Source organism: Salvia miltiorrhiza, chromosome 4 (genome assembly GCF_028751815.1).
Source record: "Salvia miltiorrhiza cultivar Shanhuang (shh) chromosome 4, IMPLAD_Smil_shh, whole genome shotgun sequence".
Lineage (NCBI taxonomy): Eukaryota > Viridiplantae > Streptophyta > Magnoliopsida > Lamiales > Lamiaceae > Salvia > Salvia miltiorrhiza.
The window spans coordinates 44,344,563-44,416,651 of NC_080390.1; the positions used below are offsets into that span (position 1 = coordinate 44,344,563).

Sequence of the window (72,089 nt, forward strand, 5' to 3'; positions counted from 1 at the left end):
AGAGTTTTGATGATTTTGAATTGTTTGGTTTGCGTTGAAAAGATGTCAAGATGTTAAGTTTTGAGTCGAGAGACGAGTTCACGTAGTGAGATTCACGCGTTGAAATCTCGTGGCTGACATTATATATGAATAGGTCATGTCGAAATTTTTAGTGAAATTAGAATTTGAGCATAGTCAATTCTTGTTGACCTATGACTCAAATACATACCTAATGGAAAGTTTAACTTTCTAATTGGTTAATTAGACGAGATGAGAGCGAATAGATCTGCTAAGAAAGTGGACTTTTCGATGTGTTAAATATTTCTTTTAATTGAAGCGCTGCTAATTATAACATAAGGATGTTATAATTAATGAGTAATGACGAGAGATAATAATTGTTATATTGATTAACAATCAAGAGAGATGAACATTAGAGATACTAATGTTTCATAAAAGAAATTAGATTATTAATCGAGGTTTCTTTTATAACTTCTCACCAATTCTTCATAACGATGAAGGTCCTGTTGGGAAGTAACGACTTGAGGGAGAGAGAGTGACGTTACTCATTGATACAGAGACACAACGAGGTGGGCATTACTTTTACTATACGTATATAGAGATCCCCTGCGTGTCGTAGGCCTCTTATACGAATGAATGCATGAGATGATTTAACTGTTAATTTCAGTTTTATATATCTATCAAATGAGTTTAATGTTACATTTGAGCAAGTTATTTCGTTACAAAATATTTGAGTTAAAGTTATTTCAAGTATTGTCTTGCCATAAAATGTTTAAATTTTAGTATGATATCTATCTGCTTTGGCTTTGCCAATGATGCAATCGAATTCGGGTCCTGAGCAGTTGATAGCTATCCTACCAGGGCTAGTGTACACCAGTGACCGTGAGTCATCTAGCGGGTTGGCCGGTCAAGTGACCGTGAGAGGTGGCCACCTCTCCGGCACACAGTTTCAGATATGATAGATTACAAAAGAACTTAGTCTGATCAGACGAACTTTAAGAATCACAAATGAACTTAGTAAGCTTGGGCCTTTTTAGCGAAAAACTCCCTTGCTGTACTGTTTATAATGGCATGACAATTTACAGTTTTGAAGCATGTATTTTTATACCTAGGCATACGTGCCCACTGAGTGCTTTTGTACTCAGCCCTGCATATGTTTTCTAAATGTGCAGGTTGAGCTGATGTGATGATGGTGCTGCAATGAGCGGAGTCTCCAGGGTTGTTAATAAATAGTTAACATGTCTAGAATATGTCTTCATACATATGTCTAGCTACTTTCCGCTGCAAGATGTTGTTGATGTTATAGTATGTTATGTCATACTTTGAGTCTTAAGAGAATGGTTTCATATGATGTATAACTTGATTAATGATATTAATTAAGTTTTATGTTGTCTTTCATAGACTGTTCAAAAGAGTATTAATGAGTAAATACGATGATTTTTCTTAAGTTAAGTAAGATTTACGGTTTCAAATGATGCCCCTTTCTTTCCCTTATTCTTTAACCCCATCCCTAGTCGTAGATCACTCGGCTTAACTATCCTTAGTTAAGGCGGGCTGTGACAACTCCATAGGCTCGTTTTCATTTTTGGGACGTCTCACTTCAATAGGCTCATTTTCCATTTTAAGTAAAAAAAGTATACTTAATTGGTGTGGACCACGACTTTTCTACTAGTAAAAAGTAAATTTTCTTAATCTTCGTGCCTAAAAAAAGTGAGTCTATTGGAGTGGAACGAATGGAGTATTGGATATTATTATTAATAAATCGGAATAAAGTAAGATTTAGGCAATCAGGCCCTAAAAATCTTTAAATTACATTTTCAAATAAAAACACATCACTTCTTTAATGATGGAAATGTATGTGTTCGAAAAGCTTGAATTCAATCATCAAGTGATATATAATACTTCCCTTAAAAATAAAAGTGATATGGAACTCCGGTGGAGTTAGGTTAATTTGAATAACAATCGCCAGAGGCCTGATTGGCTAGTTGCTAGTAGGCCCTCTTTCAGTTTCTTATCAGGAATTCAATATATAGGTTTCAAAAGGTCAATAATAGTTGATATATATCCTAACAAAGAATTGATTGTGCTCAATTATTTGCAACAAATGGTTTTTGTGGTCTATGATGCAACCTACATCAATAAAATCATTTTAATATTATACAAATTACCCACAGATCATGCTAATTAACAATCCACGCAAATAAGAAGCCTGTTTGTTTGGCATTAATTCTGACACGAGAAAGTAATCTGATTTTAAATATTAAATTTTTGTGTTTAATTAAATTTTTATTAGGGAAAGAAAATAATAAGAATCCTGAAAACAAAAAAAGTAGTGCAACTTTTCAGGATTCCTTTTTTTGAAGTTACAAGAAATATCTGAATACAATCATTTATGCAATCCATACGCAGACAGGACCTCAACACCACACAATGATGGTAAAACATTACACGCAAGCGAGCTGCACGAAGGCGAGAACGCTCTGCGTGTGAGACCAACAAACAATCAAAGAAACAATAATACATCACCACCTAAAAGTGGGAAAACATTGCCACCAAGCGGGATCCAACCCAATACCTCTCACAAAGGAGAGTCTTTGGGTGCCTCAGCTTTGCCACTAGAGCAAGGCCTCATCGGCAACTTTCCAGGATTCTTATTCCCTAATTTTTCTTAGGTATTTTTTTTCCTCATTCTCAGGATTCTTACTTATTTGTATTATTTTATAAAATGTAAATTATACTAATTTTTATTTAGTAGGTATTCAATGTTTTCTATTAATATTATTATTATTATTATTATTATTATTATTATTATTATTATTATTATTATTATTATTATTATTATTATTTAATTGATTAATTAGTTCATAATTTATTTTAAGCAAGTTATAATGTAATTCTCAAAACTATGAATCAACTTTATATTATTAATTTATTATTATTATTATTATTATTATTATTATTATTATTATTTAATTAGTTCATAATTTATTTTAAGCAAATAATAATTTAATTCTCATAACTATGAATCAAATTTATATTATTATTATTATTATTATTATTATTATTATTATTATTATTATTATTATTATTATGTAAGAAAATTTGAATTTAATTTTAGAATTATATATCACCTTAATAATGTACTTTTTGTTACTAAAAAAATAATTAGAGAAATTTATTATAAAGATTAAATTACAATTTAATTCTTATATATATTGATTAATTATATTTATTTAATGATACAAATCCAGAATCCTAATAATTATTTTTGGTATTTGCAAATATTGGAAAATGAATCTATTAGGATTTATTTTCCACGGAATCATTTTCCTAGGAATAACCATCCCAATTCATATTACTTTCTTGGCAAACAAACATGCCCGTAAATTTTTTTATTCAAATTGATTCTTTTGTCGTTTTACTTTATAGTGAATGTTCTTTAGTAAACCCAACTTCAGTTCTTATGCATACGCTCTTTCTTTTTCTTTAGATTTACGTCGTCATTATTGGTGCGTCGTTTTACACCAAAAATATCCGGCAGTCAGCCGGTATGCCCACACTGCGCAGACAGCAGTAAGCAAAATCGTCTCCCAAGGGACTGGCGAGAATTTCTCTAATTAAAGTCTGCAAAGTAACCACGAAATTTTGAGAAGAAAATATAGAAAATACTAAACTTAAAATTAAATAAATAAAATCCGAATAAACCAATTTTTCCAATTAACTAAAAGATGAATAAAAATTCCAACAATTAATAAAAGAATTCCAGCAATCAATTAAGTCCACCCTAGCTCAATTATTCCGATCATCGATGCAAAAATAACTTTAAATCATGCAAACAAACCAGTTATAACCACCGAAGACGCTTCTGACGTGATCTTATTTCTCCTTAATTATTCGGTAACCAGGAAGACGCTTCACTAATTACTACCCTAATCGACTGACAACCGTAAGAGACGCTCTATAGGTTTAATGAGCCGACAGCATTAATATCTAGAGAAACCCGATTCAAAACCAATAAACTCTGACGCAGGATTATTGAATTAAGACTGTTTTTCCCTTGACCCTGATGTGTCAATTTACCACTAATCAAACCTAAACCACGATTACGGATGGCCGGTTCAATTGGCTATATAATTAATTCTAACCCAATAAATATTTGCAACTATCTAATGGATTAAAACAATTAATATCATTAAATATGGAGAATCGCAGATGCAAGCATAAAATAAAGTATAAGAACAATTAGATCTCACAGAATAATTTCGCTAGTGTTTCCCTAATCGTTGCCGGAATAAACGAATTTAGCTAGAAAACATAATAATTAAACAAAACAAAAATAAATAATTAAATAAACGAAAATTGATGAAAGAAATAAAACTTGAATTGAAGTCTCCAAACTTGCTTCCAATCTGCTCTCTCAAGATTGGAGTGAATTATCATATGTCTCTCGTTGCAACTGACTTCACATATATATATGACTAAGGAAATTAAAATAATACTAACCTAGTCTAATTAGGCAACTAAAAAAATAAGTCTAAACCTAATTCTAATCAATTAAAGTGGCGTGAAAGGCCAAGGAAATTAACTAAAGAAACAATAGAAAAGTGGCGCATGGGGCCTTATCATCAAAATAAAGTGGCGCATGGGGTCTTAAAATCAAAATATGGCAGCTTATAATTTCTTTGTTTCAGACTTCGTCCAGGCAGAATTCGGCGTGCCCATTGACAGCTTCCTCTTCACACAGCTTCACCACTTCAAAACTTTTCTCAAAATCAACCATTTTCTCCAAAACCTATCAAATACCATCAAAATACATATAAGATCATAATCATATCCTAAAGATGATATTTAACACGAATTAAGCACAAAAATCATATTAAAATTCCCAAAATAAATGCGTATAAATACGCCCAATCAATTATGCAACTTATGAAGCTAATTGCTGAAGTTCAATTTTAAAATCAATGCATAAAAGGATGTTTGGCTGAGTTTATTTTAAAGAGTTTATAAGTTCTTGGAGCTTATAAAATATTTCAAGCGCTTATTAAATGTAGATTATTAGGAACTTATAAGTTGTCAAAGTATTTGAATAATTGAGCTTATAAGCTAGAAAGAGAATTTTCAGTTAGAGAGATAAAATCAAAGAGAGATAAATTAGAATGATATATGATGAAAATAAAAAATCATAGTTGAATTATTTTTATAAATTAAGTATTGCTTATAAGATAATGATAAAATAAGTTGGGTAGATGAACTTATTTTTTGGGGAGCTTATAAGCTCTTAGAGCTTATTTTTACAGCTTATAAGCTCTTTGGGATCTTATTTGCCAAACACTTTGAAGGAACTTATAAGTTCATAAACAACTTATAAATTGTTTTAAAAAGCTTATAAGCTCAGCCAAACACCATCTAAGTCAATTATTTTGACATGAAGCTCTCTTTGGAAGATACATGTCTCACTATTCGTGGGAAGGGTGGAGTGTAGTTTGTGGAGCGTTGTGTTGATTCATACGTCTATGTGAGGTTTGGCGTATTCATTGTGAAGCTAAACATGCTATGCGAAGTCTCAGGTTCATGGGACTGAGCTATTGGCATTGCTGTCAAACTATCAGGAAGCTTGACAGAAACTCACCATTGTGCAACGCATTCCTCCCGAGGGAGACAGGTTTTGGACGGCGCCACGAAAGGAGGTTTTTCAGCCTGGATGTTGACGTTGCATGGCGTGACAAAGGGAATCGTGTGGGAATTGATTTTATGGTGCGTAATTGGTTGGGGTCGATTGTGGCAGTCGTGAGTCGTCTGGTGGGATATACACTTCTATTCTTATGGGCAACTTATGTTATGATGTTTGGCATATGTTTCTGTCTTGAGAGCGACTTGGAGCCGATTGTTGTCTTCTCTGATTCCATCCTTGTTGCTCACGTGCTTCACGACACATACAATGGGTATGAGTCCCTTAGCGATAAGCTTTGGGAAGTGTTTTAGCACACTAAGAATACTATTATGGTTGATTTTTGTCATATGGGGTGTTTCGCTAATTTGGCTGCCTGCGAGTTAGTTTGTTTAGCTATTTCCTTTAAGAATATAATGATATGGAGAAAATAACTTTTCGTCATAGTTCCTAGTTACTTCTCAATCCGATACGGTACGGATAAATGAGCTTTTGCCTCTCAAAATAAGCCCACGTTTGGTTGGGTATTTTTAGAGGTTGAAAATGGATTCAATTAATTGAATTCATTACTTGTCGTTTGGTTTGAGTAATGAGTTAACCATTATCCTTACTTGAAGGTAACTCAATCTCTTACTAATAATTTCTTTCCATTGTTTAACCAAACACTCACTAAAAATAATAATTATTGTTACCATTCCACTACTTTATTTAATTCTATTATCTTTCTATTCCTCTACTTGAACCAAACGAGCACTAAATATATAACGTGGTTCTTAAAAAGGGATGCTTGTTCTTAAAAAGGGATGCTTGGGTGTTTTTTTTTTTTTTTTTTCGCTTCGGTGGGGTCTAAAAGTGGTCACATGGTTCTATTGGAATGTGATAGTGCTTTTAGACTTGATGTGTGGAAACACAATTAAGGAAAATACACGTGCACAATTTCCCCTCTATTTTCTAGCTACTAAATATTCCTCACGTTTTATGTTACCAATTCATGTGTTTAGTAAGCCGAAATTAGCACAGCCCAAATGAAGCGAGACGAGTAAAATCACATCAGAGTTCAAATTAATACTCCATAATCAAACATGTGATTAATATAGTCACAAATATGAAGGATTTCTGAAAGGAACAGTTGTTGTAACACCATATTATTTTTAATTGAAACACTTCTCTCCCTTATTACCTCAAGATAACATGAAAGATAAACTCAAATAATCTTCTAATAAACTAAATAGTCATACCAGCAAAACACATCAAAACTCACGTAATTTACCATTCTAGTAACCAAACCAAAGCCCAGATGACTTGATACGGAGACTTCAAAATTCAACAGTCACAAAACAAATACATCAAACCAATAAAAGACTTAATGAGATACTGCAAGTTTACCGAAAGATAATTTAATAATTAAAAAGTCTAATTAATGAAATGGAAATAATATGCACAATGAAGCGCAGTCTGTTGGTAAGACGTTTCTCCTCCAATCAATAGGTCAGGAGTTCGAGTCACTTAGAAGGCTAGAGTGTGAGTGTGTTCTTTCTTTTTTTGGGTGAAACAATTTAAAAAAAAAAAAATTATGCACAATAAAGATCTACGATACACCCACTACACCACGCTACTCAAAATTTATTGACCTCATTAAAATATTTTAAATGAAAGGGGATAAGCACAAAAATGTACTTAGTGGTATTGTGTTTTTTTTTATTATAATATTGAAAATACATATCTCATCGCGTCTACTTTAAAAATATATTTCTTCCGTCCCAACGAAAGCGGTGCGTATTCCTTTCTGAACCGTCCCAACGAAAGCGGTGCGTATTCCTTTTTGAGCTGTCCCAACGAAAGTAGAGCATTTCTTTTTTGGTAATAATTTTACACTACAAACAATGTGGTCTCACACACCTTTACACACTTTTACACTACAATCTTATTCTCCTTAAATCCGGTGAAGAAAAGAAGCGCACCGCTTTCGTTGGGACAGAGGGAGTATATTTTTTTACATTTGTGTGGATAGTGGTCCCGCTTGCGTGCGGTTATTTTTCCACCACGCAAGCGGTTATTTTTCCACCTTCGTGTATAGTGCTCTTACTTGCGTGCGGTTATTTTTCCACTATGCATGCGATTATTTTTCCACCTTTATGTGATGTAGAAATTCCGCCTATACAAATAGTTTATTTAATTATATAATTGATACCTCTTGTAATTCTTAGAAAAACAAAAAAAATTATGAGGTTTGTCCCCGTCAAAAGAGAAAAATAAAGATACGTTTTGTCTAATTAAAATGAATATATAGGCACGTAATAGTCACAAATTGTAATTTTGGTAGTCAACGGTCAAACTACGAGGATTCTTATTGAGGAAAAAGCTTAGTAATATTTGTGTCGATGAACCCTACAACATGCATGATTTATTAACACAATATGCATGGTTCATTAACACAATATGTATGGTTAAGCTTTATATTGTTTTGTTGTGCAATATGCAGTATTCTGTTTTATCATATGCATGGTTCTTGCAGTTAGTCATGCATGGTTCTATTTTGGTGTTTGCAGGGTCCATTGACACCAGATGCATGGTTCATTAATATAATATGGAAGATTCATTGACGCAATATGCATGGTTCAGTTTACATGAATGCATAGTTCAGTTTAAATATAGCAGATTTTAGGAAAAAATGATGCATGCATGATTCGTTGACACGATATGCAGGGTTTATTGACATAATATGCATGATTAATTTATTGACACAATCTCCGCCATAAACCACCACCATAGCCTCCATATCTATCGATCCCACGATTTTCTATCAAAATTTCATTATCTATCGAACCACAACCACAATATATTTTCAAATCATTATATGAGAACTCGTCAGTGGTTGCTGCCACCACTGTCGTCGCTGCGCATCAGACACCATCGTCTACCGTCACGCCGCGGCGCATTGCGCAACTCAGGAGAAGAAGAAAAGAAGAAGAAGGAGGAGGAAATCACGTGAAGAATAAACAAAATCTGACCATATTATCCTTACTATAAGATTTTTAAGTTAAAAGAATTAAAAAGAAGGGATGAAATTAGCCTAGGATCAAAAGGATGGATGGATGAGATTGAGTTCTATATACTCCATCTGTCCCATTGATCTTGTCCTATTTTTCTTTTTGAATTGTCCCATTGATCTTGTCATGTTTCTATATTTGGTAATGATAATATGACCTCACACCTTTACACACTTATACTACACCAATTATATTCTCCTTTGTTAGAGTATTTCTATACTCTATTTTTTAGTTGTCATTGTGTAGACTAAAGTGAGTCCCTTCAGGAGTTTCTCGGACTGTTTCTACCAGAGTTGCTTCTTCAGTCTCTTGTCTGGCAGTTTTTCTCTCTCTGCGGGTTTTTAGTTTGAGATAGGCTTGGACCTTCAAGTTTGCTAAGGAGTCTTTATTCCTAGGGCTTTTATGAACCCTATTCAGTGCCGCTTCAAGTAATCCCTTCGATGAGCCTCCGTCTGGAGCCTGCAACCCGCCAAGAGCCCATACTTTCAAGAGCCCAAACTTCTTCTAGGGTTTGGCTATTTATTGGTAATGAAGAGATTTCGAATGGTTGCTGCTTTCTTTGTTATTCTTATTATTTTGAGAGAGTATTTTCGTGCAGTAGGAGAGCATACAGTTCGTGTGTGAGTGTGCTGTTGATTCCTGCTAGTTTCCTGTGGAAGCGTGTGTTGGGTTTATGTTCGTTCATCTGTACTCACTACTACAAAATTTCACATACATAACACTTCATACATAACGGTTTTTTTAAAAAACCGTTATGTATGAGCGCATTTTCTAGAAAAGACAACGGTTCTGAAGAAATCCGTTATCTATGTAGTGTTATCCATAACAATAGATAACAGTATGATGTAATCCGTTATCTTTTAGCGTTATCTATTAGTTACATACATAACGGTTTGATAAACCGTTACGTCAACCGTTATCTATTAACACTTTTTTACAAACAGTTTTTTTACCGTTAAGAAATGCGTTATATAACTGTTATGTATTAACATTATTTTTTTTCATAAATATATATTTTTATTAGGTAAAATTCAAAACCTAACTCAAAATCTAATTTTCAAGCTTCTGCTCCAATACTCCTAACACACCCGCCGCCTCTCCCCGGTGACGCCGCGCCGGACGACGCTGCACGAGCAACCGGACGCCGGTGCCAGTGAGTCAGTGACCGCCCCTGCCCCCACCCACCCTGCATCGCGTCGCCTCTGACGCCGCTCTTCTCGCAGCAGCAGATCGAGCGGCGGAGCACCCTTCTCCTCTCCACCGAGCACGAGCAGACCACCTCTCTCCTCCGCCGACGCCGCTCTTCTCGCAGCAGCAGCAGCAGATCGGGCTTTTTGCTTCTCCGTCTGCCACCTACCGCACCCGTCTCTCTCTCTCCGTCCGTTAGGCCTAGCAGCTGTCGCCGGTCGAGCTCTCAATCGCAGACCCTAGGAGCCGCCGCTGTCGCCGCCGCCTTCTACAATAGCCACCACCAAGGTAGAATCCCTAATTATTCATCCCTTACGCAAATCTCATTCCAAATCCCTAATTTTTGAACTTTGTTGGTAACAATATGATTTAGATTAGGGCTTTTGCTCGAATTTTTTAAATTATCTGAAGCTATTTTGCTCAAATTTTTTAATTTTGTCAAGCTATTTTGCTCAAGTTTTTGAATTATCTCTTTGTTATTCGATTATCCTCAATTGTATATTTGGTTGGAACCGCCCACGTTTCTACGGTAATTTTGGTGTTATTTTGATGTGTATTTGTTTTGAGATTTCCATAATTATACAGTTTAATTTCTAGATCTGAATCAGCTCTTTTTACCATTTTCCAACTGTTTTTCTCCTTCTGATTACTGCTGGGAATTTTGTTGCATTGTTCGGATAGAAATTGGTTATTAAATCAGAATAGCTTAAGGGAATTGCTCTGTCATTTTCAGGAATCTTGCCAAGAAGGCCAATCAGGTGATTTTATCTAATTTCTAGATTAATGGGGCTTTGGAATGAATTCCACCAACTTTGGATTGACCCTAAATCTGTAAACTTTTAAATCATTATATAAGCTCAAGTATTTGATAAGTTATTTGTTGTGATCTATGTGGGTTCAATCGAGTAGTATCTATGTGGTGTTAATCGAGTAGTATCTATGTGCTTTCAGATGATCGATATTTAATCTGAGCAGAGATGATACTTATGGATAATTCCTCGAGACTGACGATGCTTTCTCTCTGTCAATGATAGGAACTCGCCACAAAGCTAAGATCAATCGTGTTACTAAAGCGGCAGCTTGATGAAGTACCAGCACAGGCTGAACTAATACAGTACCCGCCTAAGCATCTTCTTCCATCACTTTTGAAATTAACAACACAAAATTCTTACTTGCTCAGTTTTCATCACTTTGTTTGAACTTCTGATTAACAATGCAGGTACGAACTCCGACTTTCTGAACTTAACACTCAAATTCAGGTAAAGAGTTTGCATTTTAATAATATCATAAGTATTTATATCTCTGTGCTATTTGCTTATATATAAGGCTGAACTGCACACAGATTTGTTTGTTTGTAGAAAAAGCTCCGACAAACACGGAAGCACTATGATACATATAATGCTTTGTTGGAGATTAAAGATTTGATGCTCAAAGAAACATCCTTGTTGAATTCAATTAATGTGCAGGTAAAGCTTGTAGAATTAGTCCATCTTTTGTTCTTCCTCAGCATATCATTTTGTGCTTTGGTCTTAATAATTTGCTTGATTTAGTTTCATTGTGATTGGTATCTGGTTGTCTTGTTGAATCTGTTATCACTTCTAGTAACTTTGTGACCTCCTCTTATATACCATTCCACACTTTCATGTGGGACCGATGTTTGATATTGTAGCATAATCTCTTTACTAAAATTATGTTCCCATTATTTTTTCTTTATATAAAGTTTGCAGCTTTATTGTGATGGTGGACGCCACTGACATTCAATAAATGTTTGTTCCCCCTTGTAGTTCCAAAATGCTATTACTAGCGTTGATGGGAGGGTAAAACTCACAAACTCCTTGGAGGGAATTTCGAATGGGACTCAACAGGTATCCATTTCGTACGTATATTTCTACCCAAACTGAAATTAATCTAACCATATAACTTTCAATTATCATCTCCAAGAAGCTCTTTTTTGTTTCTGTTCCATGAACTATTATTTTGGGAAAGTATATTCTAGAAAAATACAGATAAGTTTGGATAAGTGAGAGGTGCAAAGTTTGACCAGTTAAGTTGATAGCTTGATTGGACATTTTATTTTGAGGAGACGTGTTTGGTTTACTTGCAAAGAAATGTCAGATTAAGAGATTCTTCTGTTAATGGGGTTTAGTTGTTGAAAATGAGATGCAATCTTTTCGAAGATGGTGTTTTCAATAAAGTACTGAGCATCTTTATAACTGCTGCAATATTGAAACTTGGACAAGGTATATTGATTTCATTGTATTTGAAAGTAAGTCTTTTTCATAGTATTTGTTTGTAACTCTTAAAATATTCATGATGCTTAGATGAATGACTTTTCCTGCAAGCTGATTATGTGCTAGTATTACATGTTAATGCTTCTCTTTAATATGTATCAGTGGACAGATATGTAATCTTTCTTTAAATTTTCGTCTGGTCCTTTTACTTGACATTTGGATGTCAAGGAGAGGATTAATCTGGTATTTTTGTAGTTTATGCACATATGCATCGTGGCATGCCCTTGGTAACATTTCAATGATGCAACTATTGGGAATACATACTGTTGTGAACCAGATATGATCTTCACCTATGATTTTGTCATTGGTTTCTGATAGTTTTCAGCTGATCCCACTGAAACAAAACTTCCATTTTGCTTCTTCCTCATGATATCTATCTGCATAACTGTTGCAGCGATCCTTGATGTAATTCTGAGTTGGAAAGCTAGGCAGAGCATGTCCTTCCATGTCAAGTTAAGATACATTCTAAAGGTTGTGTCTGCTGCTGCTTGGGTGGTCATCCTGCCTGTTACCTACGCTTATACATGGAAGAATGCTCCTGGGTTTGCTCAAACTATCAAAAGTTGGCTTGGCAACAGCTCAAGGGCTCCTTCATTGTTCATCTTGGCTGTTGTAATCTACTTATCGCCAAATTTTCTCGCTGCCTTTCTGTTCCTTTTTCCTTTCGTTCGTAGGTTCCTTGAGAGGTCCAATTATAAGATTGTGATGCTAATGATGTGGTGGTCCCAGGTGTGATGTGTGTTACATTATATTCTCATGGTATTGTTCATTAAAAAAACAGGTGGTAACTTTTGTTTCTATGTTTATGTGCTACAGCCTCGGCTCTATGTTGGCAGGGGAATGCATGAAAGTACCTTTTCTCTCTTTCATATAACTGAGTATTTGACAAGTGGCGTATATGTTTGTATGTTATCAAGGGATGTTACTTTCTAAAAGGGAGGAAGATCAAGATGAAGATGAGCGCGAAGGAAGCCTTTGAGAGGTCGATGAGGACTTTGTCGGAGTGGATAAGCCAGGAAGTGAATCGAAATATGTAATGATCTTAGATACTTGATACTTGGTTCATTCGGATGATAATGTACGAATATTTTGGATAATATATAATATTGTTATTGTTGATTTTATCATTTTGTTGTTTTAAAGTTATTTATTTATTTCTTGATATAAATAACATAAAAATTGAGAAAAAAATATTAAATATTAAAGATAATGGTTAAAATCGTTATAAAAGGTACAAAAAACCGTTATCTATGTCTTACATAGATAACGGTTTAAACCGTTATAAAAAGTATAAAAAACTGTTAACTATAATATGGAAAAAAAAAATATTACATAATACATAACGGATAAATTCTAATACATAACAGTGGAAAATCGTTATCTTTTTCTTACAAAGATAACGGTTTAAACCGTTATAAAAAGTATAAAAAACTGTTAACTATAATATGAAAAAATATATATTATGGAATAGATAACGGATAAATTATAATACATAACAGTCGAAAACCGTTATGTATAATCAATATAAATAACGGTTTTATAACCGTTATGTATGTGTGGTTGTACTGTTATCTATTCCCTTCATAGATAACGGTTTTATAACCGTTATGTATGTGTGGTTGTACTGTTATCTTTTCCCTTCATAGATAACGGTTTTTAAACCGTTGTGTATGACACCTATAATAGATAACACCACTATACACAACGCTTTTTTTGCTCATAGATAACGGATAAAATCCGTTATCTATGTGCGTTTTTCTAGTAGTGACTCCAGCTTGTTGGAGTGTTTGTTGTTGTTGGTTTGAACGTGGATTGAGGTGCAGTCACGTTCTGTGAGTAAGTTCTATCTTGCTCTTATTTTGTTCACGTAGGTGAAGGTTTGGGAAGAAATAGAGGCTAGGAAGATTGAGTCTTCGCGTGTAAGTCCCTTGTATTTCTTATCTCCAGTGGAACTGGGCGTGGCCCCCCAGACGTAGGTGTGTTATCAACGAACTGGGTAATCATTGTTGGTGTCTTGTGTTCTTTACTTTCCGCTTGATTTTCTTTGAGTATCACTGCTTACTCTTTTTGTGTGTGGCCGAGACAATTGATTGTTGGATAGGTACAATTTCAATTGGTACCAGAGCGGGATCACCCAAGTTATCGGTGTTGATTCCTAGTGTATCTATCCTGTTCATTCCGCTGCTGTGTTCTTGTGTTTAATGGCGTTGCAAAGAGAAGGAGGATCAGTTGTAAGACCACATTTGCTTGATGGAAGCAACTATATCTACTAGAAGATGCGAATGATGTCCTTCATTCGGGCTATTGATGAGAAGGCCTGGACCTCGATTGAAGAAGGATGGACTGCCCCATGTGATGAGGAAGGGAAACCCAAGCCCAGGAACAAGTGGACGACGATTGAATTGGCTGCTTCCAACGCTAATCAAAAAGCTTTGAATTCAATCCAGAATGCAGTTACCATGGAGGTGTTTGCTCTTGTGCTAATGCAAAAGAGGCGTGGGATGTGCTGATGAGTACGTATGAAGGGAATTCTAAAGTTAAAAAACAGCGTCTCCAGCAACTTGCTACGAAGTTTGAAGAACTGAGGATGGACGAGAATGGGGATATTAGCATCTTTCATGGCAAACTACTTGCTCTTGCTAATGAAAGTTTCTCTCTTGGAGAAAGAATTCCTGAGGAAAAGCTTGTGCGAAAGGTGATGCGTGCTCTACCTGAAAGATTTGACTACAAACTCACTGCCATAGATGAAGCAAGAGACGTCAGTGATATGAAGCTTGAAGAACTCATAGGTTCTTTAAGGACGTTCGAAATGAATCTTCGGCCAGAGAGAACTGAGAAGAAGAAGAGTATTGCGTTTGTCGCTGATTCCGGAAACAGCAAGAAGGTCTCTACCAAATATGATTCTGATGATTTAATTGAATCTCTTGCTCTTTTTACCAAAAATTTTGGTAAAGCTTTCAACAAGTTCAAAAAGAGAAATGATGGAGGTAGAGGTTTTCAGAATGCAAAAAGTTTTCAACTATCTCAAGGGAAGAATGAACGAGGATCTGCTTCAAAATCTGGAATTCAATGCCATGAATGTCATGGTTATGGACACATTCAAGCTGAATGTGCGAATACATTGAAGAAGCAAAATAAATCCTTCAATGCATCTCAAAGTGATGATGAAACGGATGACAGTGGGAGCGATTCAGAGGATGAACCGGTTGCACTTCTAAGCTCTACTGATCTTTCTAAGAAGGAGGAGATTAAGGATGATCCTCTGAAACTTGAGATTGATTCAGACACTGAAGAGAAAACTGTTGCTTATGCTGCGAAAGTGGAGGAAGTTTCTGCCAAAGTCTCTCTGGACGTTGCTACTATGGAAGAGACTGGAAGTGACAATGAGGAACTTGATGAAAAGCTACCTGGCGAAAAATTATGAGATGATTTATAAGAAATGTTTAGCGATGCTGGAATTAAACAAGTCTCTCTCAACGCAACTTAATGATGTTTCCAGAGAACGCGATGATTATAAGGAGATGTATGAGAAGCAAAAGACAGAACTTGACATTCTTAAGCAGACCATGGAATCGAAGATGGGAGAATTGGAGCATCAACAAAAGCTGGTCAAGATGATGAACTATGGAACAGACAAGCTGGACGAGATACTTGGACATGGGCGTGATGCTGGCAACAAGACTGGATTGGGATTTCAAGGAAAAGGTTGGGTTCCTAAAAATGATGGTGTTAAAAGTAATGATATCCCAACCAAAGAAACAAATCGTCCACCTCCTCAAAACACTCACAGGCCAGCGACTTATAGAAATCTGCCGCCTAAGAAGAATCATAATCGAGCCTTTATTCCTACATGTCACTATTGTGGAAGGCACGGACATATCAGACCCAGATGTCGTTTCTTTCTTCGTGACATCAAGATCAACATGAGAAACTCACAAAACCATCAACCAATGATGAACAGGAGTTATGTGGCTCAAAATTCATTGAGGTCTGAATTTCGACACTCATGGCATCTGGATAGTGGTTGTTCTAATCATATGACAGGAGATGCAAATATCTTGAAGATATTCATGCTGTGGCAGATGAAGAAGTCACTTTTGGAGATGGTGTTCTGGTGAAAGTTATTGGAAAAAGGGACTTTAAATATTCCAGGTATGCCGAAGCTCAAGAATGTTATGCTTGTCAATGGATTAAAAGATAATTTAATCAGCATCAGTCAGATTTGTGATATTAAAATGAGTGTTAGCTTCGACAAGGATAACTGCATTGTGAAGAATGGTGAGAAAGTGTTCATTACTGGAAAGCGATCAAGTGATAATTGTTATGTTGTCACGACTGACAACTCGTGTTTCAAGGCCTACACAGATTTTACAAAAACTTGGCATGAAAGACTTGGGCCCTGCATCTTATGACTATCTGTTCATCAAGCACGGGTACCTTGCTGCTGTTTGAGGAGTTCTAGCAAAGGTATCAATTTATATTCGTGCTTTATCAAAAGTCTCCTCCGATGTTCTATCTTTCTGAAGATCGTGAATTTTCTCATCAAGCATCTGTTATCAAGCAAAATCCAATCTGATCAAGATTGTTGTTTTTGGACCACTATTAACTCATGTGATGCTAAAGTGGATTTCTTTTTGGTGACTCAGTCTCTTATTATTGATGCTTATGGCGTCCCCGTTTTATTTGAGCGTGATTTTTGATCTTGGATGTTGGGTGTGTTCATCTCTGTTATGGGCGTCCCTTGTCATTGCTGTGACAAAAAGGGGGAGTATATTTTTTTTTTGTGCTTATGGTTTGCTTTTGGTTGTATGCTTTGAGGGGGAGTAGTGCTGATGACATTGAGGGGGAGTATTAATGATAACTCTGTTTCGTTTTCTGCTGTGCTTCATGAGTTGTGCAGAGTTGTGTTTTGTCTACACCAATGACAAAGGGGGAGATTGTTAGAGTATTTCTATACTCTATTTTTAGTTGTCATTGTGTAGACTAAAGTGAGTCTCTTCAGGAGTTTCTCGGACTGTTTCTACCAGAGTTGCTTCTTCAGTCTCTTGTCTGACAGTTTTTCTCTCTCTACGGGTTTTTAGTTTGAGATAGGCTTGGACCTTCAAGTTTGCTAAGGAGTCTTTATTCCTAGGGCTTTTATGAACCCTATTCAGTGCCGCTTCAAGTAATCCCTTCAATGAGCCTCCGTCTGGAGCCTGCAGCCCGCCAAGAGCCCATACTTTCAAGAGCCCAAACTTCTTCTAGGGTTTGGCTATTTATTGGTGATGAAGACATTTCGAATGGTTGCTGCTTTCTTTGTTATTCTCATTATTTTGAGAGAGTATTTTCGTGTAGTATGAGAGCATACAGTTCGTGTGTGAGTGTGCTGTTGATTCCTGCTAGTTTCCTGTGGAAGCGTGTGTTGGGTTTATGTTCGTTCATCTGTAGTACTCCAGCTTGTTGGAGTGTTTATTGTTGTTGATTTGAACGTGGATTGAGGTGCAGTCACGTTCTGTGAGTAAGTTCTATCTTGCTCTTATTTTGTTCACGTAGGTGAAGGTTTGGGAAGAAATAGAGGCTAGGAAGATCGAGTCTTCGCGTGTAAGTCCTTTGTATTTCTTATCTTCACTAGTGAACTGTTGGAACTGAGCGTGGCCCCTCAGACGTAGGTGTGTTATCACCGAACTGGGTAATTAATCATTGTTGGTGTCTTGTGTTCTTTACTTTCCGCTTGATTTTCTTTGAGTATCACTGCTTACTCTTTTTGTGTGTGGCCGAGACAATTGATTGTTGGATAGGTACAATTTCATCCTTAATAATCGTGCTCAAAAGAAATGAGACAATCTTAGTTGAACGAAAGGAATACTATTTAAGGGAAGATGTTCCATATGATCTCTTCCATATATATATATGATAGAAAATTAGGTTGCAAATGTTGAATACAAAATTATATAGGTAAATTTTATGATTAATCATAATTTTCTAATACAAAGTTAATTAATACTTCCCTAATTAATTTATGTGGTATTTAAAACAATGATATCAAATACTCCCTCCGTCCCGCGAGTCTTGACACGTTTGGGTTCGGCACGGGAATTAAGAAGTTGTAGATTAGTGTTTTAAGTGTGTAATTAATAAAGTATAAAATTGATAAAGTAGGAGAGAGAAGGTAATAAAAGTGATAAAGTAGGAGAGAGAATATAATAAAGGTGATAAAGTAGGAGAAGAAGATAATAATTATTGCCAAAAAAGGAAACGTGTCAAGATTCATGGGACGGCCAAAAAAGGAAAACGTGTCAAGATTCGTGGGACGGAGGGAGTAATTAAAAAGCGAGCTTCATATTTTATTTGAACTTGTCACAAACAGAAACGTAATTCACATTTTCGATTTAATCATATCGTTGAAAATGCAAATTTTGAAAGAAAAAAAAAATGGCTCGTGAAATGACACAAGCTAAATATAGATCCAATTCAACTTATCGATTCCTTTTTCAACAACAAAATAGAAAATTCCGGTCCACCACCGTGGAGTTGCCCACGCCTGAACCCTGACCGAGTCAACAAGTCAAATCTTAGGCAACTGTCACACAGTCACACTTTTGTTTTCTCTTTTCCCCTATATTTATATAGGAAACAAAAACGACTTTCATTTTCATTTATTCAACAGTCAAACGTTCAATTCAAATACTATACAAACGTTAAACCTTCCTCCAATCCCACGATTTTTGAATCTCTCCTAATTCCTAATTCTCTCTTTTCCCCTAATTCAAACATATTTTAACATTACCTTTGACCCATGCTTGTCCCTTTAATTCCCATATCATAATTTACAACATATATATATATATATATATACACTCACACACACATTACTTATATTGGTATAACAACAAGTTAACACAAAATCATATTATTCCCCAATACAACAAACATATTCATCAAATTGATTCAAATATTTTCTAAAACAAATTATACATATTTTTGTAGATCATGAGCTCGTTGTGGAGGCGGAGGCGCGGGGGAAAAAGCAACCGGCGAGATGAAATAAATTCAGGTAGAGAAGTCCGCGTTCCCACTCATTTCCAATGCCCCATTTCTCTGGAGTTGATGAAGGACCCGGTGTCGTTGGCCACCGGCATAACGTACGACCGGGAGTCCATCGACAAGTGGCTCGACGCGGGGAACGTGACTTGCCCCGTGACAAACCAAGTCTTGAGAAACTCGGATCAAATCCCCAATCACGCATTGAGAAAGATGATCCAGGAGTGGTGCGTCGACAACAAATCCCACGGAGTTGAGAGGATCCCAACTCCTAGGGTTCCCATCAACCCGTACGAGGTTTCCGACATCTGCTCGAGAATGGCGGCGGCCGTGAGAGGCGGCGACGACAGAAAGTGCCGAGAACTGTTGACAAAAATCAAGAATTGGGCTAAGGAGAGCGACCGCAACAGGCGATGCCTCGTGGAGAAAGGGATCGGGGCAGAGATGATGGAGGCGCTGGCGCGATTTTCAATGGAGAAACATGCGGATCTGCTCAAGGAGATGTTGTCTGCATTGACATGGAGCTTCCCTCTCGGAGTTTCCAAGCTGAAATCGCCGGCCACGCTACGTTGCATGGCGCGGTTCTTGATGGGCGACGACCTCGCCTCGAGGCGAGACGCCATTTTGGTGTTGAAAGAGCTCCTGATTAATTCTGATGATGGAGCTAGTGTAGTGGAAGGACTAATGGGGATTGAGGAGACGCTGTTCCAAGTAGTGAAAGTACCGATTTGCCCTCGCACGACGCAGGCATGCCTAGTCATCATTCACCACATGATGATGGTCTCAGATGAAAAGATGAGATCGAGGTTTGTCCAATTAGGGCTGCTTGCGTTGCTTCTCGACATTCTCGTGGATGGGCATGCCAGTAAGAAGGCATGCGAGAAGGCGCTGGCCGTCTTGGACGAAATGTGCAGCTCGGAACAAGGGAAAGAGAGCGCGTGGGGGAACGCGCTGACCATCCCTATATTGGTGAAGAAGATTCTGCGCGTCTCAGATAGGGCGACGGAGAGTTGCGTTTCGAGCCTCTGGAAGGTGTGCTTGGGAGGGAATGAGGAAGGGCTGGTGGAGGCGGTGGCAGTTGGGGCTTTCCAGAAGCTGTTGGTGCTGCTGCAACTTGGCTGTGCTGCCAAAACAAAGGAGAAGGCGAGTGAGTTGCTCAAGTTTATGAATGTGTATACAAACAAGGTTCAGTGCTTTGACTCATCTATGGGATTCAAATATGTCAAAAGCCCAGCTTAATTACAGCATCACATATCTATTTCTTTTTACGTATTTTCTTCGATTCGAATGTACAGGAATCGAGAGAAATCAATACTCACCAGTATTTACACTGTTCGTGTGTGGTATATGGGGGAAAACTAGAATTAAAAGATGGAGTATGATTCTATGTTTGGGCGTAGATTTGTCTGTATGAGTAACTTATCAATTAAATATTGTTTGCTCATACCAAGCCAAGGCCTGACATTTTGGACTCGGACCTAATTCTGTGATGACATAAGATACAGTACACCTTATTTTCCTTTTGAATGCGCACGCGCGCATGTGTCTATGCATGAGGAGTCTAGACATGATGTTTTGAGTTCGAATCCCCTATTAAATTAAATCTAATTCTAATTTTATGCAATCGAAAATTTTGTTGGCTCTCTACTTTTTTATGACGAGGAAACTCCATGTTGCTATGGATGTGTTCGTTGGTATGGTAAAAACCAGCTCCCGTACGTGCAATAGTCTACAAATTATTTAAAAAAGATAATTTTTTTTTGAAAATCATACATGAGACGTGCATAATTTACAAGATTGATGAGATTCAAATTTTAAATCTTTGAGCTCAAAAAATATAGTAATATATCTTTCTTAATTAACGAGTATTATATGTATTGAGGTAAAACAAACTAGAGATACAATTATACAAAGTATTCCTAATATTGGACTTTGCCAGCTAGCGCTAGGGTGTACAATATTTTAGAAAAAGAATTATAGAAATAAATTAGAAGTTCACATTTCAATATATATATATATATATATATATATATATATATTTTTAAAAAATAATTTATATATGTATTTCTTACTAAAACAAGTAAACTAAAAATAATTTTCCTCAATTTGTGCAACTATTATTTTTATATTATGATAATACTAGTAAGATGTTCTTTTCTACTAGCTAAACGGTACGCACGCAAATATGAATTTAAATAATATAGATCACAAAATGGATATTTATAATACTAATAAAAATTTATTAAATTACCAAACTATTTAGAAATTAAAATAAGTTGAGGGGCCGCTTGATTTGCAGTTTAGGATTGATTAGGATTAAAATTATCTTGAGAAATTAGTGTGGATTAGTGTGGATTTATACTATTTCATGGGTGTTTGATATCATGGCTACTTAATCCTATATTGTGTTTGATATCCATAGGATTATGTTGGATTATATTATCTAATACCAAAACTATCCTCATATAATTTTAAAAATACAATGTGTGTCCTCCATCAAAGCCCATTTAATATATTGGGTTTGGGCATTTGCATCGATATGCGTGAGGAAGGGTAGCAGAATTTTTATCCAACTTCGCAGTACTAAAGTTATCCGATGGGAGGGGGGGTTTAGTAGTATGGATTATTCCCACAAAATAGTATGTGGAAGTGGGATTAAGTAGGAGTTGACCACATTAATATAACATGATATCAAACATCACACTAATCTGTATTAATTTAATTTATCCTACCTATAAACCCATATCAAACAGCCCCTAAGGGTACTATAGGTAAATATGTCACAATTTGTAGGGAAATATACATTTTATAATAGTAATAGATTAGTTTTTTTTTTTTATCAGAAAAGGTAAAATTTTATTAGAAAGAGAGGGGTGGCATCAGAGGTGCCGAACATGAAGAGAACCGAAGACAGAAATGCCAAATCGGAAACAGAAAAGAAAAGAGGTGAAAGCCCAGAGGGAAAAGTGAGCAAAACATCTCCTGGGGACGACTTTAACCGTGAAGATGAGCACTAGAGAACCAGGTCCTGAAATCGGAGACATTTGCCGGGATCTTGTACGCCTCCATCCAACCCCAAAGCCTCGACTTAATCTCGGCGATCATCTTATCTTTCTGCCATGTTCCTTGTTTGAACTTGCCTTCTTTTCTTCCTTTCCATAAGCACCAAACCGTGCATATCCAAACACCGGTGAAAAACTGTTTTTCCTTTTTGTTTCCCAGATTGACAAAAGCGAAAAGATGATCTTTCGCTTCTGAATGAAGCGTTGTCTGTTTTCCGAGCCATCGAACGAGATCAAATCAGATTTCAGCGGCTTTTTGGCACGAGAAGAAAAGGTGAGCGATGCTTTCCGAACTCCTCTTGCATAACCAGCACAGAGCTTCCTCTCTTGGAATGGGAATCTGTCTCCTAATGAGGTTATCACAAGTGGCCATTCGACCATTCAAGACTTTCCAGGCTGTGGTTTTAGCCTTGTGAATGGTCGGTGCTTTCCATATCAAATCGAATTCCGGCTTGTCGTTGTTCTGCAAATTTCTGTTTTTTGCCATGCACAGGGTTTTGTATGCCGATTTAACCGAGAACCTTCCATTTGCCACCGGTTTCCATTTCCAGCCATCCTTTTTTCCTTCGATCAGATGAACCTTGTTGATGAGAGAAATTAGCTCCTGAATCTGAGCTTTATCAATTAAAAATTTAATAATCAAATCTGTTAATCTATAGAGGGTTTCAGTGCGCTCTAAATATTAATAAGGGTTTCGGGCTTTTTTATATTTCCAATCAATGAGAAATATCAATCACACGTTATGTTTCATCAATTTTTGCAGACTTGGATTTTGTTTTCAATTTCAACTAGTTAGTGGTCCGTCGAAATTCGATGGAAATTCATTATTATATAAATTTGTTGTGTAATTATTTAATATAATATTTTATTTATGAATTTCATTTCACTTGAAATAAATTATTAAATTAAATAACTTTAAAATGTAAAATTAGTAACTTTTATTTGAAATTGGCCTAAATTAAATGTCTTATAAAATGTATAACTAAACAGAGTACTCATCCACAAAATTTTAACACAGACATTGCAATATTTCTTTGAAATTTACCTAAAGTAGATGTATGTAGCTGCAACCAGTCATTGAATAATAATAATAATAATAATAAAATGAATTAAATAATACTCCCTCCGTCTCACAAAAACATGGACATTTTTTCATTTTGGGGTGTCTCACAAAAACATAAGCATTTCCATTTTTGTGCATTATCCCCTTATTTTCTATCCATTCTTTCCATACTTATTCACAAAAATACCATCATGGCTCACCACTACTTTTCCTCAATTAACTCATTACTCTCACAACACTTTATAAAGTGGGACCCATTTTCCACTCACAATAGTTTTCAACTAACATTTCTTAACGCCCGTGCCACTCTCATTTGTTCATGTTTTTGTGAGACAGAGGGAGTATCAGTGATGACTTCAACTTACAAAGTCTGAATAAAATATTAAATTTATAATTACCTCATATATAATCTTTCGAAAATTTCATCATACACCAGGTTAATTGTTGTGTCATGTGTATGACCATTTTCATCACTTACTAAAATCTTTAGACCTATTAAAATTGCCTTCTTTGGAACCGAATGCGAAATTTAGTGAAATCCAGTTGACTCATAATTATTCTGGACAATAGGAAATTTATTGCCTGTATTTTTTCCTAAAATGAGTTTGCATTCAATTACATATTAATCCCTAAGCTGAGTTACTATGAGCCTAGTGTCATTGCAAAGCTCATTAGATGAATCAATATTTCTAAGAATCATGATTATGCATCTCTTTTTCAATTCAATTCCATGAATAAGAAATGATGAACACTTGATCGTGTTAAGATATTCAACCCAGAGTACTTCTTCATCAAGGTCAACTTGTCCATTTTCTTTGCAAATGTTGTCTGAAATTAGATAAACCCTTTCTTTGGTAGACATTAGAGACATGACTTAATAATTACGTCAGGGTATGTGTTCTCTACTATGGTTGTAATAAGATTTGTTGCATCTCGTATAAAAATATCTTTCGATAATGTCACATCAGATTCTCCATAGACTTTCACCGACAGTATCGACATCTACTTTAAGTATTCATTCTACAATTTTTTTTGATTTCTTCTGCATTAGAACCACAAGCATTTGCCTGATTTTTTATTAAAAAAATAATTATATGTGATATGTATTTTCAAAATCAAAATGTATATTTATCAAATGATTAAGCAATTACTTTTATTTAAATATAACATTAAATACAATATTATTAATTTTACAAATATTTAAATCTCTATCGAATTCATCATGCGATTGTCTTGAATATTGCACTTTTTTAACTTCAAAATTCATAGGTAAAAAATAAAAGATTTGACCACTACTTAATACTAAAATAATATTCAGTTAATTGAGATTAATTTATAATATGAATAAATTATGCATGTTAATATAATTTATTAAATTATGTATTAAGATAGAATAAAATACATGTAATCTCATATTCTTAGTTAACTTGAGAACTTGACATGTATTCCAAAGTTGAGATGAATTTATGGAGGCATGCATCATGTCATGCCGACTTTCCTTAGGTGGCACTGGGAGTATCCGTCAAAAGTTACCTCCTAAAACAACCACAAATCTCCACAAGTCGGAAATAACAGTTATACTATATTCATATCTTTTGTAGCTGAGGATTGTTCCACGAACGTATAATCTAAACAAAAAACAAGGAAGGATCATGAAGAAGGTGAACAAAATAAAATTAATGTTACACCTTTCTATAGATGAATATAAGAATAGTTGATTTGTCAAAGATTTTTTTTCTAATAGAATTTATTTATATTTGAGTCAAATTAAACTTATATCCGTTTGTAGTTATATGTATTAAAAATTAATATGATCGGGACGAAATTTTAGTTGTTATTGTGAAACATCATTTTATAATTGATAAACGAACGTCAATTTCTTATTTTTATTATTACTGATTTAATGGACTTGAACTATTTGCTGTGATTAATTGCTTGTGGAATTTTCCTTAAGTATTTCTTATCATAAAATATATTTAAATTCGTGATAAAATAAAAAATTAATAAAATATAAATTATATCCGGTGAGATAGAGATTTGTGCAGATACTATGAAGCAAACAAATTGACGTTGGAAGAGATGTGTTAAGCAAATTAATTCTTCCCATATTATTTAATGGTTCTCATATTATTTAATGGTTTTTAGATATAGAAATTGATTAAAAATTTAGAAAAAAATAAGAATGAATGAAAATTAAGGAAAATTATATATATATATATATATATATATATATATAGATTTTATATGCTTTAATTTAAATTTATAGTAATTATTAACTAGAATTCAGTCCATTCAATTGGGATACATAAGAATTTTTTAATATTATTTAATTTCACTGTTAATTCATTACTAGAATTTTTTTCTTATATATTATAAATAATTAGTATTTAAAACAAAGCTTCCACCTTCAAATCAAATTGTGAAAAATTGTCATTTCAAAATTCGAATGAGAATTTAGAATATACTTTAAACTCGATCATATTTTCAAAATTGTGAAGAAGGGTACAAATCTTCACCGAAGAATTTAGTAGAGGACATGTGACTTGTCCCGATGAAATCGCTGAAAATATCGGCTTTCACATTGGAATTTGTAATCGAGATCGTTGCTTATATATATAAACGCTCTAAATTTATAATTGAGTTATTATGTTAGTTCATGTTAATTTAATGTTTTGACTTATAAAGATAGCGACAGATAAAAAATAAATGAGAATGACATTTTATAGTGTCTTGTTGTTTCAAAGTCGAATACTTAGGACTTGGAGCGAGGTTGGGGAGTGAAGGTGGATGTTGATCATTGTACCAAAGTAACAATTTAGAATTGACTTTCAAGTTGGGGAAAAGAGATAATATGAGAAAGAGTGAATATAATCTCAAGCCATTTTGATTGTCTCCAGGGGCATAATGGACTTTTCATCATTAATACAACAAATCCTTGAAGATTGTTGGCACTCGCTACGAGTATTCAAAAGAATACACGTGCAGTGCAGGAGGTTGGGTGAGGGAGGATGATTGATTTAAAAATTTAATTTAATTTAATTTTAATTTATATGATTTAATTTGTAATGAATAATTCATTAACTTGATTTTTATTTTAATAATTCAATTACATGATTATTTATCACTTTAAGATTTGATTAATTATTTAATTATTATTTTTATCAATTTTATTTATCTCATTCACTATCCTTATACAACATAAATATGAGATTAACACCTTTTCACATTGAAGATATTGCTTCTCTACAAATAAAAAAGTTTTGATTTTTGTTGAAAATATTGAAAATTGATGATGCACGCGATAGATGTTAGTAACAATGATACAGGCAGTGACAATGCTCGTTTGATGGGAAATTGGGAGGGAGGGGGAGGTTTTGAACTTTTTTTTTTTTTTTTTTAACTTTTGTAAAATAAAATTAAAGTTTTCAGATTTTAAATTATGATCAAATTAAAATCATAAAAAATATTTTGATAAGAATTTTTATAATTAATGCTATATTTTTATAATTATTAATAATATTTATTTAAGTAAAATAATTATTTTAATATTTACATAAATGGACGAAAAACTCTATTAGAAAAACAGTACTCTCTCTGTTCTATTAGTAATGTCTCATTACTTTTGAACATAGAGATTAAGAAAATGTGTAGCTACTAGTTAGGGTATAAAGCGAGTTGATAGAAGATATTAAATGAGTATTTTAAGTGACTAGCTTGGTCAATAAGAAGAGTTGGATCCATCATTAATAATATTTTAAATAGTTATTTTTTTACTAAAAAAGATATGAAACATTATTAATGAGAAATACTCCCTCCGTCCCGCGAAGCATGACACGTTTGAGTTCGGCACGGGAATTAAGGAATTGTAGATTAGTGTTTTAAGTGTGTAATTAATAAAGTATAAAATTGATAAAGTAGGAGAGAGAAGGTAATAAAAGTGATAAAGTAGGTGAGAGAATATAATAAAGGTGATAAAGTAGAAGAGAGAATGTAATAATTATTGACAAAAAAGGAAACGTGTCATGCTTCGTGGGACAACCCAAAATGGAAAGTGTGTCATGCTTCGCGGGACGGAGGGAGTAGTAATTAAAACATTAAGTCCATGTTTGATTGGATGTTTTTAGAGGTTGGAAAGGGATTCAATTAATTATTGAATCCATTACTTATTGTTTGGTTTGGACAATAAATTAAACATTATATTTACTTGAGGGTAATTCAATCACTCAATTTATTACTCATCAGTCCTCAAAATAGAGGGAAAACAAAAAGAAAGGGAATCACTTACTAATAATTTATTTTTATTGTTAAATCAAATTAATATTCAATAAAAGCAATACTAGTTTTTGTTATCATTCCATCTCTTTATTTAATTTTACTTTCTTTCTATTCTTCTACTTGAATCGAATGAGCACGAATAATGAGACGGAGAAAGTGATACATTTATACATTTAATTAATGTAACTAAATCTGGAATTAATATAATGGGCTGAACTTTGCCAGTACGAGTATCTCTCACTACTGAGTACCCACTCCTATGTTTTATTATCCAAGACACTGATAAACAAAGCAATATGAAAGAACCTACTTCCCCATAATTGAAGCTGCCAAACATTGACCTCTATTATTTAAACTAACTTTGCCACATGAACTTCAAAGTATTAAATTAACCCATCACTCATCTCTAAACTTTATAACTCTTTTCAGAGATCCAAAACCCATGGAATTCTCTTGCAATACCCTCTTTTTCCTTCTCCTCCTACTCTCATCAAATCTTTTCACTTTGTTCATCTTCACAACTTTCTACTCTTCCTCATGCTCTCTCAACCCTCACTTACAGTCCGATCCACCCTCTCCGGAGGACTTGAAAACTGAAACCCTAGACCTCCCCTCCGAGTTCGTCGCCTTCACATCTCCACAGAAGCTCCCATTCGGTTTCAACCGCAATTTCGACTCCGACAAGATCCTGCCGTCGGTGGGCAGCTCGTGCACCCTCTTCCAAGGCGACCTCCGCCGCTACATGTCATACGAAGTGAACGGATCATGCCCGGACGACGAGCTCCTCTCCCAGAAACTCCTCCTCAAGGGGTGTGAGCCCCTCCCCCGGCGCCGGTGCCGGCCCGCCGCCCCCGGCAACCCCGTGGAGCCCCGGCCCCTTCCCGACAGCCTCTGGTCCACCCCCTCCGACGCCACCGTGGTCTGGACGGCCTACAGCTGCAAAAACTACTCGTGCCTTATCAACCGCTGGCGCAAGCAGAAGGGCTTCGACGACTGCAAGGACTGCTTCGACCTGGAGGGGCGCGAGAGGCGGCGGTGGAGCGGCCATGCAGCCTCCAACCTGGACTTCACCATCGAGGAGGTCCTGGGCGCGAAGCCGCCGGGGAGCATCCGGATCGGACTGGACATCGGGGGCGGCGTGGCGACGTTCGCGGTGAGGATGAGGGAGCGCAACGTGACGATCATGACGACGTCCATGAATCTGAACGGGCCCTTCAACAGTTTCATCGCGGCGAGAGGGGTGGTGCCGCTCTACGTCAGCATCTCGCAGCGGCTGCCGTTTTTTGACAACACGTTGGACATAGTTCACTCGATGCACGTGCTCAGCAACTGGATTCCGGCGGAGCTGCTGCATTTTATGGTGTTTGATATATACAGAGTGCTGAGGCCGGGGGGTTTGTTTTGGTTGGATCACTTTTTCTGCGTGGGGGATGAGCTGCAGGAGCTCTACGCGCCGCTCATAGAGAGCGTGGGCTTTCGGAAGCTGCGGTGGGAGGTGGGGAGGAAGCTCGATAGGGGGCCCGACCTCAATGAGATGTATCTTTCTGCCCTCTTGGAGAAGCCATTAAACAATTCTTGGTGATCCTTTTCTTCATCTTTATTTTGGTTTTTGGGCGGAATAATATATATATATATATGACACAAAATCGATTTTTTTCAATAACTCACATTAACGATATATTGAGATCATCGATTCAGTAATGTTATTTCGATTGAGTTGTATTATTGATATTGACCAGTACATAAAAATATGTTGAGCTGTCAAAATTGATCCGATCCGATAGGCCGACTCAGTCTGCCTGGATGTATGGCTAGTCTAGGCTAAGCTTTTAAAAATAAGGTCCAAAGAAACTCGGGCCTAAAATAGTCTGCCAAAACAATTTGTCGGGCTTTTGGGCTAAATAATTCTGGGTTTTAAAACAAGAAAATATGAAATATATTGAATTTCAAAATCTGAATTCATTTATATTTTCACTATTCTGAATCTAAACCCAACTGTCCTCACTCCTACGTGCGTGCGTGTGCAAGTGTTCTTCTCTTCACTTCTCCCATTCTGAACCGTCACCGCCGTCAACTGCCAAGCTCTATCGCTGCCATCGATTCACAGAGACCTTCTCTCTCTCAAACTCTCTTACCTGTTATCCTATTCAACAGCGACGACACTGCCAAGCTCCAACCCACCGTTGACCGCTGCCATCGACACCCTCTGGCACTACTCGCACGCCACGAAGACATAAGGTATTTTGTTGGGCTTAATTTTTTTTATAGAATTGTTGCTATATGTAAATCTAGAAATCCATTTATTTATTTATGTTGTTTTGGTTGATTCTCAGTTACTGTTTGTGATATAGTTGTATTTGTATATTGTCTTCTTGAATATAATTGTCTACCAAGATTGCGAAGTGTAGTTGATCACTAAAATACTAGCAATAAAATACCTCAATTAATACGGTGCAATTGTATATCAAAAGCGCAAATTTACTTGTCAATTGACAAGTAACATAGTGTCATTTGTATGTAAAATGTGTCATTTGTATATCCAAATAGTGTTATTTATAGAAAGTGTCATTTACAAGGCACATAATGTCAATTCAATATATTAATAGAGTCATTTGACAAGTAACATAATTAATATCATTTTGATAAGATAATTGTGTCATTTTTAGTGTCATTTGTATATCCGAATTATTTATAAAAAGTGACATTTATAAGATACATAGTGTCAATTCGATGTATAAATAGTATCACTTCACAAGTTATATAGTATCACTTCACAAATAACATAATATCATTTGTATATCCGAATAATGTTATTTATAGACATTGGCATTTACAAGATACATAGTGTCAATTCAATGTATTAATAGTGTCACTTGACAAGTAACATATTATCATTTTGATAAGATAATTGTGTCATTTTTACAAGTAGTGCCATTTGTATATCCGAATAGTGTTATTTAATTTATAGGAGGTGTCACATAGTGTCAATTCGACGTATTAATGGTGCCATTTGACAAGTAACATAATATCATTTTAATATGATAACAATGTCATTTGTATATCCGAACAATGTCAATTATAGACAGTGTCATTTACAATCTTATAGTGTCAATTATATGCAGTGTCATTTACAATCTTATAGTGTCAATCATTTACGAGTAGTGTCATTTACAAGGTAAATTATACGCAGTGTCCTTTACAATCATATAGTGTCAATTATAGGGAGTGTCATTTATATTTCCGAATAGTGTTAGTTATACGCAGTGTTATTTACAAGGTTATAGTATCAATTATTTACAAGTAGTGTCATTTATAATCTTATAGTATCAATTATAGGAAGTGTCATTTATATTTCCGAATAGTGTCAGTTATACATTCTATCATTTACAATATTATAATGGCAATTATATGCAGTGTCATTTGTATATCCGAATAATTATAGGTAGTGTCATTTACAATCTTATAGTGTCAATTATACGCAATGTCATTTACAATCTTATGGTGTCAATCATTTATAAATAGTATCATTTACAAGGTCAATTATACGCAGTATCATTTACAATCTTATAGTGTCAATTATACGCAATATCATTTTTACAGTGTTATAGTGTCAATTATACGCAATGTCATTTATAATATTATAGTGTCAATTATGTACCGTGTCGTTTGTATATGCGAATAGTGTCAATTATAGGCAAGTGTCAATTTTTTCAAGCTTATAGTGTCAATTTCAAGCTTATAGCGTCAATTATAGGCAATGTTATTTGTATATCATAATAGTGTCAATTAGGGATGTCTAAACGGTTCGGTTCGGTTATCCGAACCCCGAAATATGCCCTATTTCACTAACTATTTTGGGTGATCGGTTATTTGGGTATCCGAACACCTGTTTAAAAAATTAAAATTCAAAAAATCTACTACTACTTAAAAGGATCGATAATGAAAGTCAGATTATGTGTATCTGAACACCCGTTTAATTATAATAGTTATTTAAAAATTAAAAGAGATAGAATCATGAATGTGAAATTAGATTATGTGTATTCTGATTATGTGTAAACATTGTGTAACAGTCCGGCTTCAGAGTTGACGGCTGTCCCCATAGACCAACAGAGGCTGTCCCCACATACCCACAGAGTCTTTTCTAGCGTGTTTTGTCCTCACTCGCACGCTCCCTGAGAAACTTCCCAGGGGGTCACCCATCCCAGAATTGCTCCAAGCCAAGCACGCTTAATCTTGAAGTTTCTTCCACGTGGGCACCAGAAAAGAAGATGCATCTTGTTGATATGAGTAGCACCTATCAAATCATTTAAGCTCTCCTCGAATATGCAGTCTCATACCTGCATATTCTCGGAATCCCTCTCGTTCGGGTGTGTTCCGGTTCATCCCTACGCCCCTCCGCTTGGAAGTCTTAATCGGAGCCGCTCCTTGTTCGTGCCTCTTTTTTTCACCGGCCATCACTCCGCACTTCGTCTCCGGGCGTCACAGGCCCACCATCTTCCGCTTGGTTCGTCCCCAAACCACACCGTACTGGGAGAGGTTCGGCTCTGATACCACCTTGTGACACCCAAATCCAATTTAAATTTAAATGAAAACGCACGCGGAAAATCATGACTATAAATAAATATTTAATATGAAAATAAAGAAATAAATATCTTATCTTAAAACACTTTGATCAACATAACATCTTTAAGTATAGCTAAATTCAAAATATTTGATTCGCAATTCGACCTTCCACGTGCCTCCGACCTTTAAAACCTGAAAATGTTAAGTATGAGATGAGCATACAGAGTACACTCAGTGTGGGAACATGCAATCATTGTCCAAATTAATAAAACGGTAACACGCATGGCTATTTCATACATATCCTCAATATTCGCACTGTGGCAATCCAAGGACTTTAAAGTCCCAAACCATATTTACGGGCCACTGGCGACATCCTCAATATAATGGTTGCAACCTTGTAATATGTAATCGCATTGTGGCAATCCAAGGACCTTTCCGTCCTGGACCCTATTTACGGGCTCCTAGCGATACATAACCTCAAATCGCATTGTGGCATACCAAGGACGGTGAAGTCCTAGACCCATTCAACGGGGCCCTAGCAATAAATGTAATTCACAACACATATGGTACACACATAATATTAAAATGGACAAGAATTAACCGCGGGCATGTACTGAAATAAATCCCACACCTGAAACTTGAGCTTCGAAAATTAACTGCGAGAATTTAAAGTTCACGTCCTAATCGCGCCGCACCTAGTCAGATAAATTCAAATAATAATACATAAGAGCATCCACAATGGTGGTGTCTTAGAGGGGTGTCTTAGGAGTGGGCCCCACCTAAGACACACCCCTCTCCAATGCATTGTGTCTTAGGTGGGTGCTTAGATCCCCATTTCCACAAAATTCATATTTCTACACTTTTATTTTTAAAATTCAAATTTTATTAAAATTAAAATTCTACATTACAATAATTTAAAGATATAATTTAAATACAATAATAAAAAAAAATTACAATAATTTTCTAGGGCTCAATCGGACCAAAACGAGACCAAATGTGCTCCTTCAAGTCCAATTTTTTAAAAAAATCCCCAATTCAACACTTTTATTTTTAAATTCTCAATTTCATTAAAATTAAACATTACAATAATTAAAATAAAATTAAAGACATAATTAAAAAATTGCATAATTTTAATAATAAAAAAATTACAATAATTAAAATTAACAATAAATATCATTAATTTAAATACAATACAATCAATTAAATAGCAATAATTAAAAATTGGGATGAGTCAAATCAATTTTTCTTCACCCACCCACCGCCCGACCCCACCCCACCCCACTATTTCTTCTTCTTCTTCTTCCCCCATTTCTCTGCAAATTTTTCGTTTCTTTTTTAAAATTCTTCTTCCCCCATCTCTCCTCTCTCTCTTCTTCATGTAATTGTTCGTTTCTTTTTTTTTAATTTCCGCGCGTCTCCCACACGCGATTATCTTTTCTCACCTCCGCCCCGGGTCTCCACTTCGACACGCCCTCGCATCACGCCGTGTCTCCAGCGCGGACACCACCTTGGCGACCCGGCTCAACCCCGCCTTCGACATCGCCGCTGGAGATGCTCTAAGGGCCTGATTAAACTTTAGAAAATAATAATAATAGTAGTAGTTTAAATCATAAAACCATTTGAAATCATTTGTCTAATAAATTATAAAAGAACTTTTCTTATAAAAAGATTTGAGCTCAATATTTAATTAAAATTAAATTTAAATTAATAATTCAAGTCCAAATATAATATGAATGATGTCCTTTATAAAATGATATGCAAATGCAAGTCCATTTGATAATTAAAAAGAGCCCAACCATTTAATAAAATTAAGCCCCAATTTAAATCTCATTCCCACACTCATCCACTAAGAGGCCCTAAGCCCATTATTCTACAACCTAATTTAAAACTAAACACACACTCACGCACATAGCAGCTCCTCCTCTCCCTTCTCTCTCAACCTCTCGCCCTCTTCTTCTCCCTCTCTGATTCCGACGCCGCCGCCACCACCGGCAGTTCAGCCACCAGCCACAACGTCTCTCTCTCATCCTCGCTCTGATACCACCTGTAACAGCCCGGCTTCAGAGTTGACGGATGTCCCCACAGACCAACAGAGTCTTTTCTAGCGTGTTTTGTCCTCACTCGCACGCTCCCTGAGAAACTTTCCAAGGGGTCACCCATCCCGAAATTGCTCCAAGCGAAGCACGCTTAATCTTGAAGTTTCTTCCACGTGGGCACCAAAAAAGAAGATGCATCTTGTTGATATGAGTAGCACCTATCAAATCATTTAAGCTCTCCTCGAATATACAGTCTCATACCTGCATATTCTCATAATCCCTCTCGTTCGGGTGTGTTCTGGTTCATCCCTGCGCCCCTCCGCTTGGAAGTCTTAATCAGAGCCGCTCCTTGTCCGTGCCTCTTTTTGCACCGGCGATCACTCCGCACTTCGTCCCCAGGCGTCACACATTGTTTACTAAACAACTAAACATAAGTGGGGGCGGTATGAGTAATTAGATAAACATAAATCAGATTATGTGTCTCGGAGATTAGGGCTTCAATTTTAATTCGATATCCGAAATAAAAAATTGATAACCGAATTCGAACCAAAACCCGAAATTTTCAGTTATTGGAGAACTGAACCTGAACCCGAACGGGTCGGTTTGATTATTGAATTATCCAAAATCTTATATCTATTTAGATAGTCCCAGTGTCAATTTCAAGCTTATAGTGTCAATTATACGCAGTGTCATTTGTATATCGGAATAATGTCAATTACAAGGTTACAGTGTCGGTTATTACAAGGTTATAGTTTCAATTGATAAGTGTCATTTGTATATCCAAATAATGTCAATTATAGGCAAGTATCAAGTAGGTTTAGGACCTTCAGGCTTTGCAACAACTATTTCTAAAGACTGTGGTGTCTTTTTGGGCTTGTGAGCTAGGTGCTTAGTTGGAAAATATTCTCAACCCATAATATTTATATTCCTTCTTTTTTAGGTATTTCCAAACATTTCTACTGGAGTTCAAATCCTGGAGGTGGCGCGTTTTATTCAGAAATGCATGTTCAGTAAAATTATTGGCGTATTCGGAAAAGTTATTGACTTATTCGGAACCGACATTTCATTCTCTATTCTATCTACATTTGGCATTCTCTATTGATCTCTTATATATATATATATATATATATATATATATATATATATATATATATATATATATGAGAGAGAGAGAGAGAGAGAGAAATGATATGCTACATACCTTATGTGAGCTCCTTATATGAGCACCAATCATGTTTAGCTCTCGTTAGCGTCATCTTTTTTGTTTTAGGCATTTATTTTTATTCTAATACTTCATATATTGTTATTGAGATCATTAATTTTATAAATTACATAAAAATCAAAGTCTATAGGGGCGGGCTCTAGTGAGACCCCCTATTTTTCGTGTAACATGAGGACAATGAATAAGACATATAATACTAATGAACAAGACGTATATCTAACGAATAAGATGTATATACTGATGAAAAATAAAATTTACAAAATTGGTAATGAATAAGACATATATACTGATGAATAACAAAATTTAAAATAATCTGCTCCCTCCAGGATTCGAACCCTGCAAAAAAAAAAATCTCCCTCCAGATACAATATCATCAATAGGATTGATAAAATAAACGCATCAGATCGTGTCCTAGATCTCACTAAAATTAGAGTGTCTCATTGGAGCGGCCTCCTATATATATATATATATATATATATATATATATATATATATATATATATATATATATATATATAATATATATATAGGGGGCCGCTCCAATGAGACCCCCTAATTTTAGTGAGATCTAGGGCACGATCTGGTGCGTTTATTTTATCAATCCTATGGCTGATATTGTATCTGGAGGGTGATTTTTTTTCGCAGGGTTCGAATCCTGGAGGGAGTAGAATATTTTAAATTTTGTTATTCATCAGTATATACTGCATTGTTCATCAGTATATACGGCCCTGTTCAACAATACATATGTCTTATTCATTACGAATTTTTTAAATTTTATTTTTCATCAATATATACATCTTGTTCATTAGATATACATTTTGTTCATTAGTATTATATGTCTTATTCATTGTCCTAGTGTTTCACGAAAAATATAGGGTCTCACTGGAGCGCGCCCCTATATATATATATAAAGGAAAGGGCTATCGTGAGAGCACCTCTTAAAATAAAAAATAAAAACTAGAAAAAATGTATGAATTTTATGTAGAATACGTATGAATTCGTTATATAAATGTAGAATTGCGAAAAATAAATTTTTGTTATCATTGGGATTTGAACTCAGGATCATGAATTCATCCAACAAGATGATGAATCAACCGTAGATCTTTATGATCTAAGGGTTGAAAATGATTCTTATTTTATATCTTAAGAAGTGTACTTATTTTAGCCCTCCCCTATATATATATATATATATATATATATATATGGGAGGGCTATTGTGAAAGCACCTCTTAAAATAAAAAATAAGAACTAAGAAAAATTTATGAATTTTATGTAGAACACGAATGAATTTGTATAAAGGTATGAATTGCGAAAAGCAAATTTTGCTACCTTTGAGATTCGAACTCAGGACCATGAATTCATCCAACACGATGATGAATCAGCCGTAGATCTTAATGATCTAAGAGCTGAAAATTATTCTTATTGGGAAAAGGTGCAGATTAGCCCCCGAAGTAGTAGCCCTATGGGTGTAAACAAACCAAGCTGCTCGCGAACTATTCGGAGTTCAGCTCGAAAAAAGCTTGTTCAAGTTCTTTTAGAGAAGCTCGATAAATAAACAAACCAAACTTGAACTTAGTAGTATTCGGCTCGTTAGCTCGTGAACATGTTCGTCAAGTGATTCAACTTGAAAAATATAAATTATTAGTAGATACAACTTATATTTATCCACTAAAATTAATAATAATTGTATTAAATTTCTAATTAATTTTATTTGTCATAAGAAAATAATTAATATATTTATTAGTATTTTAAATAAAATAATTTGTTTTTAAAATAAAATAATCAATATTTTGGATATAAATATAAATTTAGAAAGTTCGTATAGGCTCGATTAGGCTCGTGAGCCTCAAATTATTCGGTAATTAAAGTTCGAGATTCGAATCGATACTAAACAAACCAAACTTGAGCACACCACTATTCGATTCGGTTCGGTTCGATTACACCCCTAAGTAACCCCTATAGCGTAAAACCCCCCTTAGTCACTATGTGTGCAACTAAACCCCTAAACTCCGAGAAAAGGGTGCAAATTCCCCCCTCTGACCTAACGTCGGCTGTTCAACTTTTTTTTTTTTTAATTAACTCTCATCTCTCTCACTCAGCCCTCTTTCTCTCTCGGCCACTGCACCTCCGCTAACGGTGGTTGAATCACCAAGTTGTTGGATCATCTTTTATCAGCAACACAAACGATTAATCCAATTCCAATTCCAATCAAATCGACATTATATAGAAATAGCGAAAATAAGGAGGTTATGATCGTTACACTGTGAGAGGCGTCAAATTTGGCGACGGCGCCGACGCCTTGCCAAACATCACAAACTCGCGAAGCTTCGAGGCGGCTGGCATGCTTCTGCAGCGTGATTTGGGGGCGACCTTCGCGCTGTCTTTTGTTGAAGCAAAGCACAGAGGACTACCGCAAGTTTGAGAGAGAGCAGCCGGTGGTGATGGGGAGCGTGCGCAGTGTTCTTCGTTCGAAATTCGAGCGGTGGAGACAGGCCGATGCTAAGGTTCTATCTTTCGTCCTTTTCAGAGGAGAATCGAGCAGGAGACGGCTCTCCTGTTGGGTGCGGCTACATTGGAGCCATGGATTGGCTGCTTGCCGGCCTTTTAGCAGCGGTGGCGTCGATTTTGCCGTATTTGAGAAAAAGAGGCGACACCTCATCGAGAAAAGCTAGGGCTCGCGATCTGTCACAGGTTGAGAGAAAGAGCATGCGGTGGGTGTCGTTGGCGGTAGGCAGCCGGTTTGCCGAATATCGCGGCGGCGATTTCGGATGGAAGGGGGGAATTAGGGCTCGCCCTTGACGCTGAGCATATGCAGCCGAGAGAGCTCTGGGGTTTAAGGCCCAGGAGAGAAGGAAAGGGGCGGCGCCCTCGGCTAGCCTCGCCTGGCCTCGCCGGAGCTTGAATCAGCGGCGGCGGCGATCAGATTTTGGAGGAGGAGGGCTCCCTATTTTTTTGTGCGTGACTTTATGAGAGAAAAGAGAGATGAGATATAATTAAAAAAGAAAAGAAAAAGAGTTGACTAACGGCCGTTAACGGCGTTAGGTTAGAGGGGGAAATTTGCACCCTTTTCTCGGAGTTCAGGGGTTTAGTTGCACACACAGTGAGTAAGAGGGGTTATACGGGCTACTACTTCGGGGGCCAATCTGCACCTTTTCCCATTCTTATTTTATATCTTAAGAAGTGTACTTATGTTTGCCCTCCCCTATATATTCATATATGTGTGTTTGTGAATGTTAATATACTCTATCTATTTATACTATTTTTATATTTAAATAATATAGTTAAATTTTAAAATTTGTATTTCGATAAAATAATAACAAATATAGCCTAGCAACAATTATCCTATAATAAATGAGTAAGGATTATAACATTTTAAATATTTTTCATGCATTAAGTGGATAAATTAATTCGATCAAATTTGGCCAACAAACAATTAAACTTTCTAACTAAAATAATAAGTGATTTTACCAACAAAAAAAAGGTTAAAGTACAAATTCACCCCTGAAGTCGGCACCCCTAGAGCGTATTACGCCCCAGACTCAACGTTGGCCCAAATAACTCCCCATAGCCCATATAAATACTACATTTAAGCCCACAACTTAACGGTTTGTTGACGCCGTTTCTTAAAACGACGACTAGTGTGTTCCATCGAGATTCTCGCCCATACCTGCTCGAGATTTGTACTTTAACCCTTTAATACATTTTAAGCCCACAACTTAACGGCAATGAGTTGCTCGAGATTCTCGGGATTTTCCAAATTCCTCGAGAGAGGCGGCGCCGGGGCATATGTCCGGGGGAATGTTCTAGGACAACCTGTTGGAGCTGAAGTCCGCCACCCTCAGGTTCTTGTAGAAGGAAATGGATGCTGGAAATTCAGTTGCCGCTGAGTAGGAAGGTCTCCAGAGATGACAACCTTTCAAGAATGGACGACGCGAAGGAGGCGGGGATCGATCCGGTGATGTTGTTCTTCGAGAGTTTAAGGTCAACGAGGGAGGCACATGTGTTGCCGAGCTCCGGCGAAATCCAGCTGGTGAAGTGGTTGTGTGAGAAGGAGAGCTCGAGCTCCTTAACGGCGTAGGAGAGAAGAGTTGGCATTGATGACGAAGGAGTTGACGGAGAGGTAGGGAGACGAGCATGTCTAGTGAGGAGAATGGGGAGAAGGAGATAAAAAAATAAAAATAAAAATAAAGAAATAAAAAATAATAATAAGAAACGGCGTCAACGGACCGTTAAGTTGTGGGCTTAAATGTAGTATTTATATGGGCTATGGGGAGTTATTTGGGCCAACGTTGAGTTTGGGAAGTAATACGCTCTAGGGGTGCCAATTTCGGGGGTGAATTTATAATTTAACCCAAAAACAAATAAATTTTTTTATTACAGTTGGAATTTAGGTGAAAAAAATAATTATGCTAGTATTCTATTATTATATAGATAAAATCAAATTCTAAATTCAAACATTATAAATTGGGTGAGAAAATTTAATATTATACTTTTAAATCCATAATTAATACTCCCTCCATCCACCAAAGATATGCCACAATTTCCTTTTTCGCCCGTCCACAAAAAATATGTCACGTCCATTTTTAGTAGTAGGGTCCACACAATTCCACTCACATTTAAAGTGAGACCCTTGCTCCACTACCAATTTTACTTACATTTTATTAAAGTTCGTGCCAAAAGTAAAGTGGCATATCTTTGATGGACGGATGGAGTATTATAATATTATATATTGAAATAAATTAATTAGTTACACAAACTATATTAAAATTGAATACATCTAATTTGACTACCACATTTTAATATATGCGCCACACATATGTGAATATATACACTTATAAAATGTGTGCTAGTTTTATATCTACATTAATTACCTGTAAATAAAGAAATATGTGAATATCTATATAAATTATTAAAAGGGTTAATTGCACCAAATATCACCAATTTTGCCCGAAATCCATTTTTCCCATAATTTTAAAAAGTTTCATTTTTTTTTATCACAGATTGATTTAGCTGTTCATTTTTCCCACGATTTTTGCTCTGGTGACCGGAAAGTTGACGTGGCTCTGATGTGGATTTAAATTTACACATAATATTGATGTGGAATATATATTAATTTAAAATTACTCAAATAACAAAATCACACAAAAAAGCTCTAATATCAATTAGAACAAATTCGTTGTCGTTGTCTTCTTCTTCACCAAAAATCCGCTGCAAATCCACGCCACCCCTCTTCTCCACACCGCGGCGTTTCCAGTCGCCGCCCCAACTGCTGCACGCTACCCCTCTTCTCCACGCCGCGGCGTCGCCAGTCGCCGCCCCAACCGCTGCACGCCACCCCTCTTCTTCACGTAGCGACGCCGGCCCAACCGCTGCACGCCACCCCTCTAGCAGGTTAGTATTCCCCCATTTTTTTGTTTTCTAGACACGCTTGTGGGGCTGTGTTATGTTAGTGTAGGTTGTGTTTATGTATTCATTTAGTATGACATAGCTCAAGACATAGCTTTGATAGTGCAGATTGATGAGTGTCAGACATCATAGATGACACAAAGTCCTTCAACTTGGTTCCTAATGATTGCAGAAAATGACTTTGTTATTAAGATAAAAATACGGTTAGCAAAATTGGGAGAGATCATGTCAAGCAAGAGAGTAAATGTAAAATGCAAGAAATGATAAAATTAAGACATGACTTTGTTATTAAAATAAAAATACGGTTAGCAAAATGTGAAGAATGGATTTATCGGATTCTAGGTGCGTGGGTGGGTGAAGAATGAAAAAAAGCATTTAGTAAGGTAGAGAGGAATTCTGGGAAGAATGAAAAAAAAAATTATGGAAAAAATAAAATTCGGGCAAAGTTCGTGATATTTGGTGTAATAAAAAAAAACGCAACTTTTTCAGTCACCGGAGTGGAACATGTGTGACGTGTGCCGGTGAACCACATCAGCGCCACGTCATCTCCGATCTGAGGGGAGCAAAAAATCGTGGGAAAAATGAACAACTAATTCAATCTGTGATAAAAAAAATATAATTTTTTAAAATTATGAAAAAAATGGAATTCGAGCAAAGTTGGTGATATTTGGTGCAATTAACCCTTATTAAAATTATAATTGAAAATCTATTGAATGACACTAAATTAAGTTGATTAATTCATTTAAATATAAAAATTCTTTGAACAAATTAATTACACATACATATATGAGTCAATATTAAATGATTAAATTACCGTCCCTAAGATTAAAATTAAAAAATTACCCACAAATACATCATCACATGTATACTACATATTTTAAAAAAAAAAATATCACAACAAATCTCCCCTATCTCTCTCCTCTCTTTTTTTTGTATGCACTCACTCTCCTCTCTCTCTCTCTCCATGTACACAGTCTATCTCTCTCTCTCCTCTCTCTTTCTTTCTCTTTCTCTCGAGCTCCTACGCCTGCGTAGGGACGGAGCCAGCGGGGGCTAGAGCCCCCTCCCAAATTTTGAGTTTTTTTTTTTTAATTTTAAAATATATATAGATATATGTTTATACCTCTTATAAAATAATTTTATTTTATAAAAGAGTATTTGGTTATTATATTCTCTCATATATACTTAATTTAAGGATAATTTTGTTATTTAAAACTATATAATCTATGAAATATTGTTTGTTATTATTACTATTATACTTGTCTTTTAATAAAAAATGCCTAATATGTATGAAATGCTAAAAAAAATTATAATGTATTGAAACTAATTTGTAATATATAGAAAATATATAATCTATGAATATGTTGTTTGTTATTATTATTATTATGCTTGTCTTTTAATAAAAAATGTCTTAAATATACGGAATGTCCAAAAAAAAATTTGTGATATATTGAAACTATATTATCTATGAAAATATTGTTCGTTATTATTAGTATTATGCTCGTATTTTAATAAAAAAAATACCTTAAATATACAGAATGCCCCAAAAAAAATTCTCAGGGGCTACCGCCCCCGAACCCCGTACAAGTTCAGCCCCCCCGAACTTAATTCCTGGCTCCGTCCCTGCGCCTGCGCCATGACGATGAATATGTGTTTTTTTACTTAGTATTTAGAATGTAATGAAGGTCACCTGCAATTTCAATTCAATTTTTTTTATATCCGTCTTCATAGCTTTGTGTGTGTGCGCCAAATCTGACATTTTTATTTTTTATGGTGAACAAAGAAAACTACTTTTGATCGCACAATCTATTCATATCGCTAAAAATCGTGAAAAACAAAAGGAAGGCACGTAACTTGCAAATAATTATTTGGTGTTCATTTGTGAGAAATATTCAAACTCCACTTGAAATTAATTTTTGAGTTCATTTGTTACGCAGACATTGCTTCTTTAGTGAATTGCTTCTTCGCTGAATTGAGTTCATTTTATTTTTATTTTTATTTTTTGGTTTTTTTTTCCAAGTGATGATTTGTGAATTTTATTGAAGATATTTGATCGATCGAATGAGAAAGAGATTTTAGATAATTGATTAATGTTCTTAAATTCACAATCAGATCTATGAATTCACAACTTAAACTCTTAAATTTACAATCAGATCTATGAATTCACAACTTAATGTTCTTGAATTCACAACCACATTTATGAATTCACAATTAAAACTAGAATTCACAACCAATTCGATGACTTTATAACTAAATCATTAATGTTGGTTGTGAATTCGAGTTTAAAAACTCGAATTCACAATTAGTTGTTTTAGTTGTGAATTTGAGTTTTAAAATTTGAATTCACAGCCACTTTGATGAATTCATAACTGAATTGTTAGTGTTAGTTGTGAATTCGAGTTTTAAATATCGAATTCACAAACAACTCTATTACTAGTTGTGAATTCAAGTAGTCGTGAATTTGAGTTTTAAAGCTTGAATTCAAGACTAACAATATTTCTAGTTGTGAATTCACGCTTTAAAACTTGAATTCACGACTAACATTATTTTCAGTTGTGAATACAAGCTTTAAAACTCGAATTCATAGCCAAAACTAGATATTCAATTGTGAATTCGAGTTTTAAAACTTGAATTTATAACTAAAATTAGTGCTAGTTGTGAATTTGATTTTATAACTAGAATTAACAGCTAAGAATAGACTTGGATGTCATGAATTCAAGTACAGCGGACAATTTTTAAATTTTTTATATGAAGGATAAAATGGTAAATATGGCCAAATTTTTTTTATCTTAATGGACAATTTTTAATTTTACTATTCCAAAGTGACTATTTTCAAAATCCACTCTACATATATATATATATATATATATATATATATATATATATATATATGTAATTGATAATTAAATTAATCGTTATTAATGGTGATATTGATAAAGTTTTGACACGAAAATTTTGGACATTTAGTTTAGCTTTTATATAATTATATATATAAATATATTCTCCCTCCGTCCCGCGAATTTTGAAGCAATTCTTTTCGGCACGGGAATTAAGAAAATACTTCAATATTTAATGTGTTAAGTGTGATAGGTGAAAAAGTGAAAAGATGAATAAAGAGAAATTTTTTTGTCATATAAGAAAATGACTTAAGATTCGTGGAACGGCTGAAAAAGAAAAGTGACTCAAGATTCGTGGGACGGAAGTAGTAGATTTTTTGAGGAAGACCGAGCTTGTAAAAACTACATCGGTCATATATATATAAGGAAAGCCAGATCTCTGTATTACATCAACATAGATTCTCAACCTGTTTGATTAATGAGATACAGTTTCTGGCCTTCCGTAATCATATCGACATCCAAAATTTGGCCTCCGTCTTCAGATAATATAATGCATTCAGCATCAAGCATCCCCAGCTGGTGGGAGGCAGCTTCTATTAGCTCTTCCATGGCGTGAGGAACCCACATCACAACTCCATGTCTTCTTCCTTCTTTAGGATCCCATGGATGAAACGGGAACACAGTGCACTTCTTCTTTGCATGTGTTAGCTCTGCTACAATAATAATCACATTAATCAACCATTTCTCAACATGCCCCTCACATTATCATATATATGTCTACCTGTGACTTCATTGACTCTATCAGGATACTCGGATAATTGGGCCGTCTTCGCCTCTTCCAGAAGTCGGATCATGTTTTTGTTTCCGCAAATTCTCCCTTCATCAATTGGAGTGTTTCCCCATCTGGAAGAGTAAGATAATGGCGATGTTTCGTAATTTTACCAAACAAATTGATGAATGAAGAATGAATCAAACAAGTTGAGTTACCTGTCTTTTGTGAAGACACTGGCTCCTGCTTCCAGAAGCAACTTCCCCATTAAATACAGTCCTTGAGAGGCAGCGACGTGAAGGGGGGTTCGATGATCATAGTCTTTCGAGTTGGGATCGATGCCATTGGATAACAACCTTCTCAGGAAATCTGAATCGCCTCTTGCAACCACTGCGCACAAGTAGCTACCAACATTGTCGATTTTAAGTATGGCCCCTTCTTTAGAAAGAAGTGAAGCAACCTTGTCGTGCCCGTTCTTGATGGCTTCGAGCAAGGGGGTGTTACCAAAATTATCTGTTTAGAGAAACACCAATTTAAGTAAATATGACAGAATCGTGATCTCAATATGGACCCCCGGCCCTGTAGTTACCTTCAGCGTTGATGTCTACACTTTCTTGTATCAAGAACAGAGTGATATCTTCGTATCCTCTTGATGCAGCAAGATGCTGAGTAAAAGATAAACCATTTCATCACTATTTTATGGCATTTCATTTGATGCCGAACCTTGACAGCAGAAAAATGTATATCCAACCATTTACTTCCTAAAATATACATGTTACTGCCTCAAAAACAAGACGAACAGAAAAGAAAGGGAACAAGATTTTATATGTTAGCTTCATTGGTTGACAGCAGAAGCATTTTGAAGTATCACAGATCCAGAAACAGTAAGAACATCGCCATGAGATGCCAGAAACAGTTTAAAAGCATATAGCAAGAAGGTGGGAAGAGGTGAATCAGCAGGAAGTACACAAATGTTAATAGGTAATTGTTCAAACCATACCAGCGCTGTCCTTCCATCATAATCTTTCTTGTTGGGATCTGCTCCAGAACGGATTACGCTTTTAAGTTGATACAGATCACCGTAAAATGCTGCACTATTCACTCTCAAAGCAAGATCAGCCTCTTGTTTACCAATATGGAATGTAATATCCGACTCCAATTGCTTCAGGCGTAGATTAGATTCTTTTCCCTAGTTACAAGAAAGGCAAAGATAAGATTCTTTTCGCTATCATAAGTAGGAAAAGAGACTTCATTTATGCTAAGAGAGGAAGCATAATAGGAGCTTGTAGGCATGTGTCTACAGATGAATTACCTCCAACAAGTTAGTCAAGACTTTCCGGCCATCGTGGAAATATATCTCGAGAATATTGGAGAAAGATTGTTTATCAATACGCAAGAGTCTGCATAGTTCACATACGCGCACAGTATAAGGCTGAGGAATGTTGCAAAGAATGGAAATCTCTCCAAACGAGCTGTTAGGCTCTAGAAGAGACACAGTCTCTTCTAATCCATCAGCCCCTATTCCAACCTCCTCCTGCATGATATGGCACCTATCGATCAATCTCACATCCAAAAAGGGAAATAAAGATATTTGACAAAAATAAGTATAAAAATCATAACTAAAATATGTTGCATGAGTTGGCAGTTCCAGAAAATATAGGTCCTATTTAAGCTGTTTGCTACTGTGTACTAACTCCTAATAAATCTTAAGACAGGAATTCTGGTTTTTAATTAACGGCTGAAAGCTCATCTGTCTTGCAAAGGTTTAGATAGATCCACTTCCACAAGAACATCCTTGATACAGGCCCTAGATATTTGCTAAAATATATCTATATGATGTAAACCAGAAGGATTTTGCATGAACAAATAGCCATGCGGCCCATGTCAATTTGGAAATGCTAAGCTCGTGCAAAAGAGTTTGGGAAAAACTCATGTATCACAATATAATAAGATAAAAGAGTTAGAATGCCGCACCAAGACACCATGACAAACAAAATAGAGCTGATCCACAACATTCCCCTGTTCCATTATGACTTCTCCAGGGAGAAAAAATTCCTCATGGACCCGAGTTACCTACAGAGAGAGATATATTTGGAAATAATTTAGCAGCCTGAACCAAAGAATGAATGATGAACAGTGAACATATATATCATTTGAAGGCAAACCAGAAGGACATATATGGTAAAGAAAAATCACAAGATGGTATTTTACAAACTGTAATGTGTTCTCTCCTAACAGCATTTATTACACTCTTCACATTAATATTCTGGTATCAGAACATTTTTGTTTATGAAAAACTGAACTGATGGACATATATATACCCCACCCGTAATAAGAAAAGAATAGTATTCGACAGTGCATTCAATTATTGAATGAAATTACTTGATGATCAAATGACCAACTTACGATTTGATTGATGAATTCTTGGGAGCAACCTTTGAAAAGGGGAATATTTTCCACATATGACTTATACAGAGTCTGAGATATCTGCAAGAATAAATGACTGCGTCACTGAAAAGGTTCATTTATTCCTTGTGTATAATTACACAAACGAAGAAGTTATCTTTATAACTGGATAAAAATTGTTCGGCATTGAAGATACGACTAAGATAAACAATGGACTGATATACCTCAAGTTCTCAACACAGAGCACTTTAAACAATGAGAAACAGCAGCTAAAGACAGAACTTTGACTGCATAATCAAAATGTGTAAAAAATTTAAGATAGACCATCAAAACAGATACTGTCACTCAGCATCATGCAAGGATTATAATTCAACAAAGTGCTTGGATCCAACTATAATGCAGAGATCTTCCGCATAGGAGAAATTGAGCACATTTGTTGAACTACGGAGTTTCAAATATGAGGATAGTATAGCCAATCAAATAGGTATTTTAGCAATACAGTGCAGGATCTCAAGGCAAATCACATACTCCCTCCGTCCCGGCTTTTGGTATCCAGGTGAGAACGGCACGGATTTTAATAAAGTGATTGATGTGTTGTGAGTGGAACAAGGGTCCCACATTTTATGTGAGAGTTAAAATAATTAAAGTGGAGTAGGGGTCCCACCTACTTTTACCAAAAATAGAAATTGATACTAAAATGTGGGACGATCAAAAAAGGAAAATTGGATACTAAAAGCTGGGACGGAGGGAGTAGTTCATACCATCATTTTTTTAGAAATTTATGAATTGCAACTGTACATTGCAAAAGTTCATTAAGATAAGCAAAATCCATAGTTAGGCATCAACGAACAAATAATGGAGTTCAGCAGTAAACTTGAGTTAAGCCCATTCAAGTGACTGGTTCCAATAAGATGAAGTAAGAACAAGTATCTGTGTCTCTCTCTCTCACACACACACGCAATGACACAGTTTTGACCATAAGCTATTATAGTATGGATTGCAATTTTCCAACTCACAGAAGTTGATATGAGCTAGCTATATATACTCTGTACAGAGTTTCCAGATTCTTACCTTGGCACGAATAGACATTGGGATATCTTGTAGAACAGCGGCATCAGTGTAGCTACTTTCATATTGCAAACGCAAGTGCCCTTTTATTTGATTACGTAGTTCCTTTCCAAGTCTGTTTCTGTTCATATATTTGGTAAGATCAGTCATTTTGTCCCTATATCTTACTGTCTTCGATCCTTTCACGATCAGTGCTGTCATGTTACCAATCAAATATGCACCAAGAATCATGTCAAAGGAAACATAGATCATAATGAATATCATTTCTCTCAGATTGACTGCGTGTATATCTCCATAGCCTGTACAAGAGAGAGACAAACAGGATAAATGGAACATTCATATAGATAGTAAGCAGAGTACGAGAAAGACACAATATAGTAATGACAGAGAAACATCTTTTAGGAAAAGCTAACATTTTCTCCAGTATAGCTGAATAAAACAATTTGTCATGCAAAATTGAACTCGCCAACTTTATGAATGAACCAAATATTGGGATAGAGCATTTTCTATGCTTAATGTGAAGTGTAAACAAAGGCTCACCTACAGTTGCCATGGTCACAATGGCAAAATACATTGAAGTAGTGTAACGCGTCCATATATCTATCTCTCTGAACTGTGAATAACTATAGTCACCCAATTTCAAACTCCCAATCCATGTGTAACCTTCCTTCTCTTGAGGGAGCGTAGTGGCTAGGTAGTAGAAGATGCAAGCTGCTGTATGCGTGCAGTAGAGTTCAACAGCGATTAGTTTCACTATCCTTGTGAAAAGATAATTGATTCTGATGTCCTTTTCCATCCTCTGGAAGAAATCTGTAAGTCTGCGAACCCGTATCAACCTGATCCAGAGAAGATACCTCACCTCTTCTTTTTTTCCACAAGCCTATTGGGATGTACATATTATACGCATGTTATCCAAATAAGCAGGTAATGAGATGCAGAAATGTAAAAAGAAAAGATAAAGAGTCAAACCTTGTAGATAATATCCCAAGGCATGCAAGCTAGAAGGTCCGGAAAAAAATGAGATTTAATATACCTGCGTGCAGGAAACCAAACAAAAAAACTTAACACATAATGCAAGAAAGCCCCTTTATTTGTACATGGTGCAATAAATCAACTACAAGGGAAAAGGAAAGAAGTACCGTAGGGCAATTGGATTACGCTTGTAAACCATTTTGTAGGAATGGCTATCCCTGTAAGCCACAAAGAATTGCAAGATAATGTCGAGAAGAAATGCCACCTGGCCAACAATGTCTAAAATGAAGAGGTTCTCTGGCAGTCCCCTGAAGAACCCGAACTCCAATGGAGTAAAGAATGATGAGTATATTGCCCATATTAGTATAAATTTCTCCCATGCCTTGTACCACCTGCATATTTTCTTTGAGAATCAACATTCTGGTAGTGAACAAATGCCTGATCAGTTGGAGAAACTCTGCTTAACTGTTTTAATTGTTTGATGGATGCCCAACCACAGAGGTTACAAGATAAAGTTCTAGACATTTATGATCTCTATAAACGATCAAATGGAAAGTGATAATGCCAATATGCCATATCTACCTTCTTCTTGAAGTTTACACATGCTCCTTGCCAATGCAAGAAAAACACATTTTTGACAACGACTTTGTCATTGGATTTTATCCCAACAAAACAAATGAAATTTGAGGAAAAGTAATATTTCGGATGTATTTTTCCTGTCTGAATAATGGTAAACCGATCAATGCAATGCAGTTGAAGTTCCATGTTCTAAAAAAAATTGAATGTGTTTTTTTTTTTGTTTTTTCTTTTTTTGTTTGAAGTTTTCAGTTTACTATGTTAAGAAGGATAAATATGATACACAGATTAACCTACTATGTTAAGTGGGATAAATATGGTGAGGTAACATATACAATCTCGTTTTTCACTAAATCGTTGCAAGCCGTTACCACACAAAATTTGCACTTATAAGATGCAATGTGAGATTAAAATACACAAAAAAAAAAAAAAAAAAACTCTGTTTTCCATTCACCAATCCTATAATGAATTAAGGGTTAAAAATGCTTTCTGTATCCACCTTATGCAGTTTTTGAAAAAATATCTCTACCTTTGAGAATGATCAAAAAGACCTCTGAATTATTCTTTTTTCCAATTATATTTATCGGATCAAGCCTTCCGGAGACTTGCTTTGATGACAAAAAAAAAATTAAAGAAATCAAAGATCCGACCTATTTTTCCATATTTATCAGAGGTCGTATGGAACATCCCATGTGATGCATCAATTCAGCATGTCAAATTGTGTATCAAAGAACTGTATAAGGTCCACTGTACAGATATGTGTACAAATTGCAGTTACTTGACAGGCTAAAAATATGGAGTACCATTTATGTACAATATTAATAAGTATCAACAAAAAATAAGAGCTTTGGTAATACTCCCTCCTTCCATCAAAAATAGTCCTATAATTTTCAAAAATAAAAAGGGACTAATTTTTGTGAACATTCCAAAATAGTAAAAAATGACTACTTTTTGTGGACGGATGAGTAAAATTTAGATATAACCGAACATAAACATATATCTCATTTAAATTATGACAAATAAAAAGATGCTTCCGCCCAAGTTCACTTGTGCATTAGATAACACCTACTACTATTTATAAGAGATGGCTTCCTTGTTCTCCACGATGTCCCAATCGTATCATTTACTATAACAAAAGAATTAATAGTGTTTTATATTCCTAACTTTTAACATTTTTTACAAAATATTTCAAATTTTCGTAATTACTGTAACTTTTAACGTAATCCATAAAATATCTCACGATTCAAACCCTCAATATATATATATTTTTTATAAATTTATAAGTAAAATATAGATATTTTAAAGACGGTACCACGATATACTCGAATCCAATACGTCTAACCTTGGACATTAACTACCTATAGCTAAGCCAACACACACTCAACCCCCAATATTGCATTGTCATTTTGTATAGCGGGATATTTTATGAAAAATACTGAAAGTTGGAGAATTTTTTAAGAGAAAATGAAAATTAGAAATATTTTATAGAAAATGCTCAAAATTGGGGACATGAATATTAAAATATGACTTATATTAGCAAAATAAAATTATATATATATAACTAAAACTGAAGATGTGTAATGATTACGTACAATTTAAATACGTTTAGAACTAAACCTTTGACTTATAGAAAAAAAAAAATCTGTTATAATCTACCCATTCTGAAAAATATGTGTTTTATCTATCCAAATCTTCCCACGCGACAGTGCACTAATCATAGAATCCTCCAGCTGTACTCATCCATATTATCTAAAGATAAAAAACAATTAAGATCGAAATGGCTAAAAATTAGTCTATTTTCAACGGCAGAAAATTGTGAAGGGTCAGACAAGTAGTAATTGGCTCATTTAAACCGGCTCAAACAAACAAAGAGAATCCCGCCACGTGTCTGCCAGCATCAGTGGCGGGAATGACGGCCTCCCACTCTCCCTCCCCAAAAGCCTTTGAGAAATTATTCGTAAACCCCACTACTTTCGTCAAATACCAAATCTAAACCCCAATATTTTCAACTCGACTCTATAAAACCCTAAAACGCTTCACCGCATTCCTCCCCTCCCATCGTCTCGCATAAAACAGTTGGACCTATTCATCTTCCATACATAATCATCACGTATGTATACACAAACATATTAGGTGTAATTTGCACGTAATATCCACACAGAGACAACGAGAGAATGAACTCCATGTCTAGAGCATTGACGCTCGTGGACGAGTAAATCGCAGGACGCGTTTCGATGCTAAACAATAAATAAATTACCTGTTGTCGGGGTGGATGAACAAGCCTTGAGATAGGTCTTTCAATCCATTGATGACGCTGTACCTGCTGAACCTCCGCCGAGTCAAGTCCATCTCCAACTCGTTCTCGACCAGAGTGAGTCGGCTGTCGCGTGACGACTGGATTCGCTCCCTCAAATCCTCCACCACGTATTCCTCCCTGCCATGGCTCGAATTTCCTTCCTCTCCATTATCACTGTGCCCGATCTTGAATGATTTCTTCTTGAACGACTCCATTTTGCTCCGATTGATTTATCGAGAATCTGCGCGGGAAAATTGGTGCGAGGAATGCGGATTGACTGGGGTTCTCGAAGCAAAATGAAAGGAGGGTTTTGATAATAATTATGCGCGCAGCAGTTATCGTTAGTTGATGGTTGAAGGTTCGCGAATTTTGGATTTTTATTTTTTATTTTTGTGGAAACGTATTTTTTGAGAGGAAAATGTGAATTGTTTCGGCCGGAAAAAATGGGGAGGGAAAGATCACGGGTGATCACTGATGATTGAAGGGTTTGGAATTCACGGGAAAGGAAGAGCCAATGTTACCGTTGATCAAAATCTACGGCTGCAATTTGACGCTGAGAAATGGAGGATGTGATCGATTTGGAGGTATTTATAGGAATTCATAAAACCCCTCGCCTCTGCTCATAATCCATTTCAGTATAGTTTTCATCTTATATTTATACATGAAGATCTGGATGTTTTGTATATATAAATACAGAACCGATCACCTACCCACCGTGGACAAGCAAAACGTGTCCACCATTGATGTGACAATTTTAATTAGGAAAGATAAATAATAAATCTTATTCTAATTAAAATTATTTTACTATAATTACAATTGTCACATCATGGTGGGCACGTTATGCATGCCCACGGTGGATAGCTGATCGGTCCTGTAAATAATAGTGTAAGAGTTAGTAAAAAGTATACTTTATTAAAAAGATCCTAAAATGTGTATATAAAGTTGAATCAATTTAAATTTTGTAAAGTGGTGTTTATTTGACATTATAATATACTGGTGCATAATTTATTACTCGTGGCTGGCGCGAGCATTGAGAATTTCAGATTATAGTATTCTGTTTCAGATAGATTAATTTTTTGGATGGCTTCAAGGTATATAGGACGAAATAGATGTATTTAAAATTTTAGGGGGTTTGATAGAGAAAAATAATAAACCTATTTTTTTAGTTTATTTTAATGAATTGAAATTTTAGGATACTCTAAGATTCTTGATTATTTCTATTATTTAAATTAATTAATTTTGCTTAATTTTTATTTCATTGAAAGGTTGGAATTGAAAAAAATCATTTTCTTAAAGATAAAAATATTTAATCATACATTTTATCAATCATGCAAAGTAAATATCCTCATACTATTCCTTAATTTAGAAAATTGGGCATGAAAAATGATTTTTTTTTTGGAGGGTGGAACGAAGTATTCCCTGTGTTCTATGGATTTACTTTTTATTAACATAGAATATATATATATATATATATATATATATATATATATATATGGAGTATATAATTATTAAAATAAAAATATAAAATCTAAATATTTATTTTTACGATTGATAAATCCATGTATCTTGATATGGTACGTTAGGCCATTTTGTGAGTACAAACGCAATAGGTGGTTGAGTGGAGGACCAATGTATATAGTTAATTTAGTGCAACATAATTAACACATGTATAGGTTGTTTGACCTAATTATGAAAACTAGCAAGTTCTTCATCTCGTTGGCTTTCAGATTTTTTTTATTTTTTAAAATTACAAGAGATGTTATATAATCAAATAAATCATTCGTACATAAACAAGACCTCTATACCATATAAAGAAAAAGTGAAAAAAATAATTATACGCATGCGGGATCATTACCCACACAAAGATGGGAAAACTACACCGCAAACATATAGGATTGAACCCAAGACCTCTTACAAATAAGAGTTTTTGAGTGTCTCAACTTTGCAACTGTCTCATTCGCTTGGGTTCAGATCTTGTGTATATAAATAAACGATGACTTGAAATCTAATGAAGTGTTTAGTGAAATCATTATACAAATTAAAAGAAAAAGGAAAAAAAACTACAGTATTTAATAAATAATATTGCTAAATGTACATAATATGTACGCACATAATGTCCTTGAAAATTAAATCGAATTGGTTCATTTTTTTTTAACCCTTTTCTATTATGATCATGACTAAATTACCCTTATTTTATATTAGAAAGTTACTAAAGATATCATTTTTACTTCAATAATTTTGAAAAATTATTGATTTATTTCCTAAATTATGGCCAGTTTTTGTGGAAATGATATGTATCAATTTTATTACTATTTGTTTTCTTTCTTTATTTAAGATACAACATTTCATTTTTTATGCACTAAATACTAATGATGATATGTATCAATTTTATTATTTATTTTCTCTTTTGTGTATTTAAGAGGTAATAATATAAGGAATTGACCACTTTTTATAGTAAATTTAAGAATTAGCCTATTAAATACTCCCTACGTCTCAGCTTTTAGTATCTATTTGAAAGTGACACATATTTTAATAAAATGTTTGGGTGTGTTGTGAGTAGAATAAGAGTCTCACGTTTTATGTGAGTATTAAAATAATTAAATTGGAGCAAGAGTCTCACCTACTTTTACTGAAAATAGAAATTGATACTAAAATGTGAAACGGCCAAACAAGAAAATTTGAATATTTTTAAAAAATTAGCCAATTTTTATGTAAAAATACAAAATTACTCAGTAACATAAAAAATAAAAAATTGACCCCTATCTTTCTCCCTCTCTCAACACATTTCTCTCTCTCTCTCCCTCTCCCTCTCCCTCGTCCTCTCTCAACACATTTCTCTCTCATCTCGCGAGGGGCACAGTGTGTTCTCAAATCAAGTACCTCATCAATCCAATTTCGTGGTATTCTCAAGATTACGGCAACTTCTTCTTTTATCGGATCCATTAGAAAACTCAATAATGATGTCTTCACATTAAACTAGAATAATCTTCACATTTACAGAAATTTTAATCTGTATGAATTCTGATATGTATGGTTTTTTCCATTTCGTTATAGTGCTTTCTGTTTCTGCTTTAATTTTTTAATCTTAGCTCTGCACAATTCAGAGGTGCTAATTCTGAAGTCGATGCGTTCTGACGCTGATTTCTCCTGCTTCTTTTGGATTTTTTTTCCAATGATGATTTGTGAATTTTACTGTAGAGATTTTGATCGATTGAAAGAAAAAGAGATTTTGAATAATTGATTAATGTTCTTAAATTCATAATCAAATCTATGAATTCACAACTCAGTGTTCTTGCATTTACAACCAGATCTATAAATTTACAACTCAATGTTGTTGAATTCACAACAAGATCTATAAATTCACAATTTAATATTCTTGAATTCACAACTAGCTCGAGAAATTCACAATTGAATCGTTAGTGTTGGTTGTGAATTCGAGTTTAAAAGCTCGAATTCAAAACTAATTGTTTTGGTTGTGAATTCGAGTTTTAAAACTAAAATTTACAACTAGTTTGATGAATTCACAATTGAATTGCTAGTGTTAGTTGTGAATTTGAGTTTTAAAGCTCGAATTCACAACCAAGATCTATTGCTAGTTGTGAATGCAAATTTTAAAATTTGAATTCACGACTAGAAATAGTGGTAAGTTGTGAATTTGAATTTTAAAACTTGAATTCACAACTAGAAATAATGCTAGTCATGAATTTGAGTTTTAAACCTTGAATTCACGACTAACAATATTTTCTAGTTGTAAATTCAAACTTTAATACTTTATTTAAGATACACATTTCATTTTATATGCACTATTGATCAATGTGCACAATATATGATATTATTTTCATAATTATAGTCATTCATTTATAGTTTCATATTTTAATTTCAATTCCACTAGTCTGTTATGATTTTTTTCATTAACCTATACTTTTATGAAATAATCAAATAACGTAGCTAGCATATGATATTATTCTAACGGTTATAGTAATTTCTTCCTTTTTTTTCATATTCACTAATTTATTAGTATAATATAAAATCCTACAACATAATCTCATTGAGTAATCAATATACTCAATGTATGCCATTATTTTCATAATTATGGTTATTTCTTTTTAATTTTAATTTTTTTTATTTCGAGTTCACTGTTGTCTTATACTAGTATATTTCTATTGAAATTTCGATCGATGTTCCAACATATGACATTATTCAAATTAATTATAGTTATTCATTTATATTTTCTAATTTTTATTTCAATTCATATTAGGAGTGGGTTTTTAGTTTAGTAATAATGTTTAGCCAGCTTAAAAAATTCGTGATTGGAAATAATGTATGTTGGGGCTGTGGCAACGTGGGTTATAGTCTTACAGATTGCAAAATTTTGTATTGCTGTGGAATTATTTATTTTAGACTGTTCACAAATTTTGCTTTTAAAATTTTCATGAGACTTAAATAAAAATTATATCATATGATCCCTTCCGTAAATATATATGTAGCGTGAAACGTTGTTTGTGTACGAATTAATTATTAATTGATTAACAATAGTCAGCCAACGGCAGCTTTGAAAAATTGTAATTCATGACAAGTATTGTGTAATTGATAACACGTCAAGCAATACTGATTTCTTCATTTTGCTTAGGATCAGGCTCAGCAGGGCGGCGAATAACCAGCTAATTAATTATTACTATTTAATAAAACATGATTATCCCGTTATTAACATTGCAAGGTGTATTATTAGTATATACAGGGTGAATTTACTTCGGAGGATTAGCTTCGATAAATAAAAATAGTAAGATTAATCTATTGTTATTTTAATGGATTGAAACTTTGTGATATGATATCACAAGGTCCTTAATTATTTAATCATTTGAGCTAGTTTTGTTTGATTCTTATCCCATTAAGATGACGTGCGTTTACTTTACATAAATGATAAGATGGACGATTGAGTATCTTTATCCTCAAAAGTATGATTTCTCCTCTCCCACTTTTGTTGATGGGATAAGAATCAAGCAAGACTAGCTCAAATGATAGAAATAATCAAGTGCATTGGAATATCTTAAAGTTCTAATCCATCAAAATAAATAAAGAATTAGTCTTATTATTTTTATCTATCAAAACTAATCCTTCTTAAAATTAAAAATACTCAATCATAAATCCCATCAATCATATAAAAGTAAACTACCTTGCTGCATGCAGATTAAGTTATGCCCCTTAATTAGGCACAAATAATTAATGAAACAAACAATTACTTATTATTCGCCGTAATCCTAACAAGAGATTAATTAGTTTATTATATTTATTCTTTTATTAGCACATAAAATACTTCATTCGTCCCCAAATAATTTCTTATCTTTTTTTTCTTTTTATCGCCCTTTAAATAATTTCCTATTCATTTTGGGACACTACTCCATTATTAATAATATTTTATTTTATTTTACTTTTCACATTTTCATCATTCTCAATACTAATTATAATACTATATTTTTACTATTTTTAATAATTATTATAATACTTTTTCATCATTTTTAATACACTCATTAATTTTGTCTTAAAATTTGTATCTTCTTTTAGAAAATTATTTTGAAGACGGAAAAAAGTATAAATAATACACATCAGATTTAACTACGTCATATGTAACACAATTAATACTCTTTATAGGATCAGGTTCTAATGGAATTTAATCTATGTGAATAAATAATTTATCTTAATCATTTAGATTGCGTTTACTTTGATGGATAAACTTATTCATGGAAAAGAAATGATAATAAAAATTTATATCTTAAAATGTCTACTTTCTTTTCTAACATTTGACACAAAAAAGAGATATTTACCATTTTTTCTTCCTTATTTTCACTTCAATGATGGATATTCCATCAAAATAAATGTAGCCTTAATAGAAAATTTTGAATGAATGAGAATGGATATGATAAGTGGAGGTACCGAAGACCTCAAAAACAGAAGTTTTTTTTTTTTTTGACATCATTTTGAGAGAAGGGGACCTTCCACGGTTGCACCTAGTTTTTGTTGTTTTTTACAATTTTGTTAATTAATATCATTTCTATTGAATGAATGAGAATGGATATGATAAGTGGAGGTACAAAAGACCTCGAAAGTAGAAGATTTTTTCTTTTTCACATCATTTTGAGAGAAGGGGACCTTCCACGGTTTCACCTAGTTTTTGTTGTTCTTTTTTACATTTTTGTTAATTAATATCATCTGTTTATAGAAAGGGGTAATTTTGTTATATTTGACGTTTACAAAAGCTAGACACTTTTCTCTTTTTCAAAACTGTGATAACATTAATAGTAGTATTTCTTACAGTGGGTGTCACTCAGTACTGAGCCACATTTCTCCAGAGCATGTGTCACTCTATTTATTGTAATGACCTTATAGTATGCAATAATATGGACAACAGTAATATTTTTAAAATTGATGTTCTAATAACATTAATAATACTTGGGTCTCATTGAGCCACATTTCTCCAGAGCATGTGTCACTCTATTTATTGTAATAATTAAGGTGATAATGACCTTATAGACAATAGTAATATTTTTAAAATTGATGTTCTAATAACATTAATAATATTTCTTACGGTGGGTCTCATTGAGCCACATTTCTCCAGAGCATGTGTCCCTCTATTTGTTGTAATAATTAAGGTGATAATGACCTTTATAGTATGTCGTATTTTTTAAAAAATTAAGGTGATAATGACCTTTATAGTATGTCGTATTTTTAAAAAAAAGTTACAACAGGTATTTATATATTATATAATTAAATAAATCATTATACCGTATAAAGGTGGGAAATATTTACATTGCAGTTGCACGTGGGCGGCCATTACACCACACAAATTAAGAACTACACCACATAAAGGTGAAAAAATGAATCTTTAGGTGCCTCGACTTGCCACTTGAACTAGGCCTCATTGTCATTGGCATAATATGTCATACTTATATACTCCCTCCGTCCTGTAAGAGTGTATCACATTTTTCATTTTCGTCCGTCCCATAAGAGTGTATCACTTTCATTTTGATACATGGCCCCACTTTCTTTTTCTAACCACAACCATTCATTTTTACATAACTCCCACAATCAATTCAACCACAACCACTCATTTCCACTCAACACATTATCTAAAACCCTTTTCTTAAAATCCTTGTCATCCCATATGTGATACACTCTTATGGGACGAGGGGAGTATATGCTTAATAAACGAAATATAAAGTTTTATGTTTCATCGTCTGTATATGTAGAAGTGTAATCTACATAAACACGCTTTTAGCTGGGGTTTAAGTGAAATAGCAACTTAGGTCAGGGACTTCATTGCAAAGGGAGTTATTTTCTGTTATGCATGAAGACATGCACGCGGAGGAGCTGATCTGACTTTGGAGTGCTATTCACGGCTGAGATTAAATCTTCCCAGTTATGTGTTTGTTTTATATAGATTAGCGGTTACTCTGTTATTGTTGTTCATTTTCTTTTCTAGAATTGTATTAGAAAGTGAATGAAACTGAGAGAAGAAGTAGGAGAGTCTAGAACCGCGTAATAGCTCGGCTTTGAGTGTGTGTTCTTGCCTACTCTTGTACTCTTGTATTCTTCATAGATTGATCAATAAACATCGCCGGTTAACCCCCGTGGATGTAGGCTCAATCTGAGCTGAACCACGTAAACGATTTTGTCTTGTGTTCTTTATTTCTTGTTCGCAATTTCAATCCAAATTGTTTCAATTGAACTTACAATTTGGCGTCGTCTGTGAAAAGAGGATCGAATTGAGTCACAGCAACAACGAGGATGGCGATGGCTAAGTTCGAGACCGAGAAGTTCACCGGAAAGAACGACTTCGGTCTGTGGCTATTCTTACGCAGCTAGGACTTGCTGGTGCTTTGAGACCAGAAAAATCTGAGGGCGATGACACCAAGAAAGTAGACAAGACGGAGATGTATGAGAAGATGCACTATGCAATCATCTTATCAATAATGTAAAATAAACGTTCTCTTTCATGTATGGCGAAAAAATCTATTCATCAAAATTCAAGACGCCATTTACAGTATATAGTGATGGCTTTGTCCATAGTTAACTAATAATGGCTGTTAAAAACTTTCTTTCGTATTAATTTTTTTGAATATTCCATCGTTGACCTACCGTGATTTATAAAAACTCTCTTTGTCCATAAATATAAATTCTAAAGAATGGTGATATGAATTTTAAAAAAGTTAGTTGTTTGATTTTTATTTTATTTTTGATAAATTTACGATATTAAATAAAGAAATTAAAAGGTCGCGCCACAGCAGACTTGAACCCAAGACCTTTGGCCTTAGACATTAACCACTTACCGCTTGGCCAACACACGCATACAGTTAGTTGTTTGTTTAGTGAGTGGAGATAAGACCCCACAAATTACAAAAAGTAGAGAGTTAGAGCATCTATAATGAATAGCCCACTTCATAGTGGGACTATGGGAGAGTCTCCACCTTAACTCTTAAAGTTTATTTTTTATTTTATCTATACTTTTAATGTTATTTTTAATTAATTTTAACATTGAATTTAATAACATAAATTTCATTAAAAATAAAATTTAATATTATATTAATTTAAAAAAATAAAATAATTAAAAAAATATTACAATAATTTTTATTTCAATTTTATCCTTATTTTAAATGCATTATGAAATACTTTATCCTTATTTATACACCTTGGCCGAGTCTGGTGCGCACCGGCTCTCGAGCCCCCCATTACGGGTGCTTTTAGTAAGATAAATGGCCCCACAAATTAAAAAGTGGTGGGTTCATGAATGACAAAAATAATGTTGTGACATGTTTTGCGGACGTACGAAAGTAAAAAATTACTCCCTCCGTCCATGAAAAAGAGTCCTACTTACCCTATTTTTTTTGTCCATGAAAAAGAGTCTCATTTAACTTTTTGAACCATCACATCATACTTTTTCTCTTACATTTAACTATAATTTATACTTTTATTCCACTTTTTAGCTAAAAATGTATTTTTATTCTATTTTTTTGTATTAATAATACCCCTACAAATTATACATTTATCTCACTTATACCTACTTTAACAATTTTCTTAAAACCCGAGCCAAACCCCAAATGGGACTCTTTTTCATGGACAGAGAGAGTAGTACCTGTTTCTGTGGACCGATGGAGTATTATTTTTAAGTTTTAAACTAAACTCGTCATGATATTTAAATATTTTAAGTATTTTTATCGTGAAGCCGTCAAGGATTATGTTTTAATTTCTATTTTTTAAAATATTTATATTATGAAGGCATCGTTAAAAATATTTTTTCAATCATTTTTTAATATTTGTAAATTAATTTTGTATTGATATTTAAAATACCAAATTTCCAATAAATATAAACCATAAATTAATACTAATATAAATTCATAAATCCTAAAAGCAATATTCCATATAAGCTGCTAAAAGCAATATATACATACACACACACACACATACATATATATATATACACTGTTGAGAAGTTGATTTTCGTAAGAAATGAGATTAATGAACATATCAATAAATTCTTTGAACATACCGGTATAATTGATGAATATATGAATCTATTTAATTTGTTAAAAAACACGCCACGCGAACCCCATACCAAACGCACGTTCATAAAAATTAATTGAGATGTTCATCTAAATGTAATACTTGTTCACACCTATGTGAAACCGGATCTTTAAGTCTTGCTTTGATGGAGGAGTCTTAGGCAACCAATCTATAAAGGCTTACTATGTATTGACAGGAGATCAAAAAGGCAAGAAGTGAAGATTAAGGACATTGGCAGGTTGTTTATTTATCCGTTTAACCTTGGGTTTTAGTTGTTAGTTATCTGTGTTGAATTAATAGATAGATATTTTAATATTAGGAGTCAAACTATAAATTTTGACCACCAAGAGATCTCGTACTGTATAAGGTAATGTTGTTAAACATAGTGAATTTGACCATGAGGCACTCAGGAGGTACACTTATATAATCGGAGAAAAAGTTTCTTGTGTATTATTTAAATTCCGTTGTGCGTGTTAATTTGATTAATATCTTGTTTATCAACATTTTTATTAATATTATTCGATCTTACAAATTACACAGTGTTACTTGTGTTAATTTGGAGCATTAAACTCTTTTAATATACGTAAACATAAACATTATTTGGATATATAAATCATCCATCAATAAAGATCTATAAACTAGTTTAATTTAAATGAATACTATTAAATAAGAATGATTTACACCAAAAACTATTTACAAAACGTATGTGGTTTGTATAGGTAAGTCAACTCATATCGATAATAGGTTTAATAGCCACCAACTTAATTGAGGTTGCTACAACTGTTTAAATTACATTATATGATGACGTTGTATGATAAGTATAAGTGGACACATGCAAAGTGTATAAGGACTCACAAAAACCGACCTTTTTAAAAAAAATAAGCTAACCAATATGTAAAGCGAATCTTTCTAGCATAATTACTACTAAATAAATTATAAAGTTATGAGGTTATTAGTTTATTATGTGCCAGCTTCATCTCACTTATAAACTTTTGATGATAATGTCAGTCTTCATGCATGGAGTATTGCAACAAGAAAATGAAAACCTATTAAGCAGCGCAATATCATTCTCTATACACAGTGCGGACACTTACCTGATAAACTGATAATTATGTAAAACACTCCCTCGATCCGTCGTCTCTTCAATAAGTGTGATTTTTTGCTATTTTCTTTTATCTATAATAAATATAATTTTTTTTATTTTAGGACATATACTCTTATACGTTATTTCATTCACATATAATATTTATAAAAAACTCATCTTATAAATTATTTATTTATTACTCCTTCCGTCCCGTTAAAAGTAGGGGGTTAATTTGTTGCACGTAAAATAAAGAGAAGGTGTAAAGTGGCTAAAAATAATAGGACCTATATTTTTCTATGGGTTAAATTTTGTTATTTATGAAAACAAGTAACTTATAATTGAGCAATCTGAAATAGAATACAAGTTACTTTTAATGGAACAGAGAGTATTTAACAAATCAATTCGATGAGATCTTTTTTTTCATTTTTTACACATATTTCAATTTTTTTTCAAAAAGTTTATGCCCTCTCATCCACGTCATACTTATCGGGAGGAAGTAATGCATAAGTCATTATTTCATGAATTATAACATTAAATAGTCACGAAAGAATCAACGTAGAATAACACATATCATATTATAAGAAATTTATTTGCAAGTTGTCACTGTTGACAACCCTAATACATGCATGTATTCAAAAATTAAAATTAGGAGGGGAAAATTCATATGTCACTGATGATAACTTCTCTTATGATTAATTCAACTTTCATTACGTATCAGAAATTGTCGATGAAGACCGCTAAAACCAACACTAGTTTTTTTTCTATAACATTTGTATATCATTATTTCGATTAGGGGTAATGGAAAAGGAAAAACAGAGACAAATTAAAGTCAGATGATCTGCTTTGTATCAATCTCTCCCTTCCAGCGAAGTTGAGTTGTATTTTTTTTGGAGCCGTTCCAACGAAATTGAATTGTTTCTCTTTTCAAAAAATAAAATAAAAATTAAGACCTTAATTAAAACGACTAATTACTTTCTCTTTCATTTTACTTTTTCATTTCATTTTCACTCTTTCTCAAATCTCAAACCCATTACTCTCTCTCTCTCTCATGGAAATGAAGGTAGACAACGCCGGTGGTTTCTTGACAGAAGCGAGAGGAAAATTTTAAAGGGAAAGAGGGGGATTGGATGAATCCAGCTACATCGTGCATTGGGAACGAGCGAGAGCTACTGCACCAGTGGTTGATCACTACAAAAAACACGGGCTTTACCGACGACATTTGCTGTCGGTAATCCCCCGAATGCCGCCGAAGATTCCTGTACCGACGGCGGCCCGCCGCCGCTAATTCCCTCGTCGGTATAGTTATCCCACATTTAATTAAATTAGTATAGACATTACCAGCGGCCTTTTCCGTCGGTGATCACCGACGGCGGCACCGCCGTCGATATTCTCCCCGTAAGTGTTTAAGAGTCGATCCGTCTTTTCTCCCGTCGGTAATCGGTCGGTAATTACCATGGGGACTTTTGCCGTCACTGATTTTGGGCGGAAAACACCCTGTTTTTTGTAGTGAAAGGAGAAGTAATTTGGGATCAACGCTAGGGATTTTCAGGGAGAGATGAGTGCAACAACAACGTAGCAGGCAGGGAGAAAGCAGTGTCGGGGCAATTGTTCTGGGGCAGGCGATGCTAGGGTTTTGGTGAGGGTGTGATTCTTTGAAGGTGCTGGGCATTTTTTTTTTGGAGGGGGGGGGGGGGATGAAGACTACTGGTTCAAGGTGTTTGGGGAGGGCTTGTTTTTTAATTAGTTTTATTTTAGAAAAAAATAATTAATTATATATATATAATCATATTCTTATAAAAATAAATCTGACCTTAAAATTATTTTAAAATAACTAATTATACATATAATCATTCATCCATTAAATTAGAAACATACTTAAAATATTAAACCATTAGTACCTTAAATCTTGTGCCCCAAAAAAATATCCCTCAACTTGAGTGGGACAAGGGAAGTACTAATTATAAAATAAAAATAAAAATCAAACAGTAACACTACAACAAAGGTGAGTATACATGACATTGTACATGACGATTTTTATGTAAAAAGCATCATGTATGCCGCTTTTTTGGAATACTGTATGCCGCTTTTTTGGAATACATAACGTTTTGAAATAAAAGTATCATGTATACAATGTCATGTATCCAATGCATGACGTTGTGCCGACACTTTTAGAAAAAGCTCATGTATGAGTGTCGTTTATTCATATAGATGACATATACTACTAAGTTTGTATGCAAAATTAAAAATTTGATACAAATTCATTAATTATCACGCTACCTTATAAAATTTGTATGCAAATCAAAATTTCATAAAAATTTAATAATTTACGGTCAGTTAACCCTTTTAAAGAACTAAAACATTTGAATAAATATTTTGGATTAAATGGGTATAAACGTGTCTTAATTTTTACAATAATATTCATCGCCTGGGAACTTTTTTTTTTGATCGGAAAAAGAACTTTTTTTTCATCGCCTGGGAACTATATTGCAGTTGTCAATTTTTATCTTTAAGTTAACTTCACTAATTATACGAATGCATCATCCTTAGGGAGTGGTTAAAAAAAACTTCATACGGTGAAATTAAATTGTGAAAACTTTTCTGCATTTAACTCGATACAAAGTAAATATCGCGAGTATTACTTAATTAATTATAGGTTGTGTAAGATATCTCACATTAATTCACACAGGATTATCTGAACCACACCAACCACAAATATAAGATTGTACGTTCATATTGGCTAAGACATGAAATATACTACATCGTTAATTTAAGGGTTAATTGTCTGTAAATCCATAATGTTTTCACGGAATTGATTTTTGCTCACAATTTAAAAAATCTATTTTTAAATACATAACCTTTTGTTTTTGTCTTGAATTTGTCCGGTGATCGATTTTTTTTTTACGCCGGCGCCGAAAATGACACGGTGGCAGCCGGAGTTGACACCTAAGCATATTTTTGACATGTGTAATAAAAAAAAGGAAAATCCCCCTCCCCCGGCCATCGTCTTCTTCCCATTTTCCCTCCCCCACCCGCTCGTCTGAGTCAAGTCGAAACTCGGAGCCACGCCGGAGGAGGATCGCGATGTCACCGGCTAAGGCACGTCTTCGCCGGTCATCTCTCTCCCTCCAAACGCTCCAGCTTCCAAGCTCACCGGTGGTGCGCGAATCGCCAAGGAGGAAGAGAGAACGACCAGGCGTCGTTTATCTCGCCGCCTCCAGCGGTGGTCGACTCAGATCCGGCGATAGGTTCGAACATCAGCCAACAATTTTCACCCAAATTCAGAAACAAATTATCAAAATCAGATTTCGAACATTTTTAATTCCAATTAAATTTTCGATTTCAAAAATTAAATTCAGAATCTGAAGCTCAGTCGATTCAAAAATTAAATTCAAATTTCGATTTTTAATAGCCACAACACTGGCGTTGTAGCTCTGGCTGGAACAGGGGCACGGTTGTGGTGCGCGGTTGGAGATGGTGGCTGGAGGTGTGATTACGGTGGTGTGTGGCTGGGGGTGGCGCGCTGGTGGTCAAATTTCAGAGGCTGAACTCAGAAGAAAATAGAGGGCTAGGGCTCGACTCTTCTCCCTCAAATTGCGTGCTTCTGAGAAGGAGGGCTGACGACATTGTTTGGTGTTGAGGTGGTGGTGGTGGTGGCAGTGGTGGTGGTGGTGGTGGTGGTGGTGGTGGCAGCGGGGGGTGGGGGGAGGAGAATTAGGGTTTGGGAGTGGGAGTGGAAGTGGGTGGGGTGGGGTGGGGTGGGGGTAGTTTATTTTTTTCTTTTTTCTTTTTTAGGTTTTTTTCCACATGTCAAAAATAGCTTAGGTGTCAATTTCCGGCTACCACCGTATCAATTTCGGTTGCCACCGTGTCATTTCCGACGCCGGTGTAAGAAAAAATTGGTGACCATACAAAAAACAAGACAAAAATGAGAAGTTATGAATTTAAAAATAGATTTTTAAAATTAGGAGCAAAACCTAATTTCGAAAAAACCTCATGAATTTACGGACAATTAACCTTTAATTTAATCATAAAAATTAGTCGATCTGTTGCTGCAAGTTCAATAGTTATCCTTCATCAATATCGATTAATTATATCCAATACCATGATGAAAAGGACACAACTTCTCTCAACTCTCCACTACAGTAGATAGATAATTAATTTGAATTAAGTGAACAGGAGCTCAACTAATTAAATTAAAAAAATAAGGAAGGCAATTATTGGACGAAAAATAATTAGTATGTTGTGAGCCACACACACTGTCCTAATGGAAATCGACGAAAGTACAAACCACTAACTGTTATTGTTAATATTCCATATATATTCCTCATTACACTGACTAATTGATGATGATTAATATCCCACTTCAAGAATAACACAAAACTAATGTTCTAATTAATTAAGTCACGACCTAAAACACTTCGTCATAAACAATTAATTGGATTACGCTAAAAAAAATTCTATGTAGTTTGGTTTTTATGTTTGTTGAGATGAAGGAAAATTGGTGGTTCATGATTGTCCATATTCTCAAGCCAAACTTATTCCATATGCATGTCATAACGTTATATATTATTTTTTTTTACTTGGGAGAGTTGGGGAGGGGGAGTAGTGGAGTTTGAACTCGAAACCTCACTGTTCACACACAAGAGCAGTGGGTAAGGATGTCAAAAAAGCCCGAAACCGACGGGTCGACCCGAATAGACCGATAAAAAAGGTGGGTTAGGGCTGAAAATTTTTAGCCCGAAAAAAATTTAGCTCGAAAAAAATTTAGCCCGAATGGCCCGAACCAAAAATAGCCCGAGCCCGATAGGGTTGGCCCGAAAACCGAGTGGGTTGGCCCGATTAACCGAACACATTCTTAATAATTAATTGATTTTTAAACTTTAATACTTTACTTTTTAATTCGATAATAACATTTTGATGCTTGTAGAATATGTTTTGATTTTTTCCAACGGTTAATAACAAAAATCTATGATATAAAAGTCATAGAAAGATAGTCATTTATGTTAAATCTATATACAATTTTTATCAAAAACGAAATTAAAGTTAGATATTATGTAAACTTATGTTAAAAAAACACCAATTTTTGTATCTAAAATAAAGCGAAATGTCTTAACTTAAACAATACGACATATTTTTATTACAAGTATATGATTATCTATAAAAAAAAATAAACATATAAAAAAATCGTAAAACTTGCGGGCCCGAACGGGCTAGCCCGAAACCGAGTGGGTTAGGGTTAGGGTCGAAAAATTTTAGCCCGAAAAATAAAAAAACCAACTAGCCCGAACCGAAAATAACCCGAAACCGAATGGGCTGGCCCGAAACCGAGTGGGCTGACCCGATTGACATCCCTAGCAGTGGGGTTATAAACTAGTAACATTAATATAATATTTTGCTCTCCAGAAACTTGTTCTCTTTTTCTGTGAAATATATAAAGTTGATTAATTATAATAAACAATATTTACATTTATATATATAGTTCAATTGGCAGCATTCCAATCTTTAAATTAACAAGAAGTGGGATCGAATCTTTCCGATACGAACTATGAATTTTCTGATAGAACTTGGCTGGAAAAAAAATAATATGTATAAGCTTTTATTAAGAAAACTGTGGTTCATAAACTTAAACAATCAACAGTTAGTGGTTTATGCATGTTGGTTCCCATTAGAGAAGAATGACTGTTTCATTACTCACAAAAAGTTCTTAATATATCTGCTTATCAAAGTAGCTAGTTGCCTCTCCTTTCTCCCAAGTCTCAATTATCTAATTTAGTTAGCTACTACTTTAACGATCATGACTGTCCAAAAGTTGTCCATGCATCAGACTTCGATCCATTCTGGATAATTAATTATAATACTATCATACATAGCCATGTATATAATTCAATAGTTCATACACCCATTACTACTAGAAAATGCGACCGTATGTCACGACCGGCCTTAATTAGAGATAATTAATCCGGGAAATCGTGACTAGGGAAGGGATTTAAGAAGCGGGGTTTAGAAAGGGCACATTTGACTCATTCATAACTCGATTAGACATTAATATCTAGCATTTATTCTTGAAATAAAATTTAAGACATTGAAGCATTGACGCATATAATTAAAAAAAAAAATACTCGATGAACCCGAGTAAGCATTAGATATTTCTTTGAAGAGTAATTGGCATATAGTTATAGACTTGACTAAATCATAATCAGTGTTTGCAGCGGAAGGCAAGACTGAGATACATGTATGCAGACACATATCCTTTCTGAGCCTATTCTAAGTTCGACAAAAGCTCCACTCAGCAACACTTCATCGTTCATCACAGCTCAACCTGCACATTCATAAACATATGCAGGGCTAAGTACAAAAGTACTTAGTGGGCAGTTGCCAAAAACTAAATTATAAGCTTAACATTTTATCATCAACCACAGCATCATATAAGCGACATGAATCTTCTTTCAAGTTCTTTGCATACTATCATTTTCAAATTCATAAATAGCGTAAGTGCATTCCTCATCATCAAAAGTCATATCAATAAGCATCGTGTCGTGAGGAAGATCCTCAACGAACACAGGCATCGCGCCGTGAGGGAGGCCTCCCTCAGCGGACACGGCATCGTACTGTTGAGGGAGGCCTCCCCCAACAGACGCTAGCATCGTACCGTTGAGGGAGGCCTCCCTCAACGGACGTTTGACCGGCCAACCCTCTCATTGACTCACGGTCGCGTTGCATATATAAATATATATCCTGACAAGATAGCTATCCGCTCAGGAATCGATTTCGTTAACATCATCACATAAGCATTAGATAATAAGCATAAAGCATTAAAGCGTAACTCACATAGGCATTAAATAATAAGCGTAAAGCATTAAAGCGTAACAAAGCGTGAATTACATAGGCGTAAATAGTATAAACAGCATAGCGTAAATCATTTAGCGTGAAGCATAATAAAGCTTAACTCATTTAGGCATAATAAAGCATAAAACTTGCATAGTTCTTTAATAGCATTTTATCTTACGCGTAAGAAATTGCCCACCTGATAGCAAGGTTTTGCTAAGGTACTGTGACTCCTTGAGTAATTCTTACTCTCGCGTTTGACCTTAATCACGAGAATATAAAATAAGACATTGGCTCTAAAAAAATTCTCAATTAATGAGAAAGCGTAATTTAACTGTGCATGAATCTTGTATGCATGAACTAATCTTCTGAGCGATAATCGGGAATTCTACTATTAATCCTCGTTAATAGATTTAGCTAATTCTCGTCTAGCGTGGTCGAATAGAACTTTAAAATCCTTAATATGAATTATTTTGAATCATTTCATCTCAACAAAACTGTAGAGACTCAACTTCAACTAATAAACTGCTTTGACTCCGAACTCATATGGAGTCTAATTTTATATCAATAGAAACCTCTTTGAGTCTAGTTTAATTGAAAAAACAGTATGTTCAAAAACTCGAAGTAGTTTAAGAGATATAGCGATTTTCCCATCGCCTACCAGATTCGGCAGTTTCTGCCAACTGAAAGTCCAGATTTTTGAAAACTAGCAAACGTTACCGGAATGACCTCAAATTTTATATGCAGATAGCTAACACATATATCTTTATACAATAAAAATTTGAGAGCTAAATATCAACATATGGTTACTGAAATAATTAACCTAATCATCTGTCTCACGACAGTTTCAGCAGATACTGGCAGTAGACTTCTTGAATTTTAAAAGGGTAGTAAACAAAGTTCAAATGACATGAAACTTTGCACAAATATTCACCACACTCCCATATATACCCCAGAAATTTCCCATAATATAATAGAAACGGGAATGCATCGAAACAAGGGCGTCAACTTACCCCCGTCCAAGTGAGCACTAATGAAAGTTGTTCGCCGGGGGTTTTTCTGGTCGTCGTTCCGCGATGGTGTTTAGCCGCGAAGGTCTACGACTTAGTTTTCCTCGTGCGAGGTAGACCAGGCTACACAAAGGTGGTTTCTCGATCCTTTTTCGTCGTAAGGATGGTGAGAAACGAAGGCCGTTAGTTGGCCGGTTGCTAAGTCGGGAATTCGACGTTGGCCGCCGAAGGATATTGCGGCCTTCGGTCAGGAAAATACAGAGAAGGCTTCGGCCTTTCGATTGTTGGATTTGGTAGCCTGAAGATGGAGGAACAAGTACACGTTGCCGGTTCACGGCCTAATGGCTGGTCGGCGAAGAAACGGGCCGGCGAAGGGAGCTTCCTTGAGCTCTTGCAATTAAGAAACTTAAGATTTTACGATAATGGGGTATTGCTTTTGCGGAAGTGGAATAGGTGTGGTGACGAGTATTGAACTGATAACTTGTGAATATATAGAGGAATTTCTGCAGACAACAGAATCAAAATGGTGGAAATTTTTTTTGGTACCGGGAGTTGCAACTTTTGAAGATTTGCATGCTGCAATTGTTGAAATTTGCATCATTTGACAATTGTGATCTTGTCGTGAAATTTCTTCCTTGGCGTGCTGAAGCTTTTGAAAATTGAAGATGAATAGTTGTAGTAATGATATGATGAAGGGGTTGGTGTAATAGTGTAGTGATTCGACTATTTATCGTGATCTAATTTCTCATAGTTCGTACTTGTTTCTGTAATAATTCTCTAATTCTCGATAATTAAGTACTCGTCGTATTTATCTAAATTAAATCCTCAGACTTGGGATTTAATACTTGAAAGTCGGAATTAATTCACGACTTAATATTAACCCATATAGTGCGGAGTAAATAAAATTATTATTCGCATATGCTTAAGTTATAATTCTATCAACTTGATCTAAGTAACACGATTTATAAAATCGGTTATAAGCCTAGAATTTCTAATAATATTGATTGAATTCATCAACAGGTAAAATAAAGTTTCAAACATGTAGCTAAACCAATAAATTTAATTATTGGTTTGATTCGTGACTGAATATTAAATCGCAACTCTGCATCTCTTATACAGACTTTTGCTGAAATAATATTATCTTAATATAATAATCTCAAGTGATAATTAAATATGCAAAAGAAATATCGTAATTAATGCAACTATTTATTCTAATATGTATTTAAAAGAGCGGGGCATCACACCGTAAGACCCACAAAATGGTTGCTAAAGTAGCGAAAATGATCGTTAAACCTATTAACAACCGAGTTAATTAACAACCGTTTCAAGGCATCGCTGTTTGATTGGCCGGTTTTAGGTGTAACGACCGTTTTTCCGATCGTTACATTTAACGACCGTTTTCACGATCGTTGATATGAAAATCTGGTTGTATATTTACGACAAAGGAAAATTACTAATGAGTAACGACTGTGCGTACTGTCGTTAATTAACTATTGAAATTGTGCGAATAATGTTTTTGTCTCATAATTGAAATTCTTAAATGTACGTAATTTTTAGTTTTTTCCCCTAACTCAGCAAAAACACGAATTATTTTAGAGTGCTCCGATGACGATATCACGAGTTTTGTCAACAAAATTTCACAAATGAACAAATGAAGTCAAATTGGCAACCCAGTTGTATAAGTGTGTCGTTTTCATTCATTATAGTTTTAGCCCATGTCTGATTAGACATTTTTGGAGGTTGGAAAGAGATTCAATCAAATGAATTTATTACTTATATGGTTTGAGTAATGAGTTAACCATTATCCTTACTTGAGGGTAGCTCAATCACTTAAATTGTTATCCAAC

The 72,089-nt window shown here is 34.8% G+C and overlaps 4 protein-coding genes across 8 annotated transcripts; 3 read left to right on the plus strand and 1 right to left on the minus strand.

Moving 5' to 3' along the window:
• Positions 1–5,571: 5,571 nt before the first annotated feature.
• On the plus strand, positions 5,572–13,321 carry LOC131023490 (uncharacterized). Its single transcript, XM_057953033.1, has 9 exons — positions 5,572–5,973; positions 10,150–10,194; positions 10,941–11,020; positions 11,126–11,165; positions 11,265–11,372; positions 11,691–11,771; positions 12,053–12,146; positions 12,592–12,926; positions 13,014–13,321. The coding sequence occupies exons 1-9, from the start codon at positions 5,572–5,574 to the stop codon at positions 13,128–13,130; spliced, it is 1,302 nt and encodes a 433-aa protein (XP_057809016.1). The 3' UTR covers positions 13,131–13,321.
• Positions 13,322–18,918: 5,597 nt separating this feature from the next.
• Positions 18,919–20,679, plus strand: LOC131021916 (U-box domain-containing protein 21). Its single transcript, XM_057951255.1, has one exon. The coding sequence runs from the start codon at positions 19,167–19,169 to the stop codon at positions 20,454–20,456; it is 1,290 nt and encodes a 429-aa protein (XP_057807238.1). The 5' UTR covers positions 18,919–19,166; the 3' UTR covers positions 20,457–20,679.
• A 7,224-nt stretch (positions 20,680–27,903) lies between these two features.
• LOC131021919 (probable methyltransferase At1g29790) lies at positions 27,904–30,019 on the plus strand. The gene has a single exon (XM_057951258.1). The coding sequence runs from the start codon at positions 28,060–28,062 to the stop codon at positions 29,197–29,199; it is 1,140 nt and encodes a 379-aa protein (XP_057807241.1). The 5' UTR covers positions 27,904–28,059; the 3' UTR covers positions 29,200–30,019.
• Positions 30,020–43,955: 13,936 nt separating this feature from the next.
• Positions 43,956–52,684, minus strand: LOC131021903 (potassium channel SKOR). Of its 5 annotated transcripts, none has more exons than XM_057951236.1 (13): positions 51,730–52,684; positions 49,064–49,288; positions 48,894–48,957; positions 48,465–48,804; positions 47,928–48,223; positions 46,857–46,937; positions 46,425–46,523; positions 45,763–45,984; positions 45,451–45,639; positions 45,040–45,115; positions 44,669–44,963; positions 44,463–44,584; positions 43,956–44,391 (listed from the first exon to the last, which is right to left on the minus strand). In XM_057951236.1, exons 1-13 carry the CDS (start codon positions 51,981–51,983, stop codon positions 44,144–44,146), a joined length of 2,511 nt encoding a protein of 836 aa, XP_057807219.1. In that variant the 5' UTR covers positions 51,984–52,684; the 3' UTR covers positions 43,956–44,143. The 5 variants fall into 5 exon arrangements, with proteins under 5 accessions (XP_057807219.1, XP_057807218.1, XP_057807221.1 ...); XM_057951235.1 differs by having other exon boundaries at positions 43,956–44,394; XM_057951238.1 differs by lacking the exon at positions 51,730–52,684 and adding an exon at positions 49,363–49,904.
• Positions 52,685–72,089: the final 19,405 nt, after the last annotated feature.

Excerpts from the sequence above, each read along its gene's own strand:
- LOC131021919 (XM_057951258.1), top strand. The coding sequence starts at position 28,060 with ATGGAATTCTCTTGCAATACCCTCTTTTTCCTTCTCCTCCTACTCTCA.
- LOC131023490 (XM_057953033.1), top strand. The coding sequence starts at position 5,572 with ATGGGACTGAGCTATTGGCATTGCTGTCAAACTATCAGGAAGCTTGAC. Across the intron at positions 5,974-10,149 it reads TTAGCGATAAGCTTTGGGAA|GAGCCGCCGCTGTCGCCGCC; the intron begins GTGTTTTAGCAC and ends CGCAGACCCTAG. Across the intron at positions 11,166-11,264 it reads AACTTAACACTCAAATTCAG|AAAAAGCTCCGACAAACACG; the intron begins GTAAAGAGTTTG and ends GTTTGTTTGTAG.
- LOC131021916 (XM_057951255.1), top strand. The coding sequence starts at position 19,167 with ATGAGCTCGTTGTGGAGGCGGAGGCGCGGGGGAAAAAGCAACCGGCGA.
- LOC131021903 (XM_057951235.1), bottom strand. The coding sequence starts at position 51,983 with ATGGAGTCGTTCAAGAAGAAATCATTCAAGATCGGGCACAGTGATAAT. Across the intron at positions 48,805-48,893 it reads CTTGGGATATTATCTACAAG|GCTTGTGGAAAAAAAGAAGA; the intron begins GTTTGACTCTTT and ends ACATCCCAATAG. Across the intron at positions 48,224-48,464 it reads TGTGACCATGGCAACTGTAG|GCTATGGAGATATACACGCA; the intron begins GTGAGCCTTTGT and ends TCTCTTGTACAG.